The sequence below is a fragment of the Pecten maximus genome, chromosome 4 (assembly GCF_902652985.1).
Source record: "Pecten maximus chromosome 4, xPecMax1.1, whole genome shotgun sequence".
NCBI classification, from domain to species: Eukaryota; Metazoa; Mollusca; class Bivalvia; order Pectinida; family Pectinidae; genus Pecten; species Pecten maximus.
In genome coordinates, this window is record NC_047018.1 from 30,754,976 (window position 1) to 30,827,064 (window position 72,089).

The 72,089-nt window shown below is 34.9% G+C and overlaps 3 protein-coding genes and 2 long non-coding RNA genes across 8 annotated transcripts; 3 read left to right on the forward strand and 2 right to left on the reverse strand.

Annotated features, from left to right (window-relative positions):
• The first annotated feature begins 6,706 nt into the window (after window positions 1-6,706).
• Window positions 6,707-19,922, forward strand: LOC117325810. Of its 3 annotated transcripts, none has more exons than XM_033882296.1 (6): window positions 6,707-6,860; window positions 10,292-10,336; window positions 16,431-16,588; window positions 16,862-17,099; window positions 17,656-17,727; window positions 18,064-19,922. In XM_033882296.1, exons 2-5 carry the CDS (start codon window positions 10,297-10,299, stop codon window positions 17,694-17,696), a joined length of 477 nt encoding a protein of 158 aa, XP_033738187.1. In that variant the 5' UTR covers window positions 6,707-6,860; window positions 10,292-10,296; the 3' UTR covers window positions 17,697-17,727; window positions 18,064-19,922. The 3 variants fall into 3 exon arrangements, with proteins under 3 accessions (XP_033738187.1, XP_033738185.1, XP_033738186.1); XM_033882295.1 differs by lacking the exon at window positions 6,707-6,860 and adding an exon at window positions 8,305-8,448; XM_033882294.1 differs by lacking the exons at window positions 6,707-6,860; window positions 10,292-10,336 and adding an exon at window positions 8,303-8,447 and having other exon boundaries at window positions 16,429-16,588.
• Window positions 19,923-20,213: 291 nt separating this feature from the next.
• On the reverse strand, window positions 20,214-25,500 carry LOC117325809. 2 transcript variants are annotated; one of them, XM_033882293.1, is made up of 6 exons: window positions 25,392-25,500; window positions 23,608-23,669; window positions 23,111-23,253; window positions 22,508-22,745; window positions 22,184-22,254; window positions 20,214-21,732 (listed from the first exon to the last, which is right to left on the reverse strand). In XM_033882293.1, exons 2-6 carry the CDS (start codon window positions 23,621-23,623, stop codon window positions 21,502-21,504), a joined length of 699 nt encoding a protein of 232 aa, XP_033738184.1. In that variant the 5' UTR covers window positions 23,624-23,669; window positions 25,392-25,500; the 3' UTR covers window positions 20,214-21,501. The 2 variants fall into 2 exon arrangements, with proteins under 2 accessions (XP_033738184.1, XP_033738183.1); XM_033882292.1 differs by lacking the exon at window positions 25,392-25,500 and adding an exon at window positions 24,223-24,786 and having other exon boundaries at window positions 23,111-23,255; window positions 23,609-23,669.
• A 7,608-nt stretch (window positions 25,501-33,108) lies between these two features.
• Window positions 33,109-33,765, forward strand: LOC117325812. Its single transcript, XR_004532381.1, has 2 exons — window positions 33,109-33,192; window positions 33,589-33,765. It is a non-coding gene; the product is annotated as an uncharacterized LOC117325812 (long non-coding RNA).
• Window positions 33,115-38,734, reverse strand: LOC117325811. Its single transcript, XR_004532380.1, has 4 exons — window positions 38,650-38,734; window positions 37,235-37,282; window positions 33,671-33,818; window positions 33,115-33,152 (listed from the first exon to the last, which is right to left on the reverse strand). It is a non-coding gene; the product is annotated as an uncharacterized LOC117325811 (long non-coding RNA).
• A 186-nt stretch (window positions 38,735-38,920) lies between these two features.
• Window positions 38,921-45,789, forward strand: LOC117325813 (NADH dehydrogenase [ubiquinone] 1 alpha subcomplex subunit 7-like). The gene is made up of 4 exons (XM_033882297.1): window positions 38,921-39,108; window positions 41,890-41,939; window positions 42,302-42,466; window positions 45,610-45,789. The coding sequence occupies exons 1-4, from the start codon at window positions 39,025-39,027 to the stop codon at window positions 45,716-45,718; spliced, it is 408 nt and encodes a 135-aa protein (XP_033738188.1). The 5' UTR covers window positions 38,921-39,024; the 3' UTR covers window positions 45,719-45,789.
• The last annotated feature ends 26,300 nt before the right edge of the window (window positions 45,790-72,089 follow it).

Sequence of the window (72,089 nt, forward strand, 5' to 3'; positions counted from 1 at the left end):
TTCATGAGATATGGCTGGAAACATCCTTGATATTAAGTGGTTATAATCTATAATGTTTACAAATATTCCTATGTGAAATAATTGCCACATATATAGATACTGAATTTGACCACAAAACAGCAATATACATAAATAGAACAGATATTATGAAAAGATTGGAATAGACACCATTTTTTTTAGACTTCTGGTTGCTGTTTGGAGAGTTTTTGCAACCACAGCGAGGAATATTATGCAATCGCTGGTCATGAAACCAGCATCAAGCATCAAAACAATATAGTAGGAGCAAGAGCTAATATTTTTTTATAAATATTAACCAGATGCAGATGCTTGTGGTTGCGTACATTTAGCAATTAAGGAATTGAAATGGTCGTCTAGAACAGATGGTCGCCTAATAGAGATGCAGTTGAAATATCAGCTTGTATTGCAAGTTAATTTCAATTGGTCGTTTAATAAATAAACGGCCAATTTCAATTCAATGAATTCTTTAGTTGTTTGACTTCTTTGGTTCAACAAGCTTGTCATGTCGGAAGTCATGTATAAATTAGGCTTTAAAACTGAACATACCCATATCTAAAGGCTTTAAAGGTGAACGCCGGGACCCTAAAACTCTATCTCAAGTGTCCAGATTCTGGTTTCCTCTGGAACTGATGCCTGTCTCAATGAAGACCAACTGAAATGAATAACAGAAAAATAACATCAGCAGTGTTTGAGTAATTAAGAATAGTGCTGACGATTTCATTAACTATTATTAGTATATCAGCAAGTGTTATTTATATATTTTTGTTTCACCAATGAAAGGTTCCGAAAATAAGACAATCTCGTAAATAAGCCTTACTTGCCTTACAGGATAAATGACTTCGAAAATACGCCTGCCTCGAAATAAGCCTGGAATTCTTTACCTAAAAAGAAAATAACCCGGGGCTTATTATCGTGATTTTAGGGTATTATCATAGACTAATACGTACAATATATGGTCGTGATAATACAGCAGAGACTGTAATAACTATAAATATTATACGAGGCCCTCGTAAGTAGCTGTTATACAGCTTCTAGGGACAGGAAAGTTTTGTCAATTTTTTACACAACTAATATCAAATGTCAACATGATTATAGATACCAGTCTGGTTTGGTGTCGTCATTATAGATACCTGTCTGGTTTGGTGTCGTGATGATACCTGTCTGGTTTGGTGTCGTCATTATAGATACCAGTCTGGTTTGGTGTCGTGATGATACCTGTCTGGCTTGGTGTTGTCATTATAGATACCTGTCTGGTTTGGTGTCGTCATTATAGATACCAGTCTGGTTTGGTGTTGTCATTATAGATACCTGTCTGGTTTGGTGTTGTCATTATAGATACCTGTCTGGTTTGGTGTCGTCATTATAGATACCTGTCTGGTTTGGTGTCGTGATGATACCTGTCTGGTTTGGTGTCGTCATTATAGATACCAGTCTGGTTCTGTGTTGTCATTATAGATACCCGTCTGGTTTGGTGTCGTCATTATAGATACCTGTCTGGTTTGGTGTCGTCATTATGGATACCTGTCTCGTTTGGTGTCGTTATTATAGATACCAGTCTGGTTTGGTGTCGTGATGATACCTGTCTGGCTTGGTGTTGTCATTATAGATACCAGTCTGGTTTGGTGTCGTGATGATACCTGTCTGGTTTGGTGTCGTCATTATAGATACCTGTCTGGTTTGGTGTCGTCATTATAGATACCTGTCTGGTTTAGTGTCGTCATTATAGATACCTGTTTGGTTTGGTGTCGTCATTATAGATACCAGTCTGGTTTGGTGTCGTCATTATAGATACCAGTCTGGTTTGGTGTTGTCATTATAGATACCTGTCTGGTTTGGTGTTGTCTTTATAGATACCTGTCTGGTTTGGTGTCGTCATTATAGATACCTGTCTGGTTTGGTGTCGTGATGATACCTGTCTGGTTTGGTGTCGTCATTATAGATACCAGTCTGGTTCTGTGTTGTCATTATAGATACCCGTCTGGTTTGGTGTCGTCATTATAGATACCTGTCTGGTTTGGTGTCGTCATTATGGATACCTGTCTGGTTTGGTGTTGTCATTATAGATACCTGTCTTGTTTGGTGTCGTCATTATAGATACCAGTCTGGTTCTGTGTTGTCATTATAGATACCTGTCTGGTTTGGTGTCATCATTATAGATACCAGTCTGGTTTGGTGTCGTCATTATATAGATACCTGTCTGGTTTGGTGTCGTCATTATAGATACCTGTCTGGTTTGGTGTCGTCATTATAGATACCTGTCTGGTTTGGTGTCGTCATTACAGATACCTGTCTGGTTTGGTGTCGTCATTATAGATACCAGTCTGGTTTGGTGTCGTCATTATAGATACCTGTCTGGTTTGGTGTCGTCATTATAGATACCTGTCTGGTTTGGTGTCGTCATTATAGATACCTGTCTAGTTTGGTGTCGTCATTATAGATACCTGTCTGGTTTGGTGTCGTCATTATAGATACCAGTCTGGTTTGGTGTCGTCATTATAGATACCAGTCTGGTTTGGTGTCGTCATTATAGATACCTGTCTGGTTTGGTGTCTTGATTATAGATCCCAGTCTGGTTTGGTGTCGTCATTATAGATACCTGTCTGGTTTGGTGTCGTCATTATAGATACCTGTCTGGTTTGGTGTCGTCATTATAGATACCTGTCTGGTTTGGTGTCGTCATTATAGATACCAGTCTGGTTTGGTGTCGTGATGATACCTGTCTGGTTTGGTGTCGTCATTATAGATACCAGTCTGGTTTGGTGTCGTGATGATACCTGTCTGGTTTGGTGTCGTCATTATAGATACCAGTCTGGTTCTGTGTTGTCATTATAGATACCCGTCTGGTTTGGTGTCGTCATTATAGATACCTGTCTGGTTTGGTGTCGTCATTATGGATACCTGTCTGGTTTGGTGTCGTCATTATAGATACCTGTCTTGTTTGGTGTCGTCATTATAGATACCAGTCTGGTTCTGTGTTGTCATTATAGATACCTGTCTGGTTTGGTGTCATCATTATAGATACCAGTCTGGTTTGGTGTCGTCATTATAGATACCTGTCTGGTTTGGTGTCGTCATTATATAGATACCTGTCTGGTTTGGTGTCGTCATTATAGATACCTGTCTGGTTTGGTGTCATCATTATAGATACCTGTCTGGTTTGGTGTCGTCATTACAGATACCTGTCTGGTTTGGTGTCGTCATTATAGATACCAGTCTGGTTTGGTGTCGTCATTATAGATACCTGTCTGGTTTGGTGTCGTCATTATAGATACCTGTCTGGTTTGGTGTCGTCATTATAGATACCAGTCTGGTTTGGTGTCGTCATTATAGATACCTGTCTGGTTTGGTGTCGTCATTATAGATACCAGTCTGGTTTGGTGTCGTCATTATAGATACCAGTCTGGTTTGGTGTCGTCATTATAGATACCTGTCTGGTTTGGTGTCTTGATTATAGATACCAGTCTGGTTTGGTGTCGTCATTATAGATACCTGTCTGGTTTGGTGTCGTCATTATAGATACCTGTCTGGTTTGGTGTCGTCATTATAGATACCTGTCTGGTTTGGTGTCGTCATTATAGATACCTGTCTTGTTTGGTGTCGTCATTATAGATACCTGTCTGGTTTGGTGTCGTCATTATAGATACCAGTCTGGTTTGGTGTCGTCATTATAGATACCAGTCTGGTTTGGTGTAGTCATTATAGATATCAGTCTGGTTTGGTGTCGTCATTATAGATACCTGTCTGGTTTGGTGTCGTCATTATAGATACCTGTCTGGTTCGGTGTTGTCATTATAGATACCTATCTGGTTTGGTGTCGTCATTATAGATACCTGTCTGCAGAGACATATATGTCTCTGCTGTCTGGTTTGGTGTCGTCATTATAGATACCTGTCTGGTTTGGTGTCGTCATTATAGATACCTGTCTGGTTTGGTGTCGTCATTATAGATACCTGTCTGGTTTGGTGTCATCATTATAGAATCTCCTAATTTCCTCAAGTGAAAGTGGGAACATAAAACGAGGAAAAATATACATACATGATGTCAGTGGAAAAATCCCCCATGCTTGGGCATTTTTGTGAGAGAAGTCTGTAGTTTAAAATCCGCCATATAGCCATGGCAGATCTAGCCAACAGATATTGCTCATCATATGGAGGATGAACAAATACGCCGAAGGCCTTAAAGAATTTGGTGGGATACATGTATTCATATGAGTAAAACTGATACATGTAGCTAATCCTCAAACCAAGAACAAGATGTAAACGTCTGCCAATTTTCACGTGTTCCTGAGACCGATGGCGGGAAAACTTACGTGTACAAAGGGACATAACTCGTATCAAACTTGGGACTTTAGAGAAAACAGAAATCGTAATGACAAATAATTGTTATACGTCTCTCATATAGGTCTCTGGTGTCTGATTCTATTAAATAAGGTTAAAATAATTACTTCATGCATTTTTATTTGGTTTCATAAGTAAAATTTCTTTAACATCACAATTTAAAATTAAATCCAAAGGTTTTTAATAAAATTCTAATTACCCAAGTGATTTGATGGCAATATACATGTGCAAACATCAGGAGAATATTAAATTGACTGTTTTATGAATAGAACGCCATTAAATAACAAAGATGAAATAAGATTTTCATCTTCTTACCTATCTAATATCATTTTATCAAGACATATTTCTCTAACATGATCTTATAAAGGACATTTATACACAAAAAATGTGGATTTCGTTTACAATAACATTAGAAACTTTTAAAACCCTTAAGTGTCTCGAGATATTATTTACATGTATTCGACCGCGGGCTAGTTCTAAGTCGTGTTCACAGACTCTAAACTTAGTTTAAAATTGTCTTAGATTGGCGTCTCTAATGCTATATGATTCCAGTTGATATTCTTACTTCATTATTTTTATCCATGGATATTTTATTATTTTCATAACTTACGTCCCCGATACCACAGGCTATATTAACAAATTATAGAAATTATTATTTTTCTATAGATACTAGCCAGATGCAGACGCCTGTGTGATAACTGGCTCCGGTACAACGTAATTGTAACATAAAAAGTCACGGCCCAACAATATGTAACAACACAGACATAGAATGAAAAAAAACATCGTTTACTACATACATTATATTTTGTAATATTTCTGAATGTAATAATTCAATATCATTATCATAGAATATAATATTAGTGACCATGACGAGTGTACAGTATTTTTGTATATGTACCTGTAAACCTACATTTTGTATCTCGTCCCTATAGTGGAGATGTTTGGCCTTATAGATAGGCTGATTAATAAGTTAAACTTTTTGATTGGCAATTTTGATTGAATTGCGTTCCGTTGATATTGCCGGTGATTATTTTCTATCTGTTGTTGCAGAAGGTATATAAACAGTCATTATAAGACCACATAACAAACTTTGGATGGATTCTGAGCTCAGGTGAAAGCTACAATATGCGGTTTTAAACGTGTTACGTCTACCTCCAATCTAGTAAAAACGAATAAACAAAGTTAACAACACGAGAAAGCATGCGAGAGAATTGTTTTTACTGTACTATTGACAAACGTGATACCATGCAGTCAATCATGGATGTTATTGAAGAGAGCGAGAGGTGGCCAGTTTGAGCCCGAGTATATATATAGACATGATATATTTACCTATCTTTTTAATTGGACTGGGCTGATCCCGATAGGTCTAGATAGCTGATTACCATTAAGACTAATTATTCAGATGTTTTATCGATTTCCTTTGTATTGGTCTGACGTTGATAGGTCTATCGACATCAGACAGGAATTTGCTAGAAATGTCGGAATAATCCGGACTAACAGCTCAAAATGGTAAGAGTATATATAGTTCCGGGCCCTACGTTCGAGTCCCGGTCTAGTAGAATGATGTTCGTGTACAAATTTCGTTCTATACACTGAATCTTTTGCCATGTATTTGTATCTTCTCGGCGCTTTATTGAACTTTTGGTAAGTACGTAATCTGTCATGAATATAATCGTTTCAGACACACTGGCATTTTTCCTACAGAAATCTGTTCATGATCTGTAACACTATATAGTACGTGCATGTACAACAGGCCTTCGGCGAATTATCGACCAAAGGGATCACTAAGTAACACGCGGACATGTTGTTCGTTGTTTATCCTACTAAACTTATAACTGTTTCATGTGTGTTTGTAATTTACTTGTGGATTACATTACAAAAGCAGAGACCTATATACTATATAGTATATAGGTCTCTGACAAAAGAGGCCAATCGGGGGTACCGAACTGTTTTATGTTATCAACACAGATTACTAAAAGAAGTATCGATATGTTATAGCGATAATTCATATTTTAATAGGCACATCATTTATACTCTTTACTTAACAGATATATCGGTATTTTAATTTCTCTTGTCCGTTTCATAATAGTTTAACTGGAGCTCGTACTGACGAACAACAAATAACACAAACAATACACTCTGCATCGTTCAGATAATTTTTGTTTGTCTTTTTCGGTGAAACATAATTTAACATGTTTACGTTGGTGGTTCAGGTAATTTATAGAAAGTGAACACTTTTAGAAACAATAAGAATAACTAGTCACGAATGTAAAGATAATGTGATATTAAAACATACCGTGTCAAATGTAACAAAGGGATAACGTTCTATTTTCAGGTTATCGGAAAAGGAGGGGAACCCCCTTCTATTCCAACTGACACCATGCAGCAATGGTGTAATTTAACGCTATATAATTATCTTTACGTGGAATGGTGGTACATTTTGTGCTGAATCAACGTATCTTTCAAATGCATGATCTTTGGGAATTTACATTCTCTATCAACCAGGTATGTATTTTGCAAATTCCGCATGCAAAACTTTCTAAAATTCACATATTTTGCAAATTACATCCATGTTGACACCCTCCCTCTCTGTTGCAATACAGATATAATTTTACACTAATCCATCCGAACACATTCTCTATTTGCAACAAAATTATAATTGCATGTGTTGATGGGTAAATGGTGTAAGTGACTTTTTGATTTGTTTATATAATTCTAGTCTATGCAATGTACGACAATTAAAATTAACTGGAAAAATTGTTCGAATGAATATTGCATCTGAAATTGATACAATGTGTTGTACAAACTATTCATAGATAGTAATTAAAAGCACATCATCACATTCGGATAAAATATGCTGTGAATATGGCAGGCAAAATATGAAACATATATCTTGTTGAAAATGCATCCTGGTCAACGAACTGGACATGTTCATGTCAAAATTTACTATAATGTACATACATTTATCTATAGGTGTAGATTTTATTACAACAGTGAGTTTGATTTTCAAAATAAAGAATTTTACCTTCGAACTTATTATAGTACTAACTTATGGAATTCCTATGTCTGTTATTTTGGATTTTATACCAGAACCCTTGTAATACGTTATAATATTATTTTAGATTTCCTCTCTGTATACCTTTAATCCTTTTCATAATAATGAAACAAAACCTGGTTTATAAATTGAAATGATATATTTGCAAATATTAAATCACAACTTTTTTCTTGGCGCATGAAATAATGCAGTTGTAATGAAGCGGCCAATATGCATTGTATCATAATTAAAGAGGCATTCCTTCGTGTAGACATCAGAAACATGCACAATTTGTATGTTGAAATCTATGTCCGAACGCTGATCATATGAATGTTTGTGCCTAGATTTAATGAATTAAACACCGAAATGCACAGGAAAGAGGCGTATCGTATACAAATATCGTATGTCTTTACGGTAATTAGTGATACTTCGGGTCGAATAAAGAATTTTCAGGACTTAATACTCGGAGAATTTAGTATAACTTTTACTACTTGGAAAATTACATATTTTCCAGTAAGTTTAATTTTGACGACCTAAACTTTATTTAAACGGAGGAATGCCCCTTCAACTTGTCGTTAAAGAGGTTTATTACATTAAAAGTCAAAAGCCAAAGTCTGTATAGAACGTCAGATGTTGTTTTGAAGTTTTTCATAAACCATGTGTTGACACACACAGCATAACATGCACGACTGTGTATTTTACCAGGGGTTTAAACAGCGTTTTCCCCCATTTTTTACCATCAAAGTATTTTCATTCGGATAACTCATTAACAGGGACCCTTTTTATACTTACGTCGTAATTTCCAATTGTCTCAAAAACTTTTGGAAATATTCTGATTTATTAATAAAGCTTGTCTGATAGGGTGTATAAAGATAGTAGTGAGGGTTGAAGGTCATCCCGGTAGAGCTCTACCGTTAGCCGACGGGACATACGACATCCTTGATATGTACATGTAGGCCGTAATAACTGTCAGAAGATTACTGGTGTAATATGGGCACTGGACAACTAATTAGAGATTATCCTGTACCGGTAGGGGATACACAAGGACATTCTAAAAAAGTAGGTACATGTTATTACGTCGTGGGTGATTTTCATCTGTAGTCAGATGATCGTCTTATAGATTTCAGAAATGATTTTTGTGAAAGTAGACTGTAATGGTGTCAAATACACATTATCATACCCTAGAAATACCCGATGTATACTATAACGTATTGTACCCGGTGCATAAGTTGTTGATATTACTATGTAAGAAATCGTTGGATCCAAACATAGACCTGTATATCTGATATACACGTCTCTGATCCAAGTAAAATCTTTTCAAATGAACTTACCGTAAATTATTTCTAAATGGGTGTATGGACTATGGGGGTAGATTGCTTTTCTTAACTGAAACGTTACAATTTTACAGTTTCACTTAATGTTCAATATTTTGGGGTATCGTTTAAGTTGTATGATGACGTCATATCATAATATTCAGGTCGACACATAATCACGACTTCTGTAAACGTACAGACTTCCCAACCGTGACAGAGTTGGTTGTAGAATGAATATTGTTTATCTAAACTCATGTTTGTTATCAAATTAAAAATATAGTCGTAATGATACCAAAAACATCAGTATATTCTAAAACTGGTCTGATAAATGGTTATAGAGTTTGTATCGAATATCTATCAAGTACAAATTTTAATTTCCTGGGTATAGCTACAATTTTATCTATGATATTATAAATGCGTTCAATCTAACTAAAATCAGAAGCCAAATTAACACCGATATGTTTGTGAGATGTAATGTTTGATAATACGGTATTGTTCATTAATACTGGCGGATGATGTGGCCTATGATATTTTAGGAAGATTACAATTTAACAGCTATTTATATGTCCAATTATTTACTTTACATATATAAATTATTATTCATAACGTGCTTTTACTGGGATGGGGCTATCAATTATCCCTATAAAGAGTAGTGTCATCATTGGCCATATCATTTATGGAAACAAGAAATAAACGTGGCCCTAGAATGAATTCCTGGTTAGCTCCTGTTGTATATTCTTATATGATGGCGATTTCCCGTTAACACAACCATATCTCTAGTTTAGTTTGGTAGACTTAATGGTCACAGCATCTGTATTAATGAATATTACTTCCGATCAAAGCAGAAATAAGATTCTTTGGTGGAAAAAATTGTTAATTTTGCAATTTTCCATCAATACCAAGTGTTATCTTAATTTTCTTTGATCGTGTGCTATGACCTTCCATTTTAGCCTGCCTTACATTATTTTTGATTATCCCACTAATTCTGTTATACACCATGGTGGATCGTTATTTCTTTCGTTTATTTATTTATTTATTGATTTATCTATTTATTTATTTGTTTATTTATTTATTTTATTTATTTATTGGGGGGGGGGGGGGGGGGGGGGGGGTGTCGTCAACAGTTTCTCTATAATGTGAGAAGTCAAGTTAATTGTGTAAGGTCAACTGGTTCGTAATGTTATTATATTCATTACTGGGAATACGCTGATTTTCGTTTAAGTCACTAGTAATATTGGATAAACATGTTCCCCAAGTAGTGAATATTGTTTATCATGTTTATCTGTCTGTCTTTAGTTAATTTTCACCACAACAATTCAAAGGGCTGTATTTAAGTTACATGGTATTGATGAAATACTTGGGGAATCATATAACTCTGTAGGGATATTTTAACAGAATGTTAGCTTGAATAATATGGATATAAGTAATCACGAAATAAATTTTAATTAATCTTTTACATCAAAATTTAAAAAAGTGTCTTTATGATATAGAGACATCATGCAACTTTAGTTCATTAATGTTGGAAGAGATGGCCGATAATTGTGTCATGTCATTGTCCCTGTTGGTTTCACGTGCTTTGTCTGTTTCAGGGTAAATGTGTGTGTGCAAGCCGATGGCGGATGGTGGGGCCATAGGTAAACTAAGGAACACTTCACTTCGATTTTAAAACAATATTTACATGTAATTCAAATCGGTATTGAAATGGCGCAGACATTTATGCCCCAAATAATGTAATACAGATATAAAGGTTTGTAGAAAACAGTGAAACGGATAAATATACAAGTAAAAAACAAGTTAAAAGTTATAAAGTAATAATAATGTCCCCAGGTAATAACAATGTCCCCAGGTAATAACAATGTCCCCAGGTAAAACAATGTCCCCAGGTAATAACAATGTCCCCAGGTAATAACAATGTTCTTAGGTAATAACAATGTCCCCAGGTAATAACAATGTCCCCAGGTAATAACAATGTCCCCAGGTAATAACAATGGTTCCAGGTAATAACAATGTCCACAGGTAATAACAATGTCCCCAGGTAATAACAATGTTCTAAGGTAATAACAATGTCCCCAGGTAATAACAATGTCCCCAGGTAAAAACAATGTCCCCAGGTAATAACAATGTTCCTAGGTAATAACAATGGTCCCAGGTAATGATAATGGTCCCAGGTAATAACAATGTCCCCAGGTAATAACAATGGTCCCAGGTAATAACAATGTCACCAGGTAATAACAATGTCACCAGGTAATGTCAATGTCCCCAGGTAATGTCAATGTCCCCAGGTAATAATAATGTCCCCAAGTAATAATAATGTCCCCAGGTAATGTCAATGTCCCCAGGTAATGTCAATGTCCCCAGGTAATAACAATGTCCCCAGGTGATGTCAATGTCCCCAGGTAATGTCAATGTCCCCAGGTAATGTCAATGTCCCCAGGTAATAACAATGTCCCCAGGTGATGTCAATGTCCCCAGATAATGTCAATGTCCCCAGGTAATAACAATGTCCCCAAGTAATAACAATGTCCCCAAGTAATAACAATGTCCCCAAGTAATAACAATGTCCCCAAGTAATAACAATGTTCCCAGGTAATAATAATGTCCCCAGGTAATAACAATGTCACCAGGTAATAATAATGTCCCCAGGTAATGTCAATGTCCCCAAGTAATAACAATGTCCCCAGGTAATAACAATGTCCCCAGGTAATAACGATGTCCCCAGGTAATAACGATGTCCCCAGGTAATGTCAATGTCCCCAGGTAATGTCAATGTCCCCAGGTAATAATAATGTCCCCAGGTAATGTCAATGTCCCCAGGTAATAACAATGTCCCCAGGTAATAACAATGTCCCCAGGTAATAATAATGTCCCCAGGTAATAACAATGTCCCCAGGTAATAACAATGTTCCCAGTTAATAACAATGTCCCCAGGTAATAGCAATGTCCCCAGGTAATAGCAATGTCCCCAGGTAATAGCAATGTTCCCAGGTAATAACAATGTCCCCAGGTAATAACAATGTCCCAAGATAATAACAATGTCCTCAGGTAATAACAATGTCCCCAAGTAATAACAATGTCCCCAAGTAATAACAATGTTCCCAGGTAATAATAATGTTCCCAGGTAATAACAATGTCCTCAGGTAATAACAATGTCCCCAGTTAATAATAATGGTCCCAGGTAATAACAATGTCCCCAGGTAATAACAATGTCCCCTGGTAATAACAATGTCCCCAGGTAATAACAATGTCACCAGGTAATAACAATGTCCCCAGGTAATAATAATGTCCTCAGGTAATAACAATGTCCCCAGGTAATAACAATGTCACCAGGTAATAACAATGTCACCAGGTAATAACAATGTCCCCAGGTAATAACAATGTCCCCAGGTAATAACAATGTTCCCAGGTAATAACAATGTCCCCAGGTAATAACAATGTCCCCAGGTAATAACAATGGTCCCAGGTAATAATAATGTCCCCAGGTAATAATAATGTCCCCAGGTAATAACAATGTCCCCAGGTAATAATAATGTCCCCAGGTAATAACAATGTCCCCAGGTTATAACAATGTCACCAGGTAATAACAATGTCCCCAGGTAATAACAATGTTCCCAAGTAATAACAATGTCCCCAGGTAATAACAATGGTCCCAGGTAATAACAGTGGTCCCAGGTAATAACAATGGTCCCAGGTAATAATAATGTCCCCAGGTAATAACAATGTCCCCAGGTAATAATAATGTCCCCAGGTAATAATAATGTCCCCAGGTAATAATAATGTCCCCAGGTAATAACAATGTCCCCAGGTAATGTCAATGTCCCCAAGTAATAACAATGTCCCCAAGTAATAACAATGTCCCCAAGTAATAACAATGTCCCCAGGTATTAACGATGTCCCCAGGTAATGTCAATGTCCCCAGGTAATGTCAATGTCCCCAGGTAATAATAATGTCCCCAGGTAATGTCAATGTCCCCATGTAATAACGATGTCCCCAGGTAATGTCAATGTTCCCAGGTAATAACGATGTCCCCAGGTAATGTCAATGTTCCCAGGTAATAACAATGTCCCCAGGTAATAACAATGTCCCCAGGTAATAACAATGTCCCCAAGTAATAACAATGTCCCCATGTAATAACAATGTCCCCAGGTAATAACAATGTCCCCAGGTAATAACAATGTTCCCAGGTAATAACAATGTTCCCAGGTAATAACAATGTTCCCAGATAAAAACAATGTCCCCATGTAATAACAATGTCCCCAGGTAATAACAATGTTCCCAGGTAATGTCAATGTCCCCAGGTAATGTCAATGTCCCCAGGTAATAACAATGTCCCCATGTAAAAATAATGTCCCCATGTAAAAATAATGTCCCCAGGTAATAACAATGTTCCCAGGTAATAACAATGTTCCCAGGTAATAATAATGTCCCCATGTTATAACATTGTTCCAAGCCAAGTTGTCATTTATTGGCGGAGCAATGTTGATCCAGTATTTTACAAAATTATACAAGATATCTTATATATTATAGAAGATATCTTATATGTCTATGAGATATCTTATGTGTATACGATATCTTATTTAAATTTTATAAGATATCTCATAAACTTTTCTTTATTCTTATATATTATATAAGACAGCTTATATAATATATAAGATATCTTATATCTTTAATAAGATATCTTATAAACTTTTCTTTATGATATATTTTATAAAGTATATAAGATATCTCATAACAATATAAGATATCTTATAAAGAACGAGAGTCTCGTGAGACTAGCAAAACCTAAAAATTCGAGAATGACTGCTCCCTCTGTAAGGTAACTTCCGTTTTGTTGCATTCCTCTGTCGCGACCACGATCGACTAGGCACGGGGCAGATGTCGTGTTCGAGCAAACATGAATATATGGCAATTATATATCTATTTCAAACCATCAAATCTCGTTCTTTATAAGATATCTTATAATCGAATCATATAAGATATCTGATATAATTTTGTTTAATTTCCATTTTAAGATATCTTATATAATATATAAGATATATCATATACTATATAAATATCGTATTAAATATATAAGATATCTTATTTAATTTTCTTTCTAAGATATCATATCTTTTATGAGGTATCTTATATATTATATAGGACATCTTATAAAGAAAAGTATATAAGATATCTTATTTATCATATAAGATATCTTATAAAATTATATAAGATATCTTATATAATTTGGTAAAATCCCGGATCAACGTTGCTCCGTGAACAATGCTCGTGTTTTGTGGCGGGTTATGTCTGTCTAAGCTACGTTGCCATTTTGTACGACTGTTAACATATACTACAGAAAATATACTATAGAAACCCAGTGTTAAATGCACTGTTACTCTTCCTAAGCAATACTTCAGCACAAATTGCGTTATTTCATCATTTCAGTCAAATTTACAGTTAAATATATCGAGGAGTATTGTTTGAATTCAATGCATTTTGTTAACAATATCAAATACAACTTATCATGTTTGCTTCCTATCTTTAAAGCTATTGTTTTGAGAGATATTTTGAGCACAATATTTTAATTCGTGTTGACAAAACTTAACAAATGAGATGTGTTTTCAAAGGAAAAGAAATAAGTGAAAAGAAGAATATTTCAGATTTTTTTTGCAGAATGTATTAGAACATTTATCTTTTTTACAACCCGTGATGTTATTAGTAACCGAAATTAACTTGTTTTTTTTTTATAATTCATGTTTTATTTTGAAATGCGATTTGAAGCCATTGAAGTTTAGTATTTTTTGTTACTTTACGTGGAATATTGTATATTTTACTCCATTCTCCTTCATCAAATAAGAGCTGTTAATTCCATTTTGGTTTGCCAGTAGCAACAGTGTCTGTTTTATTGAAAATATTATAAAAGAGTTTTGAATCACTGATATTTGAGAGAAAACACTGTATAATAGGAGGTAGCAAAGGGCGAATAACTGGTGGGATATTTTGGGGTAGAGGATCTGGCAGACATTTCCGAACTGCAGATATTAATCCTTGGACCTGAAGAAAATTTGTACATAATTGATATCTTTGTGAAAGTTCTTCAAATGAATAGAATGTAATGTCCCGTGAACTCTTTAGAAGGTCTGCAATTGTATGTATTCCTGATTTATAACATGGTTTAAGAACACGGGTTTACCAGCAACAGTTATGTCCTTATTATGCCTAATGCACTTAGTCAAAATGAATTTTGTTGGAGTTCTTTAATTTCCTTAGAGTTAATCAATTTATACCAGGCATGAAAAACATCATTCTAAAAATGATTTGTACATAATTTACTACAGTGAGATATATATTCCCCACCAATATTTAATAGAAGATCCACATCAAAATTCTCTTTTAAGATATATTTCAATTTCCCTTCAGTGTTGTAGTCTTCTGACCCACCCCAATTTAAGAGAATTTATAAATGCATATAGATTTATCATTTTTAAACCTCCTTTACAATGGTCTTGAACAACGATGCTTCTTTTAACTTTGTCAGTTTTACTATCCCATAAAAGATCGAACAATAATGGATTTATTTCCTTTATCACCTTTTCACTTGGGTTAGGAAGAGATATAAGTAAGTGGTTAAATTGGGATATCATTAATGACTTAATGATGTGGATCTTGCCAATAGGAGTTAGTTTTCTTTTTTTCCCCTATGTTTTGATAAAACTTTTTAATTTGACTATTTTCTTATACAAATTCAGTTTAAGGGTGTTTTGTAGGTTCACATCGAATTCAATACCAAGCAATGTAAATTTACTTTTCCCCCCGTTAAGATTGAATTCTGGGATCATGGGGTCATAACTATATTTCATACTTCTAATCGAATTTATTTCAGTTTTATCTACATTCATTTTTAAGCCAGAGATGTTCTTAATTTTTTTAAATTCTTTTAGAGTCTCGCGAGTGATTTTTCTGAACCGTCTAATGTAAGAAATGTATCGTCAGCATACAGGGATGTCAGAATTTCAAAATTGTCTGTTTTAATTATTTTTATATTACTAGTTTTCCTTAAACGAATTGCTAAGACTTCAGCACATAGAATGAAGATATAGGGAACTATTGGGTCACCTTGACGACAAGATCTTTTTATTTCAAAAATGGAAATAGATTCCCCCCTTGATTAATTGTTGATGTTACATTTTTGTGTAATGTATCAAACCATTTTAAAATGTCATTGCAAAGCCAAGAAATCTCAAAACTTTCCTGATATAATTCAAAGACACAGAGTCGAAAGCCTTTTCAAAATATACCATCAAAATCATGCCAGGGATATAATTTTCTTCAGTGAATTTCATAATGTCATATAGTAGACGTGTATTCTCCCCAATGTACCTCCCCGATAAAAACCCTGTCTGATCATGACTTATAAGTTTATTTAATACACCTTTTATTCTGTATGATATCACTCCAGAAGCAATTTTATATCTTAAATTTTTCAAAAAATGTCTTGGTGTATCACCTTTTGATATACATGTAATTACAACTTGTCGCTGAGTTACTGATAATTCTGTTTTCGAAAAGCCAAAATTTAAAGAACGAACTACCAATTTACCAACTTTATTCCAAAAAAAAAACTTCTACAGTATAACCATCAGATCCTGGACTTTTATTGTTTTTCATATTTTTCAAAAAGTAACTTGCCTCTGGGAGATTAACATGTTTTTAATCTTTTTATGCCTCTTCACTTTGCTTTCTTTATATAGAGGATCGTGACCCTCCACCGGCTGCACCATCCTACTGTATAGAATGCTTGCTACAGAAAACACAGGTTCGCTACTGGCGAAAAGGACTGTTTGGCATGTTAAGACCCCACCAAGACCAGCAATCTTTACAGAGCGATATATCTTTCCTTATATCCAATGTTAGTAACTTTTACGTTTTGTCTGTTTTTCCTTTGAGTTGAGTATATTAAGTTTTCCGCTTTCCTGTCTGATTACAAAAATCAACAAAATTAGTATGTTTTTGTATTAGTATGTCATAGCAAGTCATTATCTGACCATAATTTTGATTTCTTCAAAGACAGAGTACATCATAACTTCAATTTAACATATGTTTTATAGCTGTTTACGAAGTGGGTAGAATATTATTTTATATTGGTTGTGTAATCAAACCGATCATGTCGCTCTGTTAACAGATCAGTAATGCTATCGTAGCTTATGGAAATGGGAATCACTCCATAGTACCAATCAACTACGACCTGAAACCACCAAACCTAGATCTGGTGAATTGGCGACGAGTACTAATAGGAATGAACCTGGTTTTAGAGGAACCAGATACGAACTTTGAGATTCGGAGTATAGCAGTCAACATATGGCATACTACGGATCATCGCTCATTAAACGGTCTACTGATTCTACTTAAGGCATTTCAAGGTGAGTGAAATAAACGAAAAATATAATATTGATATACCAGGGCAAAACCAAATTAAAAATTGATGCCAAAAGTAGACAACGTTATCTATTGAAACACATGAAGAACACCCACATGCATAATAACATGCTATACATTTACTTAGCGCACCATTCTATTTTCAAAAATACCATAACGCGCTTCACATTACATGATTAAATAATAGTTCAGGTGTTACACAATGTAACAAGACATATAATATATCAACTCGAGGAAATAGTTAATAATATGTAAAGAACGTCTGCATAAGAGTTTAAAAAGGAGATCTTTTTAATTTAAGGGATTTCCCGAAGTTGATGAATCTTGGACCAGGATTCTGGTTTTATGTAATACTTCAGTACCTATGACTAAACTAAACACGGATGTCGAAATGATTGGATTTTGTGTGTATTAGGACTTTTATCAATTTTTCCTATTTTTGCAGATTTTTCAAACAGATACAATTACGATCGTGCTTTTATTTATTTATTTATTTATTTATTTATTTATTTATCGTACTATTTGCGTCTTCTTATTTAGAGCTTCCATGGAGGCTCGTCCAGTTGGTTTCTACACATTGACACGACCGGGGGAAGTGTTCTGTTCGAGACGGTATGTGATTATTTTTGTAACAAAACCAACACTATTTTTTTTTTGTAATACAAGATTTTCTTAGATTAACTCTTATGATTTTGTGACAGAGTTAAACTTTTGTCAAAAGCCAACACTTCACAAACATCTACTCATTGTTAGAAGTATGGTTAATATAGCTGGATGCCTCCCTTTAATATCCCTTTCAGTAACTGATGCAGTGCTTAACTCAATTTATTAAGCTCAAAACGGTCTATTTGATTAACGTTTTGATGTATTTCTGTTTCATTATTTTGATAATTGAATCATTAAAGGCAAATATAACCTGAAAACTTAAAAACAATGTTTGTGTTTCAGCTGACCGACACTGCCATGAATTTCCCTATACCGTCCATGTATTTCCAACATATTCGTGCTTTATATCAGGGCAATAAAGAGGCCATGCGAATAATTGGGTTTTACAGGCGTTCAGCAGAGGAGGACATAACATGGACACGACCAGAACGTCAGGACTGTACAAGATCTATTCTGTATTTGTTACGTGGACTACTGCGAGGCCCTTCAGGCGTACAGGCGACCAATTAGTCAACGTAATCATTTTGTTTTTATTTTTTTTTTTTTTAGAATTTCGGCTACAGAAAATACATAAAGATATCGCATCTTCGACAAAGAAAAATTGTGATCAATTAAAAACAAGAATATGATGTTGTATATTATTCACGCCACCCTACAACCACATAAACGAAAAACTGTGATAGATTCTGGACTTCTATTGATACCTTGTATAACGATTCAAGGCACTATGCCAACACATCATTTTCTTCCACACGGACGGACGTCACTATGGAAAGTACCCCTGGCTACTCCATAATATGGACCATGGAATAAGTTCATCAGCGTACGAATACGAAATACACTATAAACGGATTGAAAGTTGGCCTGAATAATTTCGATTGACCGTACTACTAATACACCTGTATTATCAAAACCAGCCATGATGTGTATCAAAGCCAACGGTTGTTAGGATCTTACTAGTCTATTCATACATGATCGTTCGTTTAGAAACACATTTCGTTATCTACCAATAGTTTTAGTTCCAGTCTACGAGTAAGTTACACTGATCAATTTTTAGAGTTTGTTAATTCCTTGATCATTACTCACCACCAACTTTGATATTAATTTTGGCAGTTACATGCAAGGTGTCTTTTCAGCTAAGGAAGGTAATATTTAAGGCAACCGGTAATGACAAATACGTCAGTATATTGATCAATATTGTTATTAGGTTGATATATATTTAACATGTATTATGTAAAGGTATAAGGCTGTGAAGATTATACAATACTCCCAACAAAATAATCTCAAAGAAACAACCACTGCCAGTAGACAATAGATCTCAGTGTTGATGTGAATGTGAACTGTTGAACAGGTGAAAGATTATGATGAATACGTGATACCATAAGAATACCATACATCGAAGAATGCATCATATATGTTTTATTTTACTATGTATTTGTTATTAATAATAAACATGATCAATTACAGATTTTTTTATCATTACGTTCTAAAATTTGAACATCACAATTAATTTTATCACTGTAGTTGTTTGGAGAATGGTTACACACCATCATTGAAAAATGACGCTTGAATAATGAATGAAACTCGCCACCTTACAATGTAATAGAGAATTAAAACCAAGTCCCTGAAATTTATAACGATCATGTGCATGCCATACCATCACACAGTCATCTGGGCCCAGTTGTCAAAAGGCGATTAGCTTAATCACTTGATTAGCGAAAATTAATTTCTCCTGTACTTCAAAACCTGAGTGTTTGTATTCCTTAAAATAAGCATGTAGGAAGGGACATAAGAGTGCTAGAGTTCAGTAACAAAAGGTCAAATTAGTTTTACCAAAAAACGATTTTATCAGGATTTTGAAATTGATGTTAAACCGTGATATGAATATCAAAAAAGCTGAAAATTAGAAAAAAATTTTTTTTTAAATTATTTCTTTCCTTTCTCTGGGCAAAATATGATGAACTGAATCAAATTACTTTCTAATGTGCTGATATATAACAACAACAATACATAGAATATATCAATAATCACACTTTTTCGGAGTTTGAATGTGTCTAAATGTATTTGTGATTTGACTGTTCAGATTGTTTATTTAAATGTGATTCGATATGAGAACAAATATAAAGACAATGTAAAGACTCTTCTATGTGTGTTTTGTTTATACCGATGGAATGTTGTCACCTTTCATATACACTCGCCAAGTAATAACGTGCATGGTCGACCTGTTCTACAAATCCAAATGATATGGCCGGAGACGTCAGCATGGCTGTCTAAATTTCTTCGCTCTTATATCGTCTTGTGGCACTGAATTTGTAGACCACACAGGATTGCTAATTACATAAATTATTGATACTGGTATAATACGAACTTCATAAAAAAATGACAATCTGATAAAACCCATTTCAAATATACATCACGATGAAAAACAATGATTTCAATAATAACACACATTTAATAATATGCTTTTTGAATTCCTTAAACAATCCATTTAAACATGAGGATTACGTCATATAATCATTATCATATCCTTCAACAATTCCATAATATAAGTTCTTATGTTTCATAGATATACACAGTCAACCGTAGTTGTTTATTACTTAAATAATAATAGACATGTAAGTCAAATATATTGTACGGTTTTCAATACAGGCTGAAACCCTATTGCGTTCGTCCCCTAGCACCACTGATTAGTCCCAGGTAGAAGGACAAACTGCTCTGTCCCTATCACCGTTGACGAGTCCTAGCTAGAAAGACGAACAGCTGTATGATGTCCCTATCACCATTGACGAGTCCTAACTAGAAAGACGAACAGCTGTATGATGTCCCTATCACCATTGACGAGTCATAACTAGAAAGACGAACAGCTGTATGATGTCCCTATCACCATCGACGAGTCCTAACTAGAAAGACGAACAGCTGTATGATGTCCCTATCACAGTTGACGTGTCCTAACTAGAAAGACGAACAGCTGTATGATGTCCCTATCACAGTTGACGTGTCCTAACTAGAAAGACGAACAGCTGTATGATGTCCTTAGCACTATTGACGAGTCCTAACTAGTAGGACGAACACCTGTATAGTGTTCCTGGCACCACTGACGAGTCTTCGTATGACGAAACCACTGTACGACTCATTTATTATATTCATTACGTGGCATATAAAAAAAATAAATGTACTATTCACTCGTGTGTCAGTTTTGTACGCGTCTTACAGATCATACGATTGGTTTCCATCCGGTTGAGCTGTAAACAAAGCCCACCCAATTGGTTTTGTTTCGAATAAAGTATACGGCATCATCGACATACATCACGATTTACCATTACCTTCTCTGACGAGAGTCCGAAACAAAAGCAGAATTTAAAGGAAAAACATATTTATTGCACATATCCCGTTATATAACTCAGTAAACATACATGTATATAGATAATCGGACGGAGATTCGCTAAGGAATTATACACACATATTTCAAGGAAATACTTCAAAACTAATAAATTTGTAAAAAAAAAAAAAAAAAAAAAGATAAAAATAAAGCAATGATTAGAGAAAGTTTTCGCGATGTTTAGTTTAAAAACATGTCAGCTGTTCCTTGTGTAAATTTTATAACAGGAAACTATGTATTGCAATCCAAAGTGGTCCGGAAACATCTATCGATGATGTTTTAATCTGATGAGGAACACGTGTCACGCTTATAATGAGGAAATAGAAATGACTAATTTGACATCACTGTCCACAACTCTCTTGAACACCAGATAGAGGTTTACATAACCCTTGGATAGCGCCCATCATAGCTGGTATAGAACCTCGTTCTGGTTGGGTCCACGTAATGTGTTCCTCTGGTGATCTCCTGTAGAATCCCAAAGTCCTCATGACAGACATATTGCGTTCATACAATTCTATCACTGTTCCATAGAAACAATCCGGTACAGAAAATCCATTGGACGTATCGGACAGCTGAAATCAACACAATTATGATTAAAGAAATATTTTCGAGAACATGGAAACATCAGGTCTATTATATATCTCATTCACTGCCTATTTAAGCACTACGTTATTTGGAACATAAATTAAATGAGAAAACTAAATCTTACTCCAACACGTAAATATCTGTAATATTGATATGAAGAAAAGTAGACAGTAATATTTACGAATCTAACAAAAATATAATCCTGTTTGGCTTGGACTAAGGAGGGCCAACATTTACATATAAAGAATATTTTATTTCTGCAACCAACATTTACATATAAAGAATATTTTATTTCTGCTAATATTTAGTGCATTTAATTTCTGAAAAAAAAACCTTATAACTCGTAGACCGGTAACACGACAATCTCTAATAGTCTTAATGGTTATATATGTGTTAAATTCTTTAATAACAAATGTATATATAATTCATATATCTTACCGTTTCATATAATGCAGACGCGTCAATTTTTCTGAGACTGATGATGAATTCTACAACATCCCAGGATAGCTCTGAAAATAATCACAACATGTACAATGAACATATGCTGATGAGTAAATACTACACACGAAGAGGAAGAGAAAAATGAATTGAAAGATTGACTTTTTTAAGGTACATGTTGTGTGAGATATTTTTGCCAAAAGACTATGAAGACGTTATCGCTGTTTAAGTTGAAACCTGACTTAGATCGAAACTTGTATGAAATATTTTAATATGTATTTGAGAAATCTGTTCAACACAAACTTTGTAAAATGATATTCTTACCTTTTAAGAAACACAATACTTCCAGAAAACCATTAAGACTGGTGACGTCTGTATTGCTGGCCACACTAACACCGATAGATTGTATATTACGGTTAGTATCCGGCTCCTCCAACACCAAATTTAGACCTATCATGATTCTTCTCCAGTTAACAAGGTCCAGGTCACTTGGTGCGTCTTGATAGTTTATTGTAACTAACATTTTTGGTCCAATTTTTCGAGCATGTATAGCATTTGTCACCTACATAAAATAAAAGTGACATTTTATTGAATATTTATCAGAATAAACAAGCAGGAGAATACTAGTATCCTGTGATTTTAAGAAGCAATCACTATGCCAATGATAAATCATTGTTACCTGTAGATTGTCTACCAGACCCTTCGTTTTATTTAAGAATTGTCCAGCTTTGTTCCTACACAAGCTTATCTCCCCTAGCTTGAAACAATTATAAAGCTCAATTTTATTTACATTTTATTTTCTTATACCACAATGGAAGCTTATCAAATCTGAATACTATATTCTTTGTCAATATCAGTAAATAGCATTGATCGGTTAAAAATATTATAGATTACATCAAACTAAATATAAACTTAAAATTCACTCACGTTTGAAATCAGGAAAGTAAGTAGTTGTTTATGATTGCCTCCCTTGGTTTGTCTCGGTAACATCTCCAGTATACCTCTCCGCCAGTATTGGACATCCGTTTTCAGTAACAGACAGTCGATACTCTGACGAGGTGTTGATCCATCTAGAGAGATAAAACCACATGTCTAGGTTTTAAAATGAATATATCTGTTACTTAAACAATGTGTATCACCAGCATACCATGTAAAGGCATTGTAATTGCGTTTGGTTTACTTAAATGTTTACCTTAATTCCTAACATTTTTACTAATTGCAAGACATGTCGACAAGTTTGAAATGATACAAAAATAAAAGCTGTACAATAGGATCACATTCATGACGAAGACAACGAATAAAGTGAATGTGAGTGTTTTTGATTTAAATAAAAAGGGGAGATTACATTGAGAGGTTGACAATAACAATATAAATATACGATTGGTTTAGTGAACTACATACTCGGAGGTAAACCAACACTGTACCTTTAATGTCGCACATCCTCTACTAACTTCATCTCTCATTGGATACATCAGTGACGTTTCACCTGTTGTAAACAAATATTTGAAATGGATTAATAAGTATTGGTAATGTTAGCATTGTAACCCTCAAAATGAACGCACATACAAGGAATGTACACATTAAATGCAAAATAATGAAAATAAAACTGCATCGCACAGGTCGAACTTTAATTCAAGAACCCATCAGTGATGCCAGGGCTCCAAGGTGTTGAATTCCAGGTTGGAAGTCGGGAAAATAATCAAAAGGCATTTTCCCCAAAATTATGAAACAAATATACAAGGCAAGTGTAGATACAATTTAGAAACTCTTGGCAATAAGATATGCGAATAACATATTGGGAGGTAAATGTCAAAGATAAACAATGACGTGAAAAAGTAAATTCAAGATAAAGCTACTGAACAACTGGCATTAAAAAGAAAAATACCATACGATTGCAAAAATAAATATACACGTAAAAACTAATATATCATCTCTCAAATTACAACAGTTGTATACGAGGTTAGAGTAATATTATATATATGTATCATATCGACTTAACTCACCTTTATATATATATGTATCATATCGACTTAACTCACCTTTAACAGTATATTCAGGCATCCTGGAACACTAAATTTCATCAAATGATCTTGTAGATATTACGTATATTATATATCGCTGGTATTAGATATTACGTATATTATATATCGCTGGTATTAGATATTACGTATATTATATATCGCTGGTATATGAAATCTGTTACTATATTTTCACGGTTAGTGTGGGGAATACAGTCTATCAATGAGTTCACTCCTTTTTTTGTCAAGCATGGGCTTTTCCAATGGAATCATACCTACATTAATGTATGTGGTAACCCACAGGAAAATTACTCATCTCTCATTCATACATGGGTTAGTGTGTATATATATATACATTACGTACTTTGTGATAACATTATGTCCATATTTGTCGTAGATAATCATGAACGGAATCGATGATTAATTGATTTGGATTAGTACCAGCTGATTGTTGAAGTGTCAAAGTCCGACAGTAGGATCAGCTTACAACAGATCAGTGTGACGGGCGGGACACAGTGTATTTTAGGGATTGTTAATAGATACCCCGAGAACATTCGACCAGTTGTTGTTGTACCTTACGGAGTTAACATGTCCGTATTGTACACACACACACTGAGAAGCTATTTATGTTAAAAATAGTAACATAGTGTGAGATCGTTACAAGCATCGGTGCATTGTAGATAAACAATATAGAATGAGTGTTCGACAAAGCACGTGTTTACAGTGTCAGCTTGATCTAATAGATGATCCCGGATCTTGACCAGAATAAATATGACTTTGGACATGTAAACAAAATAATTCAACCGAACTCTGAGTTTCTATTCTCTGATAGGTGTGACTTTATAAACCCCTTCATATCCAGGGCAAAGTGAAATGTAGCTGCCTTTATATCACTTAGGCCTATTGCGCAACTCAGAACTTGTTCAACTTTGTAAAACAGTTTAAAACCATAGTATACATTAATACTTGAATTTGACTTTATTTCAATAGCATTTAACACGATAAAACGGACACTTGGTATATTATACATGTACATACAGTATATAGCCTGAATACTTCCTTGTGTCTGATATATATATATATATTTATATTGGATTACACTCGTGTGTATATAATGTTTAGCCTAGTGTAGTGTATATGTCAGTGACGTATGATGTTTATGAATGAATGAAAATGATGGCAATACTTACAAGGTTAGATTTTCTTCTTCGTTGAAATATAAATAGAAAATAAACAGCATGACTTGAAGTTTTCCATGCCACGCAGCACCATGCATTTTACCAAGGTAATTCTCCCGTGTTTTTAAATCTTACGCGTGAATCACGGGACATCAGAAATATTTCATCATACTAACTGTGTGGAATATTCCATTTGAATTACGTGTAATATTACATAGATTTAAAGACGTCGTTACACAATGTATAAGACAATTAACATAAAATCGATCAGTAAACATGGTGTGTTTACGTATATTGTTTCGCTGTTGTTCTGTTCAAGAACAGACGGACCAACGCTTAATAATCACAGGGGCATGTCTAGTCCTATATAAAAAATCAAAGTACTGAAAGTACTGAAGACACAAACGAAAACAAATTATTTTAACTGCTTTTGTTTAGTGGGGACATGGTCAACTTTGTATGGAACATCACCAATACCTGATTAGGACTAGGACAAAATATTGGCAAGAAAAGAAATTCATATCTACTTTTGATTGCAAGTGCGTCTTGGCAGCTAATTGTCAGAATAGGTAGTCGGGTAATCTTATTTGACATCTTCAATGGGTTAATGTATACGTAGTTGTAGATGTAATATGAAGGTCCTAGATTACCTGTAAAATTAATGAGGCCTTTCTTTTCAAACTTTTGAGGATCCCATGCCTATAAGCGCTTCACAAATTATCATTATCATTAGCATTTGAAAAAATATTTATACATTTGATGTAGCGCCCCATCTAGCTACCAGCTTTTAGATAAGAGAGAGCTCAGGTTAAAAACATTTGTGTGATTGTTTTAGGATTTTATCGTGTGTGTGAGCCCTGGTTTGAATGATGTTATTTCAAGGTTTTGAATGATATTTTGTGGCAGATTGTTCTATCCCTTCAGTACCTTCTGTAAAATAGCGATAACAAACTTCAATTGTCAAAATACAATATGGCTGCCTGTCGGCCATGTTGTTTTCCGATTAGTCTCAAAATGCAATATCCATAACTAGGCACCGAGGGGAGCCTACAAATAAAATTTGAGAAAGATCCCTTCAGCACTTTCTGAGAAATAGTGATAACAAACTTCAATTGTCCAAATCCAAGATGGCTGCCTGTCGGCCATATTGTTTTCCGATTGGTCTCAAAATGCAATATGCATAACTAATGTAAGCACCAAGAGGAACCTACATATGAAATTTGAGAAAGATCAATTCAGTGCTTTCTGAGAAATAGCAATAACAAACTTCAATTGTCAAAACCTAAGATGGCTGCCTGTCGGCCATATTGTTCTCCGATTGGTCTCAAAATGCAATATGCATAACCACCCACCAAGGGGAACCTACATATGAAATTTGAGAAAGATCCCTTCAGCACTTTTTGAGAAATATCGATAACAAACTTCCATTGTCCAAATCCAAGATGGCTGCCTGTCGGCCATGTTGTTTTCCGATCAGTCTCAAAACGCAATATGCAGAACTAGGCACCGAGGGGAACCTACTTTTGAAATTTGAAAAAGATCCCGTCAACACTTTCTGAGAAATAGTGATAACAAACTTCAATTGACAAAATCCAAGATGGCTGCCTGTCGGCCTTATTGTTTTCCGATTGGTCTCAAAATGCAATATGCATAACTAATGTTAGCACCAAGAGGAACCTACATATGAAATTTGAGAAAGATCAATTCAGTGCTTTCTGAGAAATAGCAATAACAAACTTCAATTGTCAAAACCTAAAATGGCTGCCTGTCGGCCATATTGTTTTCCGATTGGTCTCAAAATGCAATATGCATAACTAGAAACCAAGAGAAACCTATGAAATTTTAGAAGATCCCTTCAGTACTTTGAGAAATAGCGTTAACAAGAATTGTTTATGGATGGAGGGACGGACGGACCAGTGACGCAGGGCGATTTGAATAGCCCACCATCTGATGATGGTGGGTTAAAAACACCTGGGTCTGATAAACAGACTCTGGAGGCATAGAATGCGGATGTAGACAGGGCAGGGTATACCATCACGACGGGCACATTAAACTAAGCACTATATTCAAAACTTAGAATTACATGCTCATATCAGCTCAGACTTGAGACAGTTTCTTAATCGCTCATTAGAGTGAACATGATTTTCATATAGCACTCTACGTTATATGTTTACACTCCATACTGTGTAGCTAAAAATAATCTATACAACAAAAACAAATTCATTCACATGTACAGTTCAAATCAATTTGAAGTGGAATTTTGTTTTTCACTTATGTACATTGCATCAAATATTCTCCGCAATAGTATATGTACCATATACATAACTGTAACTGCATGATACATATATATATGTATGTATGGTATATATATCATGTTAATTAATGTTAGTGAGATGTGAATGTAGCTATATGTATTGATATCATCGATTTCAAAATCAGAGTTTTTTTTTTAATCTGCAGCATCTGTCAGATGAAAATGTAGTTCGAATGCCCAAACTGGATGAACTGTACATGTAGTAGCATTCTTCAAAGTCCATTATGAATGCTTTTCATACAAATGTATTTGGAAGTACTGCTTATCTTTAAATCTAAATTGGATATTGATAAGATAAATTTGCCAAAATGTTAAAAATCAAACCTTATTAAGTAGAATCTAAACAGTTGTAAATGGCTAAGCCCACTATTCTTAACAACAAAATTACTTATTTTGATTCTCTGTCAAATATAATCAGGTTACTTGAAGACGTTGTCAGAAAAGTTAACACATATATACATTATTAATAGTTGCTTTAATTAAATTAATCTGAATTTGAACATTAAACCGACTTAACAATTTAAATGAAAAAAATGTGTTTTCACCATTTACCATAATTGACAAGAAGAAAATAATTATTTAACTCAACCTATGATATAGTATGTAACAGCCATCAAGACAATACTATTATCTTTAGTCATGCCAAGTTATTTCACAATAGGATATATGCACAACACAAAAAAGTTTTACAAATTTTTGTTGTTTAGAAGAATAATGAACTTAGTAATTTTTGCTGTTCTTCTCAAATAATATGTACTAGTGTTGTAAAGAAAAAAAAGATTAAATAATAATAATAAATCTAAGTTAGAATAAATTATTTGCATTGATTTATCAATACTATACTGTGCATTAGTTTAAAGGTTAATTTAATTCAGAAGCTGAAATGATGTAAGACAGAAAAAACCGCAGATGTAGGAATATAACATTTCCACTGCCTTTAAATATTTCTGGTTAAATTTAGCAATCAGTACATTTCCATGAAAAATGGTGTTTTCTAAAGAGTTACTGCCCTTTAACCGTCCCTGAAGCGTTCAAAACTCCACCAAACATAATAAAGGTCTATGTAGATGTACATCGTAGACCCCTTTCTTTTTTATAATATGCTTCGACTGTTATGTAATATTTCAAATGATAATGATAGATCATTTTCTATTTTTTTTAAACCATCACGAATATTAGAAAAAAAGAATCAGTCGCTATAATTAGAGATGAAATTTTCAGTGACGTCTACATCTGCATGCAGACAGCCACGTTAATGCGGTACGCGTTCTGTAAACGAAAAACTTCATGTGCATTACGTAGGATATAATCAATAGATCCGAAGTCAATATTAATATTCACAAGTCCATTTGACATTTCGAAACCCTATTCAGTGAGAATTTATTTAACTTTTTATTTGCAAACATGCGTATGGTACTCGACTGCCGTTGTTGTGATATTGTCATGATGAATAGACAACTTTTTTTCTTTCGTAAAAAAACATCTATATAATCTAACCATCTGCAGACTACATCAATCACATGCAAGTTAATATTTCAGTGAGAAAATGACATTCAAAGTTGGGTTTGATCACCTACTCTTTCTTTTATTATTGTTTACATTACTGAAAGACGGCGGACAAAATCGGATGCTGGATGAGTGATTTTTCAATGTACAAAATAACAACGATATTCCGACGAAACTTTATCAATATTATAACCCATTCAGTAACATGCCACCAAAGAAAAAAAAACACATAGATGTCGATGATGAAAATTCAGCGTGATGTTAGTAGATTTTTCTTCCGGGTCACAGGTAAGCAGCAATATGGCGCCAGCGAAAAGTCGATTGTATCATTCCGCGTGAAATCTAATGCGTTCAACGCGGAAAAATATTCTTACGTATCATCGACAGAACATACTTAAATTAAATACTTTGAAAACTATCTATTTGTGAGGTTCTGTTGTTTTGTCATATACCTAACGAAACTGCAGTGTTGCATTTGACTCCGTAAGTCACGGGACTATTTTTTTTTGCGATAGAATATGATTGTGAAGTGGCAGTGGAAGTTGTGTCAGAGCGAACGAAGATGCCAAAAAAACCACATTGTCCTGTCAGCTTCTAAAATACAACAAAACAAAAGGTGATTTTTTTTAATAGCTGAACTTCACTGTATGTCATTTTTTATCGTGAAGTTAAACAAATATTTACTGCATAACATTACGGAGTTACTGTAAAGCAACGTTTAGATTGGCCAACAGCAGTATCCGCCAGAGCCCTCAAAAGCGCTGACATAGACTCAAACTTACGTTTGTGTCTACGTTTGTGTCAACAAAACAAAAGGTAATTTTTTTATAGCTGAACTTTACTATATGTCATTTTTTATCGTGAATATTTACGATATTTACAAATATTTACTGCATAGCATTACGGAGTTACTGTAAAGCAACGGTTAGATTGGCCAAGGCAGTATCCGCCAGAGGGCATCGTAGATTTTGTCAGCTACACCTCAAAAGCGCTGACATAGACTCAAACTTACGTTTGTGTCAAAAATGGCCAGAAATACCTATATATAGACTATTAATATATATATATATAATACTAGACAAAGCGCAGACCAAATTTGTTTAACGAGGTATATTCACGGAGCAACGTTGATCTAGGAATTTTCCAAATTATATAAATATCTTGCATTATTAAATCTTATAAACTTGATTAGATATATTATACAATAAAGGAGATATATAATTTTTGTATAAGGTATATAATTTTCTTTATAATATATCTTATATATTTTATCCATATATCTTGCCACGTATTATATAATATATCGCATAAAAAATATAAAATATAAATATATAAGATATCGCATAAAATATATATCTTGTAAAGAAAATTACATAAGATATCTTATGTAATTCGTTTATAAGATATCTTATAAAGAACGAGATTTGAATTTGAGATAAGGAACCCTTCTCAACTCGATGATGGAGCCGAGAAAATCTTATCGGAACACATAAAAGAAGCTGAAACAGTATACAGAGGTTTGATACAGACTTAAAATTGTCATATTCAAGATATCTTAACATTTTATTGAGTTGATTGCGGCAGTCGCCGTCTCAGCCATATTTCACGTGCCTTCCAACAAAAAAAAACAGAAGTGACCTTACATTCTCGGACTTGTATTTTTTGCCGGCCTCGCGAGTCTGGTTCTTTATAAGATATCTTATATATCTCATAAAGAAAAGTTTATGAGGTATCTTATAAAATATGTAAGGTATCTTATATCTTATTTGATACATATGATATCTTATATAATATATCTTATAAAGAGAAGTTTTTGAGTTATCTTATGTCTTTTGTGAGATATCTTATATATTACTTAAAGAGGCTTGCCCGCAGAGAGATCAGAAAAATTGGCTAATAGAAAAAGATGTTTTACACATGACAGATTGTTGGAATTGTTGAGTTTTTCATTTTATTTTCCTTATAAAACGCTGAAAAGTGATATTAAAACCTCATTTTTAAATATTATTTATTTAATCGCAACCCGCAATAAGTCTAATTTGATTGACACATCAAAGAAACAAGCACGTGCACAGTGCCGCACAGTGATAACTTCAAAGGCAACGGCGATTTACAAAGAAGATTTGCCGTTATATTCCATACATTTCCCTCTCAGTTTGAGTTTTAAAACGTCTTTTAAATACATATTCTGTAATTGTTTTCAAGAAATAAAGTCGGAAAGCCTTTAATTTTGTCACATAGAAACGTGTACTGAAGTTTATTTAGTGATCGGAGATGTGCCGTTTACCGGTCCGTCTGCGGGTAAGCCTCTTTAAGATATCTCATGAACTTTAAATAAGATATCTTATAAACATATAAGATATATTATATAATTTGGTGAAATACTGGATCAACATTGCTCCACAAAGAAATGATAACTTGGTATGAAAATGAATGCATTGCAGCGTACGTAGTGGACAGGTAAAGAGGTAGAGATGTATATCATTTCGTCAATACAGTCGGGTGAAATCAAACCCAAGAGTCATATTTTATACGTATATGAATTAAACAAGTGGCCCGATGGGCCTGTGTTTCTCAAATGTTCAACATATCATGACTTTATTGGAATATTTAAATGTGTGAATAATGCCAAAGAGGATCCAAGTCATAGATATGGGGCTAAAAGCCATACTTTTCTATGGTAACCCAGAAGTTTGGGGAACTATTTGAAGATCCTGGCGCCCCCATTATCTTGAATGTAGACAAAAATGTCACTCATTCATTTGAATAAACCTTGCAGTCCTTCATCCCATCTCGCTACTGGCCCAATGTCTCGACCCTATGCAACGTAGGTAATGCGTAGTAATCTTTTAAATTACACAAATATGACCTTCAAAGTAGGGCAGGTAGTCAGTCATCACAGGGTATGCGTTTTAAATCGGTACATTCGTAAATACGTAGAGCAGTATGTTTTTTTTTGGAACTAGACATCCAGTAATGTAAATTTACTTTTGATTTATTAGATACTGCTTATTTTTGCTGTCAATATTAGAATTGTTATCCTTGTCCTCAATTGTGTTTTGTACTTCCAGCTGAATCCAGTACTTCTGATAAGTGGTAAGTATTCAACCGTTTTGATGAATTTAATACGATCTTTCGACATTGAGCAATCGTATCAGTCCAGAGATGAAAATGGACTAAGGGCAAAACAGCTGAAAATTAGATTACTCAATCTTTTCAATGGGAAAAATTACAAGTTTACATTACACTGATATTCTCAAAAAGGCTGAAATCAGCCAATCGGCTGAACATTTTCATCTCTGTATCACGTTACATGAAATAACGGTCCCAATTGGCCAGCGTCACTCGCATGGAGTTAATTCGAGAAGTGGGTTTAAGGTGAAACATCTTTGACTTTAATGACCTTAAAAGAATATATATCAAGGTTAGGTTCTAATGTCTTTTTCTGTGTATACTAGGCTTATTCAAAAAGGCTATAATAATATTATCTGAGAATTATTGATAATATAGGTCTCCAATATAACATACATTCTTAAATTCATGCCCAGTTTGAACCCAAAATATGGTTGGGCAATCTGAATGTTGGGGTGTTTTGCTAAAGTATTGTTAAGAATAAAAGCAGTACCTAGCAAAAGTTCCAAAGCATAGGGACCAGATTTTAATGGTAACAAGACAATAGATTGGTATCTTTTTTTAAAAGGCAGATCATGTTTCTGACCATTGGTTTAAAATATAGCAAATAGCATAAGAAAGGTAATATACTAAGAACATTTAGTAATAATATATAACTGTTTAATGAATTAAATTGTTGGTCATTGTGATAATTGACATATGATTTGTATGATTTGGAACTACAACTTAAGCTGTATTACTGACAGAAAAACTACAATACATGTTTGGAAGGAAAGGGTTTTATTCAAGTTTCCTTGTCATCTCCTTTTTCTTCCAGGCCCCTGAAAAGTAAACAAAAGGATTTTATAACTATTTCTAAAGGTAATATATATATATATATGGAAATGTTATGTGCATTTTGTGTTCTTAGAAAAATAAGCAACAAAAATACATATTTTTTTTGCTAGATGGAAAAATGGAAACAATTAACTACTTCCAGCTGAAATCTGGACATTTTGGAAATAAATTATATTTTTATTTCATGAAAGTGGGACTTTTGAATTACTAGTACTATTTATCTATTAGACTGAGAAAGAACGTTTACCTAAAAAAAAAGAAAAAAAACAACCTTCACCCTTTGATCTGAATAACTATGTAAATATGATATATAAATATTAGAAGTGGATTAGTCAAAGTAGAATGTGAAATTATCCTTATATCTCATTTATCTTATTTACACCGGATAATTATGTTAATAAAATGTTTCTTTTCTTTTAGTTAAATAACCCTAAAGCCATTATTGGTCAAAGCCATTGGCAATAGCAATACAGTACATGACTGTTAAAATACCTTATCTTACCTATGTCATATATACAAGACCAGACTCAGCGCAATCTTCTAGCCTCTCTCTCAGACTCCAACAGAGTTAGGATATCACCCTCACGCACTGGGCCCTTCACGTTCCTGATGATGGAACGGTTGCTGTCATCGAGAAACTCCACACGCACCTACATCAAAATGTTCAGGTAATTATGAATACAGTAATTCATCATCCCAGATTTTATTACAATTGGAATGAACAGGTAAGTTATCAGTGTACTGCGAGTTACTTTGTAGAAGATGATGCAGATTACTACATTTTCGGCTAAATGTAATTCTGAATTTTTGTTGAAAGGTCCTATCTTTTTTGTGTCTTTTGTACAATAAATCCTCAAGTGAAAACTTGAGTAATTATATAGAGACATAAATTCTCAAGAGAAACCTTGTGTAATTATATACAGACATAAGTTATCATTCTATTCTCAAAACTACAGGTACATTTTTGCCTACATTAATTCATATATACATGTATATAGTGTGAATTATTGACAAAGGAGCCAAATAACAGGGGTACTTGTAAAGTGCGAAACGAAATCAAACAAAACGAAACCAAACGAAACGAAATGAAATGAAAAATGAAACATTGAAAAAATAGATAAATAGACAATTTTAGACTTTACATAGGCCAAAGTGTCCCATTCTCATCGGTGTTGAACAACACACAGGAAAGAATGAATTTATAGCAATATTCAGTCAGTTTTTTTAGACATAAAGTATTTACACTATTTCGATAATATGCCTAGTGTATTGGTGCACACTCGATCTAAAATCAGGTGACAGAGGTGATTGTAAGCAACCCCTTTTATAGTAGGAAAGTGAGGTGTGTATCTGATCGCGAAAAGTTCCGGGAAAATTGTTGGACTTCAAAGGCGCGATTCGTATAAAAACGGCAGCTTAACTCGCTGTTCTCGTATTGCTGGTGTCGAGAGTGTAGACAGAATGGAAGCATCGGAGGACGACTCTATTTCTGTAACTTTGATGAACTGAGAATAATTCTGGATGTGTTAGAAAATATTTAAGTACTGGATTAGTTAAGCGGATTTCCTATGGTTGAAAAAGGATTATATTTTATTTTATTTCAGCTTTACTCTGAGATTTTTGTAAGACCAACTTGTCCTTTTCATCAAAACCCCAGGTCAGACATGCATTACATAACGTACTGTAGCTGAAGGTGCATGCTTGAAATAACGCTTATAGCAAGTTGAACAACGTAAGCCTGTAAGAGTAACGTCCCTTCATTTTGAAAGTAAAATTAACAGGTGGGTAAGAAATAATGCATATAGTTTATGATCATAAATTTATTGTTAAGAAGATATATTACCAGTATTTTTGATTATTTTTGGTAGAATCACATGTTTAATATACACAATTGTTGTACACACAATACACTATGCGATTTGCATGCCTATAAATAATGGACTAATCGTATATATTCTGAATCAGACATCGAAGGAAGTCTTACAAGTGCGGACACAAAAATAAAGCACTAGTTCTTAAATTAACCGTTTACGACTAACATCATGTCTGTCTGATAGGACTTAAATTGGTGTCCCATGTGAGAATATCTAACTTGCACAATAAAGATCCCTCGGCGGTCTTTTGGTGTGATAACGCCGGCCCAGAGGATAGGAAATTTTTAGGCCAGTATTTAATATTTTGAAATATTTAGTAGGTGTTTAGATGGACGTCAAAAACCTTGATAAACCAAATTCACAGGGTAGGGTTTCTCTTCTCCCTTCATCTGGTTAGGACCCATTCGAATCTGGGAGTCGCTTTCAAAAAATAATCACACCATCAATTAAACAGGCGACTCTCTTCCACCCCACTTTCCTTTTTCATTCTATACTGTTCCCATTCTATGATTCTGCTCAATTTCCTATCTATTCTCGTCCGCAGAAAAGACCATAAGGCCGTAAAAGCGGACTGAACAAAAACCTGTTAAATAGATAAGTAAATATATTCTGAATAAGTTATTTCATATTTAAAGAACTGAATGAATATTGCGATACTCTTTTTCAGGTTCAATAATTTTACAGATACAAGAATGTCAACATACATAGGAGCTAGCATTCGCCATGCTTCTCTCTTCCTACTGCGATAAATTTATTCCTGTGTGTTCTTTTAACTTCGATTGGAATGGGACACTAAGGCGTTTGCAAATTCTAAAATATGAATTGTCTATTATAAAGCCTAAAATATTAATTGTCTATTTATCTATTTTTTCAATGTTTTCATTTTTTATTTCATTTTGTTTCGTTTGATTTCGTTTCGTTTTGCATTCGTTTCGCACTTTACAGGTACCCAAATAACAAATAATAAATTAAAGCCATCAAAATTTGGAAAATTTATATACCGCAAGCGAAAATAACTATAAAGACCCATTGTACTTGACTGAAAAACAAGAGGTCAAATTCATTTGAAAAAATTTGGAAGCCCTTCCCAAACCCTTCACCCCAGCATGACACAGGACCAATATCAGGTCGCTGTGCCTTACAGTTATTGAAGAAGGTGTTTAAAGAAAAAGCTGATGCTGGATGGCCGGACGCCGGATGACACACCACAGCATAAGTTCACTTGCCCTTCAGGCATGCGAGATAACAGTAATTATGGTTAATGTTTGATTGTTTTAAAAATGTATATAGTTAAAACTACATGTTCTGAAAAATTCATCCCTGCTCAGTATATATCTACAATCAATTATAAATAACAACTCACTGTTTCACTTTTAAAGCTAGCTCTGTGTAAATGAAATATGTCATATAGAAGAGCTTCTGTTGATGCTGTTAGACAGACCAAAGCCTTTTGAAGCATAGGTATTACGAAGGCCTCATTTATTTTAAGGAAGTCCATTAAAACTGCACTAATGGACCAAATTTAACCAGAAAAGGATCCTGTTTATCAAGTTAATTACGTAACAGATTAAAATCACATTATTCATGATTGCTTTAATAGTAAATGCATTAGATAGACTCTCTCCAATTTTAAATGTTTTGACTTCAGGAACAAAGCATGAAATCTGTACTTATAAAAATACTGTACAACCAGTATGTTATGGAATGCAATAAATAATAGCAGCCACTAATAGGTCCACTTTCTATACTTCAATCTATGGTTATAGGCCCACTATCAATACTTCAATCTATGGTTATAGGTCCACTATCAATATTTTAATCTATGGTTATAGGTTCCTGATCAATCTGTGTCACAAACATTTTTTTTTCTCCTCCTTCTTTAATGTATAAACAGGTTTGATATTTACTTGAAATCCTTTTTCACTATATAGTCTATGGTATTCATGAACAGTTTAGAATGTTTCTGGTATAAGATAATGAACTTCTTGTAAATTTTGAATCATTCATATGGTGAAATATCACTGAAAAATGATACCATATGTATTTATTTTTATCAATTTTCTTTCTATTTATTCGACTCATGATTTTTGCAAACTTAATTATATTGAAAACAATTTTTTTTATAATTTTTACTTTGATATAAACCAGTAGCATAAATTAAAGGCTAAGCTTGATAATAAATGGCTATTTACCTGGGTACATTGTCCCTGTGATCCTGTGCGTCCAAGCACCTTTGTAACCTGTGGAACAAAAATAACTATATGAGTATCTTAAATGGGTATACAAAAAACACTTTATAAAGAAGGAAGCAAAAATACTAGTCTAACCAAAATTTTTTCACACTCACCGATGAAAACCTTTTATAGATATTTTCTTTCCTAATAAATTTTATACTGTGGCAGCATGGAAGCCAAAGGCAAGTTAGGCAGTAGTGAAAAATATAAAATCAACTGAAAGTTGGATGTTGTCACCGATAGCAATATAACCAATTGTATATTGTATTGCATATATAATTTCACTAATTGCACATAAATATAAATGCACACATAGCACATAACAGGGTCCACTGAATTGGGATTTTTTTTACGTGACAAATTGGGAAATTGGGAAACCAGAAGAAAGTGGAATTTAAACAAATTCATTATTTTTTCAATAGATAATACCTTTATTCTTTTATCTTTGGAATTTTCAGAGGCAACCTGGGGATTTTTTCTTTAGGGGAATGGATCCTTCCAACAAACCCAGATTCTATTGTAGGAAAAACCCAGACATATAATGGAGGAAACTATATATGCTAGTACCTACATTTTGTACAGTGCAACTGACTTGACAAGTCAATTTTGACAGATTGAAAATCTGTTAAGTGTTGGCGGAACTTGCATTGGAGCAACATTATGAAGGTTCATAGCACTAAACAAATTTTAAAGAATTTTTATAAAAAATAGTGTTACCTTTTGCCAACAACCCATTTCATTCCTGATGTCATATCATATTGTTTACATGGTATTTTAACTATTTTTACAGGGATAATGATTATTCTCAATTGTTTTCTTAATCTTATCAAAAGAACGTCAAACTCCAGTGGTGACAACACTTGAAATTATTTTTTTAATTTTGTGATTAATCAACCTAATGACAAGAAAATACCCACACAGACAATGAGGAAAAAACGACATAATATTAATAGCGACATATTAGTACAAATCCAATAACGCATGCAATTGATGATCATGACTGCATGCAGTAGTGTACGAGTTCTTTCCCTTTCTTGTGTTAAAATTCCCTATATAATTCACATCTTTTTTTCATTTACTTTATTGTAGAATTACAAGATTTACCACAACTACTTCTGCTACTAATGTAAATGAACAAAATCTCTTATGCTTTTACTAAAACGTTCCACGAGGTGTCTCATCAACAACAAAATGGCGTTAGACTGTTGGCAGTGCCCCGATGAAGACACGTGCTATGAAGTAATCTATTTTATTCTCAATCCGAAGACATATTCTGGTACAGGTTCGGTTAATTATGCAAAGAAACAACTAATGTGTACGAATGAGTTACTTTAAGAGTGATAAGTGACTCAAGACATAGATAAAAGGCATACTTTTGGCTAACTTTACTGGCTGCAGTTTGTCCATGCTGAATGGTGCAATTGAAAAGGAGGAAAACGGTATCCGGACTGATATTTCCGTGATATTAAGTGATATCAGCATCAGACCCTGTTAAGGTTCTCATTTTTTATTTACATAAACTAATACACAAAGAGTTGTTTTTGCATGTTATCCGTACACCTATATCATATTTATAACGATCACAGATAGAAATAACTCCTTATAAAAAAAATCCGAATATTTTGCAACACGTTTTAATTTTTAGTTAATGCATAGTAAGTCAGCGTTAAGGTGGCGCTTGACAGTTTGTCTTTGGAGTGGGTTGTTGAACTGAACTTGGCTGTCTTCAAAGACGAGAAACAGCCAAAATGAGTGGGCTAAAGCGCATGTCGACTATTGACGGCCGTAAAACGACACAAATTATATCTTGGATTAGAAATAAACTAACAAGGGTAAGAAAGTATATTCGGTAAAATTACACTTGCTTGACTACTGGTTCTTATTTGACAGATTGCTGAGATTTCGGCGACCGTTACCAGCTCCGTACAGTGAATTGTGATGAAATTAGTTCCTGTATAACCAAAATGCAAATTGCCATTTGAGGTAGGCTACAGAAAACTTGAACATCTGAATTTCCTAGAGTGTGATTTATTAGCTCACCTGTTCCGAAGGACCGTTATGCCATACCGTGGCGTCCGTCCGTCAACAATCGACTTTTTCATAACCGCTGATCGGAATTGAACAAAATTTGACTGTAGCATCAGTGTGGGGTGGGGATTAGAAATTGTCAAAATGGTGGGGCTGACCCCCTGGGGGCCTTAGCGGCACGGCCAAAAGAGGTCAATTTTACTAGATTTATGTAAATAACTTCTTCTCTAGAACTAAGCAATGGATATTGCTTAAAGGGACAATTTAGTCAAGCATCCTTTTTATAATTCAAGCAGAATCGATAAAACATATACCCAGACTAAATAATCTGCGGTCAACAGTTATCTGCTATGTAGCCAATGTCCATTATGGTCATGCTCAGTTTAAGTTTTGGGAAAGCCCACGTCAAATATAGCAATGCTCCAAATACAGTGCAACTTGTTGCGCCCTCTGGCGGGAACAGAGTTGGTTGTAAGTGACGACACGGTAGATCCGATGTATACTTATTTCTTTGGATTTTGATTTAACAACATGCGTGGCAAACAGTTTTTTACATGTATTATAATTGATAGATTCAATAATGATTTATTGTTAATTCAAATCGACCAAACACAGGTTTATTCCAGGATCACCGAACGGGAATTTGTGTTCATGTAATTGTGTACACACATGCATGTATACGGCCGATACGTATGCAGAAAAAGATTGTATTTTCATTTGTGTACGAATGCAAATAAACACTAACACCAATCTAGGTGATTTATTCCATCCATGATGTAATCAGAACAATACTTATAACAAGTACGAATGGAATTATGATAATGGAAGTTGTACAGAACAAAAATATCGCACTCAACATAACTCTGTAGGCCGATCTAGATCAAGTCTCGGCAAACTCGCTCGCAACTGTATGAACTTCTTCATTGTTGTCGCAACCGTTCGAAAAACTCACATTTGTTATATTCATGACCTAACAGTAATTCTCCATATATTTTGTTTATCCATTCACTGTCTACGTTTGGTACGAGACCTGCAACCTATAGTTAAAATATCCGTTAACAACTTCAAATGCAAACCAATGTTGTTTACACTTACAGTCACGAGACGGGGCTGTCCTTGCACACATGTATACAAAGTGTGTAGAGAGACTAGAGACGACTTGCTCATTTGCATATAAATCGTATGGTTATACGATTAGGATCCCCCTAAGTAAACAAACTTGACTAAATTGTCCCTTTAAAGCCACATACTCCAAACAACCTAAAATTCAAGTTGCACACATGTATTAATGGCAATCCAAGATGTTCATTCACGCTCTCCCAATAAACATTAAAATGACCACTGGCCTGGACACTTGACCGTGGGAGTCCTTGAGACATCAGTGTATAAAAATAACCTGCTGCATTTATATTTATAGCGAGATTTGTCACGGAGCCAAGAACGAGGCTATAACAACGTGCACTGCACATAAACTACATGCATGGCTGTTGTTTACATATCGAGCATACATGAACTTTGGTAGCATCCTTATGGGGTAGGGATTCAAAATTTTAGAAATTGTGGGGCTGACTCCATGGGGGCCTGATGGGCAGGGTCAAAAGTGGTCAATTTGGCTTAATTGATATAAACCAACTTCTTCCCTGGAACTAATTAAGCAATGGATATCTCTCATATTTATCTTGTAGTATCGTTACAAATGGTGGGACTGACCCACTCGGGGGCCTGAGGGGTAGGGCAAAAAGGGGTTTATTCGGCTAAAATGCTTTAGACATTTAATTGTCTGGAAGCAAGTGATGGATATCTGTCATATTTGACTGGTAGCATCCCTAGGGGATGGGGATTAAAAAAAATATAAATGGTTCAGCTAACCCCCTGGGGGCTGAAGGGTGAGTCTGAAGGCGTTAATTTAGCTAATGATATATAAAGGACTTCTCTAAAGCTATGTTATGTACATAGCCCATATTTGATAGCCTCCTTATTGGGTAAGGATTCAAAATTGTGCAAATGGTGGGGCTGACCCCTTTGCGGGCCTAAGGAGTGGGGCAAAAAGGTGTCCATTTGGCAATATTGATAATGACTTCTTCTCTGGGACCAAGCAATGTACATATGACATTGATATTTCAGTGGTAACATCCCGGGAGGTTGGGATTCAAATTTATACAAATAATGAGGCTGACCCCCAAACCCCTGGGGTTTGGGGTCTTTCTCCACCCTTGAAGACTTATTTATTTTGTTTTATCTTTGAAACCATTCAGATCCCAACCCCATAATTACCATATATAGCCTTGTTGGGCATCAAGAGATGAACACAATCCTGATGTAAAAATAGGCCCAGGGTTCTTTCCCCACCTCAAGGGACTTCTAGTTTCTTTGAATACAATCATGTTGAATCTTTACTTTGTCTCTGGGTTATAATTTTGAAGCAGTTGAGATCACCACAGCATAATCTTACACCAACAAATAAAGCTATTAGCAAATGGAACATAAACATTATTTTGACAATTGCTCAAATAAACCAGGTGAGCGATACAGGCCCTCTGGGCCTTTTGTTGATGTTTAACTTTCTCTTACCCTTTTTCTTACAGAACATAATTTACAAGGACGCTAACAGGTACCCAAGTTCTCAAACTGCAAGGTTTGTTGATTTGATAAAGTCTTTTTACCTACTTATACATTTTCTAATCTGTGTGATAATTCTGTGTAGAGTTAGGCCTAGTTGCTAGTAGACTAGTCTAGATCACTCCAATATATTTTAATGTTAATTATGTTTCAGTTAAACAGAATGGCCATTTGCTAAATATATAATAGGCCTACTGCAAAATTTAGCTAATTACATAGGTGATAATAGATTATTACATGATGCAAACAAAAAATAAAATAATAAAAAAAAAACTACATATTACCTTCATTATTCTATATACTCAATTCACTCAAAACAAAGGTATATTTTTTGGCCTTGCAGAAATGTGAAATATTGGTGTATATCTATTATTACAGTGATCAGCCTCTTCCAAATCTTCCTGATGGTCCATCAGCCCGTCTGTCTGAAAACTACTATTACACACGAGATGGACGCTGTTTGGTGGAACCTCCTAAGGTGCTGTATAGCACTACCCCAGGACAACAGACTCTCGCTGCTGGAGGTACCGCTGAAACAGCCAGGTAACTTGCTGCTGACATTACATATATATATGCCAGTCCATTTGTATACTTGTTTACATACAAAAGCGAATACAAAACTTTCAGAGGTCTGCTAATGGGAGGTTGGATTTAGTAATTCTTGATAATGAGGTAATAAAAACATTTTTACTATGTGAACTCATGGTGGCAAATGAAATGTAGGTGAAACAATATTTTTGCTTCTGGTTCGATACATGGTATAGCAACTCACGATTAAACTCCTAGTACATGCATCTGAAGGGTTCTGATGTTGATACAGTTTTTAAAACTGCCCTGAAGCTATATAGCAAGATCATCAGAACATTTGGAATAGCCAATTTGTGAAACAAATCTGCAACTTCTATAGATATTTTGCTATATTTGCTAGTTAACAGTAACACTGCACATGAATACGTACCCAACCATGCTGAAGGAATAAATATGTATACTTCTAAGCGTAACAGTTATCTCCCCTTGAACATTAACCAAAACAACAACAGAATGACCTAGAATGAAATTGTTCATAACTGAAAAAGGCAGGAACATCGTCTTTCAAAATTCAAGACATGCTTTTACTTGATTTTAGACCACAATTCATGACATGAAGTGGATTTTGTGTAAACCGGACTTTGTTAGGACTATATAATTATATTTTGTAGTCTAGTTGTGTTATATTATACAAATATATTATGGGTGTCTGTGCAATAGTCCAGAATATTTGACACGAGGTACTGGTAATCAACCAATGTTCTATTGCACGAGGCCGCAGTCCGTAAGTTTATACAGTAGAACCACTGCTTAGCAAACCAAATCACAAAGATTTATCTTTTCATATTTTGTTATGTTTCTGAATACCATTAATTTTTGTTGATAGTATTTGAAAGATATTTTCAACATTAAATGCTTATTTAATGATATAAAGTATTTAGTATAAAGATAAAAATGTTGAGATGGAAAACTTTCACTTGGATAAAAGAAAAATAGTAAAATAACCGATTTACTCTGTATCCGTGTGTGTAATCATTTAAAATAAAATGTAAATGCATGAACTGCAACGTTAACATTGTCAACAGGTATACATTGATGGGTAGTGTAAAATTCCTATCAAATATGTCAATTTATCTTTATTTCATATAGTATTGATTAACTACATAATCCATTCACAATTTTGGTACTGACAGAATCACTAGGGTCACGTGATATTTTACCTGTATTTTTAGCAGACTGTCACTTGAAAAGTCTTTGACTATCTTTTGAATAGAACTCGCCTTCATTTTAATGATCTAGTTATCTGTTATCCTTTCTCAATTCATCCAAATGATGCTCTTGGCTGTACTTCAAGGTCAAAGGTCAAGTAAGTTTTGTCCAGGCTATAACTTTGACTCTTAACCATTGAACTTATCTTGACAAAACTTGCAGTATACTTGCATTACGGTTACCTGAAGCTGATGTGAGATGTACTAATGTACATTCACTTTGACCTAAATTTCAGGGTTAGATGTTAAAGTACATATTTTCCTTATAATTTACTATCTGGCACTAACGTTTAATTAACTATTAAATGATTCTAATTAAAGTTGCTGTATATACCTTTATCACCCGACTAACAAAGTGCAGTGCAACTTGCAATTGTCAAAGGTCAATGGAATGCAGAAAAAAAATCAATTCATAGTGAGGGAGAAAGAGAGACATCTCTAGTTTTAAAATTCAGGCTTCGATATTTTTCATTGATGAGAGAATCTAGCTTCTGTCATTGTGGTCAGAATCAAATTTGCCTTGGATTTCTAAAGACAATGTTCTTGCCATTGTCAATTATGAGTGATCCAGAGGTCAGATTTCATTCTGGGTCATCATAATGTGTCAAGTCCTTGTCCTGTGTGTATCAAATAAATATTTTGGCATGTGGAATTTTTAGCTCACATGGTCCAGAGGACCTAGTAGTCATAAATCACTTATTATAACATTAGCTGATTTTAAATGAATTTGGTCTGAAGTGTCCTTTGGTGAAGGAAAATTTATATAAACTGTGGGTGTCAGCGGGCTGGTGCCAGGTAAGTGGGGCCCAATAGGGGACATTGAGGTAAATCCTTTAAATCTTTGCTAAAGATCCAATTTTGTATAAATGGAGAGTGTGGCTTCCCTTTGGCTGGAGGGAAGGGCCTAATAGTGAAAATGTAATAAAAAAACCTTTAAACCCCTTCTTGTTTTCAAATGACAGAGTTTGGTTCACATTTGGTTTGAACTATAGTATTAGGAGAGGTGGCTCAAAAAGTAAGGAAAATGTTTATAATATAGCTTATATGAGAGTATGTTGCCATGATCACTGAAATATTCAGATGAGTGATGCAAGTTCTCTGGGTCTCTTGTTTGTGTATTATAGTCTATCTAGTTTTTCCCATGATACTGCATGGTTACCTCAATAAGTGAGCCTAAAATTATGACATGGTGTTGCGTCCATCGTCCATCTTTCTTCAACCTTTTATTCAAACGACTTCTTCTCAAGAATCAAGAGGCCTAGGGACCTGACATTAGGCATGATTGGTTGGAGGGCTACCAAGTTTATCAAAAGGGTAACATTGACCTACATCCAAGGTCACAGGTCAAAAATAGACAAAAACATTTAAATGACTTTTCAATAAATATGAGACCCGGGGAGCTGATATTTGGCCTGTAGCATGCTGGGGTTAAGAACTACCATGAATTACCTTGACCTACATTCAAGGTCACAGTGGTCAAATATTCAAACCTGATTTTCAATAACCAAGAGGTGCAGAGACCTTATGTTGGACATGTTTAATGCTGGGACGAAGGACTACTTGATCTGTGTAAATGACTTACATATACCTTGATTTATACCAAGGGTCACTCGGGACAAATTTGTTTAAAACAACCGAGCAAGTTATTCTGAAAACTTGACAGGCTTGGAGTAATGAAATTTGGTCAGTGATATGCTGTGATGAATTACTGTCAACTTTGGACATTGATATTCAAATGAATGACTTCAATATATACCTTAAACCCACTTCTTGAATTAATGCCAGATTAGTGATACAGGCCCATTGGGCCTCTTGTTTTTCCATGTGGCATGTGTGAATGTATATTTCAAAGGTAATGTATAATATGTGCTGATTGTCTATACTTGACAGCTCTGATGTTGAATCTGAGGCCCCAAAGAAAAGACTAGGACCCACTCCTCCAGGCTTTCGTCTTCATTCAGAGATGACACCCAAAACATACAACCCTAAATTGGTGTGACACTGTTATTGGATCCATAGGCTATTCTGATTTGATTGTATCATGTGTAAATAAATGATTTAAATAATCAATATTTCATTTTTCTTTTTTGAAAGTTGATGATTTTCATTTTGTAGATCGTATATTATACCAGAACGGATCTATAAAAGACGAGAGTGCGATGATCACATAAATTATCTAACGTATACTAAACTCAGAATAGACGTTAATACTAACTTTAACTTCTGACAATTTTATAGGTTACTGGTGAGGGATACGATATATTTCAAGTATATATAAAAAGGTTGAAATAGAGTGTATTCTTGGTAACAGACAATTCCTGTCAGATTTGATTCCCATTGAAGTAAATATATATAGCGCATGTCCAGATTTCATTTCTCAGATATTATATGCAGGGACACACAATAAGAAAACACACACGTTCTGGCATGTGATGCATTATGAATATGATCGCTTAACGATTGTCACACCAAAAGGTGTAAATAGATGACCCAATCCTGAGTAAATTTTATCCCAGTTAAAAGCAGCAGCAGCGATCAAATATGAAAACATGCATCATTTAACGATAAATAAGTGTTAAATGTATTTTTTAAAATGTAATTTAGTGGAGAATAGATAAGTATCAAGTGATTTCAATGTCACAGAGGGCTTGTATACTCCCAATATAACTTCATTGATTTGATTAGTAACTGGAGATGCAATTCATTAAAGATCAATTCCCTGTATCAAATACAGTCTGATTATATCGAGTTATATATATATGACACTGTCTGTACACAGGTACTCCCCTCGTCTGTACACAGGTCCTCCCCTCGTCTGTACACAGGTACTCCCCTCTTCTATACACAGGTACTCCCCTCATCTGTACACAGGTCCTCCCCTCGTCTGTACACAGGTACACAGGTACTCCCCTTGTCTGTACACAGGTACTCCCCTCTTCTGTACACGGGTACTCCCCTCGTCTGTACACGGGTACTCCCCTCGTCTGTACACGGGTACTCCCCTTGTCTGTACACGGGTACTCCCCTCGTCTACACACAGGTACTCCCCTCATCTGTACACAGGTACTCCCCTCGTCTGTACACAGGTCCTCCCCTCGTCTGTACACAGGTCCTCCCCTCGTCTGTACACAGGTACTCCCCTCGTCTGTACACAGGTCCTCCCCTCATCTGTACACAGGTACTCCCCTCTTCTGTACACAGGTCCTCCCCTCATCTGTACACAGGTCCTCCCCTCGTCTGTACACAGGTACTCCCCTCGTCTGTACACAGGTACTCCCCTCGTCTGTACACAGGTCCTCCCCTCATCTGTACACAGGTACTCCCCTCTTCTGTACACGGGTACTCCCCTTGTCTGTACACAGGTACTCCCCTTGTCTATACACAGGTACTCCCCTCGTCTGTACACAGGTACTCCCCTCTTCTGTACACGGGTACTCCCCTCGTCTGTACACAGGTACTCCCCTCGTCTGTACACAGGTACTCCCCTCGTCTGTACACAGGTACTCCCCTCATCTGTACACAGGTCCTCCCCTCGTCTGTACACAGGTACTCCCCTCGTCTGTAATAGGTACTCCCCTCGTCTGTACACAGGTACTCCCCTCGTCTGTACACATATACTCCCCTCTTCTGTACACTGGTACTCCCCTGGTCTGTACACAGGTACTCCCCTCGTCTGTACACAGGTACTCCCCTCGTCTGTACACTGGTACTCCCCTCGTCTGTACACATGTACTCCCCTCGTCTGTAATAGGTCCTCCCCTCGTCTGTACACAGGTACTGCCCTCGTCTGTACAGTCAATATATATTATTTATTGGTTGTATTAACAGACCAGGCTAGTAATATAATCAGTACTAGTTCTCGAAACAAATTAAGGACATCGTTGTAGTTGCTGCTTTTGTAATGATGATTCGCCAGTAAAGATATGAATCTAACGACAAAAAACGAAAATTGATCTTTTTGATGTTTTCCCATATACGAAGAACAATCATGATTTATTTATATCTACTTAATATCCCAATCAATATATTTCTATAGAGAAATAACTGGTGCGTTCCAGTTTACATCGTTTACTTATATGTCGTCAATGTAAAGAGCGGATGAGTATTCAATTAACTACAATTTTACAAGAAACTTTTCTATTTTCATGAGCTGATGATGTGTCTATCTCAAAATTAAACGTAGTTTTTATCGCTTCTCTGGCCCATTGTACGTTTTCATTTGTATCCTGCTATTCCCAATGGTACGATTTGTCGGAAAAGCACGCACGATATGATTTATCTGTCAAATTGGATTTTAGTACATATTGGGCATGTCGGAACTTACCTGATAGCGTAGTTAGTAATCATCAAACTTTGTCTGACAAAAAGATATCCATATATACGTATAACTACATTTCTATATCCACGACTGCGTAGATCCAAAGGCCACTTGGAATATTATTTTTAAGATGAAATAGTAACTGCTGTACTTAACCATGGACAGTGACAAACGCTAAACACATTATTGCTCATTCATAACTACATTGTAAGATACAGATCACAATCATTTTGCCGATATCGTTTGTTTGTACTAGTCAACGAGTTGCTTCTTGCAATCAACATCAAATGGGATACAGCTGACCTTATCGTAGGGCATCAAATGGCAGCTGAGTATAGGATATCTGAGAAACCTTCCCCAATGATCCTGTAAAAGGGCGAGGTTTTGGCGGCAAACGTCTCGTGAGAGTTATGATATAATATCCTGAAGACTTCTCTACTAACTCGGTCTGAAATATAGTTAACTACATTCAATTGTAGGTAAATGATTTTAATACAATAAATGTCCGTCGGATGCCAAAGTGACGTGGATGATTATAACACGTGCATAAAATATGGAAGTCTATCAAAAAGAATTGTTATAACAATATACTGCTGAATGAATCGTACCTTTATTTGACGGTATAAAATCCAGTTTAAAACAGCCAAGATTCAAATAGGGAAATATACAAAGAACAATTACTCTTTCAACACCCTACACATTTGATATCAAACATTGTCAGATCAAAACATTCAAAGATATCCGTTAAAATGAGTGAGAAGATCGCCGGACAAGATTCGAATCTTGAAATAACGAAATGGAATAACTTTTGCAAAAAAAAAGTCGAATCAAAATGCCATAACAGAATCTTTTAGTTACCATAACTTCAACAAAGTTTCAAAGAGATTGGTTGAAATGTGGGAGGGTATCGGACAGGATCCAAATACTGACATAAATAAAGGGCAATATGTTTTGCAAAAGCAGTCAAATCAAAATGTGGCTCTGGCAAGTGCATCAAAATGGACGAAGTGTCTCGTTCTCACAAAGTTACAACTACATGTAATTTCAGTCAGGTGTATTTGGTTGAATACGGAGATTGGTGGTTTAAAAATGAAATATTATCAGCAAAATCAATGTCAGAGATTTGTCACTTTAAACGGCACAAACTATGTCACAGATTTTTCACTTATAACGGCATAAACCATGTCACAGACTTGTCACTCAAAACGGCACAAACAATGTCTCAGTCTAGTCACTTAAAACGGCACAAACCATGTTACAGATTTGTCACTTAAAACGGCACAAACATGTCACAGACTTGTCACTCAAAATGGCACAAATCATGTCACAGGTCTGTCACTTTAAACGGCACAGACTTTTCACTTAAAACGTCACAAACCATGTCACAGATTTGTCGCTTAAAATCTTTATATTGTGACAGAAAACACTATTTTATAATGACACTGTCAGATGTCAACCATAAAGATAATAGTTTTCTTCGCTGATCTTGATATTTAGAGAAAACAAATATAATCCTTGGGTATCTATCGAGCTTTATGTAAATATAGCAAGTGATAGTAACGTATTCATATAACTATAATGTTCCCTTTCTTTGTATGTTTAAGGTTACCTGAGACGAAGTCTCCAGTCACCTATTCTTCTCTCATTCCGTACGTCGTCGTCCGCCATGCGTCGCCCGTTCGTTAACAATTTACATTTCGACTTCTCAATACCCAAGAGGCATGCGACCAGCTATTGGGCCTATAGCATGCTGTAGTGAAGGACGATCAAAAGTGTTCAAATGAAAGACCTTGACCTTCATTCAAAGTCACTGGAGTCAAACATGCTAAAATCTTAAAATGCCAACTTCTCACTAAGCAAGAGGTCTAGAGACCTGATGTGGAACCTTGAGCATGCTGGGGTGAAGAGCTCAAGATTGTTAAAATGAATGACTTTGACTTTTATTCCAGTTCAGAGGAGTCAAATTTAAACGACGTTTCTCACTCAATAATAGGCAAAGATACCTGATATAAGGCCTTTATCATGTTGGGGGTGAATGGTTTGTTTAAATGAATGATCTTGACCTTCATTCAAGGTCATCAGGCTGAAGTATGGTAAAATCTTTTAAAGGTATTCTTTTCGAGAACCAACACATTAAGAAACCTGATATTTGGCCTGTAGCATGTTGGGTGAACGACATTGACCTCAGAATTAAGGTCATGGGAATCCAATCTGCCCAAATATATCAAACTCATGTGAGCGTTAAGGCCCATGGGTCTGTTGCTTTATATTTTATTTGATTACATAATGCGTTTGATTTTCCCTAACTATAAACATAAGGTATATTTTGAATTAATATACCTTTCCTTATTTTTTACACTATATAAAAGGTAGACAATAGAAATGCTAATTGAAACACATCCCCCCAAAATGCTATTTACCAGGTTAATACTAATACTAATAAGTATATAAAATATCATTCTATCATTACTTTAACGGCGATGTTTGCTCACCAACTAAAGATTACGGTAGATTCAAAATGGACGCCACTTAGTATTCTTGTCATTCTTATACAAATATTCGCGAGGGATTTTAATTCGCGTTTGACTCTCCTCGCGAATTAACGCGAAAATATACAGTAGTCGAAAGTGCTATTTACCCGGAATGAGCACATTCATATTTTCGCGGATTTTTTTGCTTTGTTTATATCCCTTCGGATCGTCTCTACCGCCATCCCTTGCATTTTGATAATGTCCGAAACCTCTTTCGAAAACATAAGCGTTTACTAAAATCGTGCGAGTGAATGCTACAGGAACATTTCGGAAAATAGCTTCATCTACAAGATTATATCTGGATGAAAAGCGTTGAAGAGGATGGTTTCTGAAAGACAACGACAACACTAACACACAACAAGTAATGTTTTTTTTTTTAAGATTTTGAATCTACATTAAACCATTGAAACAGACTTTGCTTTTATTAATAGTCTTGAATGAAATGGTATAATTTAAATGTGGGTATAAAAAAAAAACGCTTATCGTAAAATTTGCTATAATCATTTCATATTCCGAAATTTAGGCCCCCGGCCCCTCGCATCACCACTAAATTACTGGACCCCCACCCCCTTTTCAAATTCCTGGATCCGCGCCTGTTATGTAATAAAACAAGTATATCATGGGTACTGTGCAATAGTCTAGAATATTTGACCCTCGGTACTGGTAAACGACCGATGCTCTATTGCACGAGGCCGAATGACCCTCGGTACTGAGGGTCAAATATTCTAGACTATTGCACAGACACCGATTATATATTTGTAAAATATATATCCAAAGGTTAATTCCAATGATATATTTCTAATTCATATCTCAATACACATTGAATTCATAGTTTTTTCATAAAAAATAAACAAAATCTAAAATAGTTTAAGACATGCTCCAATAAAGCAATGTGTTACAATTTACTAACCTTCATCTAAAATGAATTTGAAGGATTCATTTCTAATTTATACATGTATATCAATACAGATTGAACATATGAATTTTCCTGAAAATAATTACAAAATCCTTATGTTGTCTCATTTAACTTGAATAAAATATACTCCCATAAAGCAATGTGTTATAAGATAACGTTCCGCGGTATTCGTTTCTCGATCTCTGGCTTTATCAATGTACATTATATATGATGATGATTGGCGGTTCAAAGTTAACAGGATGACGTACACTTCGGAACACACCATTAACACTGATTGCTTCATTTACCATGGAAGTGACACGGTCGGTTTTTGTTCCAGGTGGGTAGGCAGCTGATCACACACATCAAATATACATTATATGAGAGGATGCTGATACTTATTATCCAGATAACATAAAAACAATATAAATGTATTAATAAATAACTTACATGTACCTGTGATGAGTTTACAAGTCACGAATTGACTTGTCGAGGTACATTTAGGTTCGAGTCGGGCTTTGGTATATCTTCAAACTGTAATAGGATATGCATATAAAATGTACAAAATATTGATCAACATTTCACCTATGACCTTTGGTGACCCATATTATGACCTTTGGTATAACTTATCACTGTTATCAGATATGCATATGACATGCCAACGATATTGATCGACATTGGTTGATAATTTGACCTTTCACCTTTGGTGACCCATATAATAACCTTTGGTATATCTTCAAACGGTAATAGGATATGCATACAAAATGTATACAATATTGATCAACATTGATTAACAATTTGACATGTGACCTTTGGTGACCGGTATAATGACCTTTGCTATAAATTATGACTTATATAAGTTATGCATATATGTAACATGTACAAGATATTGATCGACATTGATTGACGATGTGACCTGTGACCTTTGATAACCTAAATAATAGCCTTTGGTTTATCTTACAACTGTAATAAGATATGCATATAAAATGTTTTTTTTTTTTTTTGTTCGTTGTTTTGTTTTGTTTAGTTTTTTTTTTTGGGGGGGGGGGGGGTCGTAAACCGAGATCCGCTGTAACATTTGAATATGGAACCGGGGTCATTTTCAGCAAATGATGTGGAAATGGGTCAGTATGTTGTGGGGTCCATTTTCAACGTTAAATATGGAACTGGGGTCATTTAAAAAAAATGATATGGAAATGGGTCAGTATGTCGTGGTTCAATTTCCCTTCGGGCAGGTGAGCTAAAAACATTTAATACAATGGAAATATTGAAACATACTATCGATAGTATTTAGGTTTAAACGTTTAGGTGTGAATCAACATTGCATATAAAACAAAACACAAATAAGAAAGAAAGACTATCATCAGGTTATATAAAATTAAACATTGTATTTAATCACATCATTGACATCACTCTATATTTTTCTATATTAAGTCTTTTCTAATCAGAAAAAATAATGTTAACTTAAAAAACTTTTAATTCAAACGGAGTACATTTAAATGGTAAAAGACTCTTAGAAGGTGTGAACTTTAAATTACTCCCTCTGTTCCAATAGTGTGGGGACTGATAATCCATCAACTTCGCTAGCCAAGGGTGTTCAATACGATACTCTCCTTTTCAGTGAAAAGGAGAGTATCGTATTGAACACCCTTGGCTAGCGAAGTTGATAATCCATATGCCGTCAAGAACAATATGATAATGATTGAATACAGTAAAACCCCACTTACTCGAACCCGGTTTACTCGAATACCCTCATTCGTCGAACATTTCCTTTCGTCCCGACAGAGTTCATACGTATTAAATCTACCTCGAATTACTCGAATACTATGTATCCCCGAACCTCGATCAGGTCCACACGAATTCGAGTAAGTGGGGGTTTACTGTATATGAATGTGCATTATATATACACTTTGCAACGGAAGCTTTCATAAACTTTTGCATCAAATAAATTTAAACTGTCATTATTGCTCAATAAGAAATAACCATTTCTCTTCTTTTTTTAGTCCAAGCACCAAAAACCATAAGAAATATATAATGGGCAATATCATAGATTTAGAATATGAGACAATGCGTCAGCAGTGGCGTCATTGATAACTACAGTATACATTGTATACATATCTGGTTAATACGATATGAAGTCATCGTTACATTCATTAAGTATGGAAAATGATGTCATAGGTAATTATATATATACATTGTATAACATGGGACATATCAACATCGAATACTGTGTAGCATAATTATGCTATGTTAAATCACCAGGAAACAACAATGCTCAAGAACTGGCATTGTCATCTATGAAGATATGGCGACGGTTATCAGTAATTATGCACAATTTGAGACCTGATGTCATTGGTTACTACAAAGCATGCGAGACATGGTGTCAAAAGTAATAGAAATAAACTGTGCAGGAGCTCTGATAGATATACCCCATACCCCCACAAAGTGGTCTAGAGTGATATGTGGTCCTAAAATGGACCCCACAACATACTGACCCCTTTCCATATTATTTTTAAAAAGTAACCCCGGTTCCATATTCAACGTTGAAAATGGACCCTACAACAAACTGACAAATTTCCATATTTTTTTTTAAATTGACCCTGGTTCCATATTCAACGTTGAAAATGGACCCAGCGACATACTAACCCATTTCCATATCATTTGCTGAAAATGACCCCGGTTCCATATTCAACGTTGAAAATGGACCCCACGACATACTGACCCACTTCCATATTATCCACTGAAAATGACCCCGGTTCCATATTCAACGTTGAAAATGGACCCCACGACATACTGACAAATTTCCATATTATTTACTGAAAAAGACCCCGGTTCCATATTCAACGTTGAAAATGGACCCCACGACATACTGACCCATTTCCATATTATTTACTGAAAATGACCCCGGTTCCATATTCAACGTTGAAAATGGACCCCACAATATACTGACCCATTTCCATATCATAAGTTTAAAATTACCCCGGTTCCATATTCAACGTTGAAAATGGACCCCACGACATACTGACCAACTTCCATATTATTCACTGAAAATGACCCCGGTTCCATATTCAACGTTGAAAATGGACCCCACGACATACTGACAAATTTCCATATTATTTACTGAAAAAGACCCCGGTTCCATATTCAACGTTGAAAATGGACCCCACAATATACTGACCCATTTCCATATTATTTACTGAAAATGACCCCGGTTCCATATTCAACGTTGAAAATGGACCCCACAATATACTGACCCATTTCCATATCATAAGTTTAAAATTACTCCGGTTCCATATTCAACGTTGAAAATGGACCCCACGACATACTGACCAACTTCCATATTATTCACTGAAAATGACCCCGGTTCCATATTCAACGTTGAAAATGGACCCCACAATATACTGACTCATTTCCATATTATTTACTGAAAATGACCCCGGTTCCATGTTCAACGTTGAAAATGGACCCCACGACATACTGACAAATTTCCATATTATTTACTGAAAAAGACCCCGGTTCCATATTCAACGTTGAAAATGGACCCCACAATATACTGACCCATTTCCATATTATTTACTGAAAATGACCCCGGTTCCATATTCAACGTTGAAAATGGACCCCACAATATACTGACCCATTTCCATATCATAAGTTTAAAATTACTCCGGTTCCATATTCAACGTTGAAAATGGACCCCACGACATACTGACCAACTTCCATATTATTCACTGAAAATGACCCCGGTTCCATATTCAACGTTGAAAATGGACCCCACAATATACTGACTCATTTCCATATTATTTACTGAAAATGACCCCGGTTCCATGTTCAACGTTGAAAATGGGCCCACGACTTACTGACCCATTTCAATAAATTTTTTTTAATGACCCCGGTTCCATATTCAACGTTGAAAATGGACCCCACAGCATACTGACCAATTTCCATATTATTCACTGAAAATGACCCCGGTTCCATATTCAACGTTGAAAATGGACCCCACAATATACTGACTCATTTCCATATCATTAGTTTAAAATGACCCCGGTTCCATATTCAACGTTTAAAATGGACCCCACGACATACTGACCAACTTCAATATTATGTACTGAAAATGACCCCGGGTCCATATTCAACGTTGAAAATGGAACCCATGATATACTGACCCATTTCCATATCATTTGCTGAAAATTACCCCGGTTATTAGATTTTCAAAGTGACACCAGTTCCATATTCAAACGTTATAGTGGATCTTGGTTAATTAATAAATTACCAAAAACATAATTGGACAAATCTATGTCGATCAATATCGTATACATGTTTTATGTAGCTTATGACAGTTAATATTTATACAATATGTCATTATATGTGTCACCAAACTTCAAAGGTCAATGTCGATTAACATCGTATACGTAAGAGTATGCATATCAAATAACAGTTTGAAGTTTATACCAAAGGTCATTAAAATTGACACCAAAGGTCACAAGTCAGATTTTTTCAAATATATGGACCAACGTCGTGAACATGCCATATGCGTATATAGTTGAAAGTTACACAAAAGGTCATTATATGGGTCACCAAAGATCATAGGTCAAAATGTTTATCAATGTCGATCTATATCGTTTTCATGCTATGTGAATAATATATAGCAGTGATAAGTTATACCAAAGGTCAAATTGTGTTTCAATGTTGATCAATATCATATACATTTCATATATATATCCTATTACAGATTGAATATATACCAAAGGTCATTATATGGCTCACCAAAGGTCAAAGGTTGAATTGTGTACCAATGTCGATCAATATCGTGAACATGTTAAGTGAATATCTTATAACAGTAATGAGTTATAGCAAAGGTCATTATATGGGTCACAATAGGTCACAGTTCCAATTGTTAATCAATGTCGATCAAAGATCAAAATGTGTTCATGTTACATGAATATCTTGTACCAGTGTTAGTTATTTCAAAGGTCATTTTATGGGTCACCAAAGGTCACAGGTCAAATTATTAATTAATGTGGACCAATGTCGTATACATTTCATATGCATACTTACAACGGTGTGAGTTTATACGAAAGGTCATTATCTGGGTCACCAAAGGTCAAAGGTTGAATTGTGTACTAATGGCGATCATATCTAAAATGAATTTGAAGGATTCGTTTCTAATTCATACATGTATATCAATACAGATTGAACATATGAATTTTCCTGAAAATAATTACAAAATCCTTATGTTGTCTCATTTAACTTGAATAAAATATACTCCCATAAAGCAATGTGTTATAAGCTAACGTTCCGCGGTATTCGTTTCTCGATCTCTGGCTTTATCAATGTACATTATATATGATGATGATTGGCGGTTCAAAGTTAACAGGATGACGTACACTTCGGAACACACCATTAACACTGATTGCTTCATTTACCATGGAAGTGACACGGTCGGTTTTTGTTTCAGGTGGGTAGGCAGGTGATCACACACATCAAATATACATTATATGAGAGGATGCTGATACTTATTATTACTCCAGATAACATAAAAACAATATAAATGTATTAATAAATAACTTACATGTACCTGTGATGAGTTTACAAGTCACGAATTGACTTGTCGAGGTACATTTAGGTTCGAGTCGGGCTCAATACAAAACTTGAAAACTATGATGACTCGCACTGTTCACTTCATCACGACTTTATTGATTTTATTGTTTATTTTATTTCATACCATTCTTAATGAGGAATGTATTCAATGTACAGTGTATGATATATCACCATGGCCAGGACTGGCTACTGTAGTCTGCTAGTTATAGCGCCGGTGTAACGTTGAAAATGGACCCCCGTGGAAAATGGAACCCGGTTCCATTTTCAACGTTGAAAATGGAACCGGGATGCCGTGGAAAACTGACCCTCCTGTTGAAAATGGACCCCATCAGGTCTCTCTTTTCCACGTGTAGCCTGTTGAAAACTGAACCCGTTGAAAAGTGAGCCACATGTACATGTTTCTCTGAATAATAGCACTGTTATAAGTAACAAGTCTGTATACAATTAAACAAGCATACAATTTTGATCGATATTGATTAACAATTCGATCTTTGGTGACCCATATAATGACCTTTGGTATATCTTCAAACTGTTGTATAATATGCATATAAAATGTATACAATATTGATCAATATCGGTAAAACATTTGACCTTTGACCTTTGGTGACCCATATTATGACCTTTGGTATAACTTATCACTGTTATCAGATATGCATATGACATGTAAACGATATCGATCGACATTGGTTGAAAACTTGACCTTTGACCTTTGGTGACCCATATAATGACCTTTGGTATATCTTCAAACTGTAATAGGATATGCATATAAAATGTACAAAATATTGATCAACATTTCACCTATGACCTTTGGTGACCCATATTATGACCTTTGGTATTACTTATCACTGTTATCAGATATGCATATGACATGCAAACGATATTGATCGACATTGGTTGATAATTTGACCTTTCACCTTTGGTGACCCATATAATAACCTTTGGTATATCTTCAAACGGTAAAAGGATATGCATACAAAATGTATACAATATTGATCAACATTGATTAACAATTTGACATGTGACCTTTGGTGACCGGTATAATGACCTTTGCTATAAATTATGACTTATATAAGTTATGCATATATGTAACATGTACAAGATATTGATCGACATTGATTGACGATGTGACCTGTGACCTTTGATAACCTATATAATAGCCTTTGGTTTATCTTACAACTGTAATAAGATATGCATATAAAATGTATACGATATTGATCGATATTTACCATTGACCTTGGTTGACCCATATAATGACCTTTCGTATAAATTCAAGCAATAATAAGATAATCATGTATATTATATTCATCGACATGAATAAACAATTTCTCCTATTAAGCGTTTTTTGTTTGTTTGTTCGTTGTTTTGTTTGTTTTAGTTTTTTTTTTTTTTTGGGTGGGGGGGGGGGGGGGGTGGGGGGGGGGGGGGGGGGGTGGGGGGGGTGGGGGTATTTGTTGGTTGTTTTTGTTGGGTGGTTTGGTGTTGATTTTTGTTTTTTGTTTTTTTTTGTTGTTGTTTTTTTTTTTTGAGTAGTTTTTTTTTTATTGTGTTAGGTATTGTGTTAATTCTTTTATGTAATTTTCGTGTTGTTTTTAAATGGTATTGTGTTTGTATTATGTGTGTGTTCCTTTTGGTGCTTGGGGACGTGTATTTTCATCAATGTGTGAATGGGTCAGTATGTTGTGGGTGTGTTTTCAAGTTAATTGGGCCCTGGGTGCTTTAACAATGATAGTGGAATGGTCGTATGGTCTGTGTTCAATGTGGTCCCCTTCGGGCAGTGTACGATGCTGAAAACATTTAATTGATCTTGTAGTAAGGTATTAACTTGAACTTCGAAAAATGTATGTCGTAGGTTAAATGAAGGTTTTTGAATGTGATCATTCCAACATTCCGGCTATCAAAACATTAAACCCAATTTATAGAAATAAATTCCTATCTCGGTTTAGTAACAAATTAAACATTGAATTCATCACAATCATTGACATCCGTCATATTTTTCTATTTAAGTCTTTGTCTAATCAGAAAAAATACATGTTACTTAAAAAATTTTAATAATTCAACGGAGTACATTTAAATGGTAAAAAGACTCTTAGAAGGTGTGAACTTTAAATTACTCCCTCTGTTCCAATAGTGTGGGGACTGATAATCCATCAACTTCGCTAGCCAAGGGTGTTCAATACGATACTCTCAGTGAAAAGGAGAGTATCGTATTGAACACCCTTGGCTAGCGAAGTTGATAATCCATATGCCGTCAAGAACAATATGATAATGATTGAATACAGTAAAACCCCACTTACTCGAACCCGGTTTACTCGAATACCCTCATTCGTCGAACATTTCCTTTCGTCCCTACAGAGTTCATACGTATTAAAATCTACCTCGAATTACTCGAATACTATGTATCCCCGAACCTCGATCAGGTCCACACGAATTCGAGTAAGTGGGGGTTACTGTATATGAATGTGCATTATATATACACTTTGCAACGGAAGCTTTCATAAACTTTGCATCAAATAAATTTAAACTGTCATTATGCTCAATAAGAAATAACCATTTCTCTTGTCTTTTATGTCCAACCAAAAAAACCCATTTAAGAAATATAAAAATGGGCAATATCATGATTTAGAAATATGAACCACTGCTCCAGCATGGCGTCATTGGATAACTACAGATACATTGTATACATATCTGATTTACGATATGAAGTCCTCGTTACATTCATTAAGTATGGAAAATGATGTCATAGTAATTATATAAAAACATTGTTAACATGGGGCATATCAACATCGAATATCTGTGTAGCAAATTATGCTATGTTATCAAACCCGGAAACAACAAAGCTCAGAACTGGCATTGTATCTATGAAGAAAGGCGACGGTTATCAGTAATTAATGCACAATTTGAGACCTGATGTTCCCTTGGTTACTACAAGCATGCGACATGGTGTCAAATAAAGAAATAACTGTGCAGGAGCTCTGATAGAATACCCCTACCCCCACAAAGTGTTCTAAAGTGATCTGTGGTCCCTAAATGGACCCACAACATACTGACCCCTTCCATATTATTTTTAAAAAGTACCCGGTTCCATATTCACGTTGAAAATGGACCCTACAACAACTGAAATTTCCATAATTTTTTAAAATTTTTCTACAGTGAAAATGGACCCCACATAACCAACCTTTCCATATCCTTTGGAAAAAGACCCCGGTTCCAAACAAAAAGGGCCCCCCAAATACGTCATTTTAATATCATGAAAGGCCCGGTTATTTAACGGAAAGCCCAACCAAATCAATTTTTTTTTATGAAAACCCTTCCAATTAACTTGAAAAGGCCCCCAAAATACCAACCCATTTCCTACCAAATTAAAATCCCGTTTATTCAATTGAAATTAACAAATAAAGACCTTCCATAAACCAAAGGCCCCATATACTTCAAAATTAAATTTTAAAACGGCCAAAATTATATTTCCCCTGAAATACCCCGGTTCATGTTATCCAAAAATAAATAAATAAGGGCCCCCGACTTATGGAAATTTTAAAATTTTTTTCCCTTCATAATTTAAAAAAGGCCCCAAAGCAAAATTTTTTATTAAAATAAACGTTCATATTAATTTTATAACCCAAAAAAATATATACCATTTCATAATTTTAATCCTTTCCAATTTATTTAAAAGGACCCCCACATTCCAACTTTAAAATTTAAATGAAAACCCGGGAAAATTAGAAAAATGAAGACCCACCCTATTTCAAAATTACCCGGTTATTGATTTTAAAGTTAAAAATTAAAGTAAGGGATGTTAATTTATTAACAAAAAAAACATTCATTTAACTATTTATACAAGTTAATAGGTCCAAGGAAAGTTAATTTTTTAAAAGTCATTATTAAATTTTAAAGGAATTCTTAACAGTTAAAAATAGAAAGCAATAGTTTAAGGAATCCCAAGTTTCATGAAAAAACCTTCCAAGTAGATTTTTTCAAAAAAAAGGCCACGGTTTTTGCACCAAAGGTTTTTAAGTTCAAAAGGTCATTAAGGGCCCCTTTTTCTTCAAAATGTACTCTATCGTTTTCATTATTGGGAAAATAAAGTGATTAGTAATACGCAATCAAATGTTTCAAAGTTAAAAATTAACTTTATAATTAAACTATTAAAGTAAAACCCAAGGTCCATATGAATTGCCAAGGTTTTAATTGTTTGAACCACAATACAATAAGTAATTTGAAAAAGTTAAAGTAAGGTTAACAAGGTCATTATTGGGCCCAAAATTTTTATTAAATTTACACAAAAGTTTTATGTACGTCAGTAAAAATTTAAGCCCAAATTTAATGGGCCCCAAAAACGGGTCAATTATTAAAAATTTTCAAGCAATAATTGCTACATTACAAAAATGAATGATTTAAAATATATTTTGGGAAACCAAAGGGAAAGGTATTTTGTATAAGGGCCAAGTTTTTATAATATATTTAAACGGTATTAAAAAATAGAAAGTTATTTAAATCTTTAAGGTCCAAGGGTAAAGTAAAATGGATTACGGTTCTGATTAAAATGCATGATTTTACCAGGTAATTTTTCCCAAATCAAAATTTTTTGGGGACAAATTTAAAATTGGAAGTTTTAAATTTGGAAATTTTCGAATCATCGGGAATCCCCCCAAAGCCGGTTCCCCTGCTTACCCGGGGCACCCTTATACCAAGGCCAAGGCCCAAAAATTCAATTTTAATGAACCTCAATTTTTTACAACAATTTTGATAAACCCAAGGTCAAGGCCACCAATTTTGGACCAATCGTTACCATCTTCAATACTTCGTAAACTAATTTTTCCCCAAGCCCGATTGTTATCCATAGGTTTATTTCCTTTTTTCGACAATAAAGTTCAGTCATTTTTTCCCAAAGGGCACATAAAATTCTTAAGTTACTGTGATATTTTATTAAACTTTTAAGGTAGAAAAAATCATTTTTGGGTTCCCAAACCCCCAAATTCAGGCGTCCGGTCAACCTTCATTTAAATAATTTTTTTAAGGTTTAGGGAAATTTCAACGGTACATTAATATTTTTAATTATAACATTGCGAATCAATAATCTTGTCACATGTTAAAAAATGATATCTTAATAACAGCGATAGTTATAAGCAAAGGTCATTATATGGGTCACAAGAGGTCAAAGATCAAATTGTTAATCAATGTCGATAAATATCGTATACATTCACTATGCATATCATAATTTAGTTTGAATATATACCAAAGGTCATTATATGGGTCACCAAAGGTCACAGGTCAAATTCTTAATTAATGTGGACCAATGTCGTATACATTTCATATGCATATCTTATAACGGTGATAAGTTATACGAAAGGTCATTATCTGGGTCACCAAAGGTCAAAGGTTAAATTGTTTATCAATGACGATCAATATCGTGTACGTGCCATATGAATATCTAAGAACAGTGATAAGTTTTACCAAAGGTCATTATATGGGTCACCAAAGGTCACAGGTAAAATTGCTAACTAATGTCGATCAATGTCGTATACATTTTATATGCATATTTTAAAACAGTGTAAAGTTATACGAAAGGTCATTATCAGGTTCAATTAAGGTCACGGGTCAAATTATCGATCAATGTCGATAAATGGTATACATGTATAGGGACATCTTATTTAAAGTAATGCTAATGGTCATTATCTGGGTCACCAGATGTCACGAGTTAAAGTGTTAATCAATGTACATAATTATTATATACATTTTATATACACTTCTCATAACAGCCTAATGTGATATCAAAGGTCACCTAAGGTCACGGGCCATTTTATTTTACCATTGCCCTTCAATATCGTTTATACATTGTAGCATGTAAGCATATCTTATCGCAACGTCCATGACAATATAAACTAGTACCGAGATCCAATACTTTTATGTGGTTCTATATTCAACGAGGTCCATTTTCAACGGGTATGTAAAGAAAATTTAATATTTGGTTCCGTTTTCCACGGCATCCCGGTTCCATTTTCAACGTTGAAAATGGACCCGGGTTCCATTTTCCACGGGGGTCCATTTTCAACGTTACACCGGCTTTACCTAACTCATTCTAGGTGTGATTCTGATTATAATTTAAGTCTACAACTCCAAACCTTTGCGTCGCTTGAAACCAAATAACTTTCACATTGAATAATTAACAGGAATTCTGTTAAACATTTGAGAAAATAACTGTTCATGTTTACATAACATATGTAAATGTACATCTATTTGATGCTGGCAAGGACTTAAATTCACTGAAACGACTGTTGCAATAAAAAGACTGTCCGAAATAGAAGAAACAACAACAGACAATACCGACATAATAGCCAGGTCAACATTCTAACTCATTATCAAGAAAACTACGGGAAAATAATAAAAAAAAAGTTAGCTTTGCAGCGGTCCCTTACAAAGTACAAGGAGAATAAGACTAGGTATTTTGGAATGATACGCGTCTTCGTATTCATTGACGACACCTGCCAAGTTTATGTCACATTCTTAAAACGATAATTAGGATGGTGACAACGGAACCACTAGCCATATCGGCGAGCATCGAAAACGTCTGTCTTCATATCGCCTCAGGAAAGAGAATATTTTAAAATGAGATCAGGATTGAAATAGCGATAAGTATTGAATATCGAATCGACTGGGACATGTTTACACTGTAAATAGGGGTAGCAGGGAAGCCGTTTTATCTAGAAATGAAAACTTAACAAATAGGGAATTGAAACCGTGTTTGTTATACAGTTCAGTCGTAAGTTGTCTGCTGATTGCCTTGTAAGTAAAGATCAAGGTAAGTGACTGATGTTGAAAAGTCTGCAGTGGCCTTGATTTAAAGTTCTACAGGGTATATCCGATCGACTTGGTCAATAAAACTACAATAAAAAAGAAGTTTAGATAAATGCTTAGTTGAACAATAAGCCAGCAATAAACACTGCTCTTTTGAAGTTTGGGAATCCAAACAACTTTATGGAAATGAAGAATACAGGGATTTTTTCATCTTTTTTCCCCTTGGAATTTTCAAAACAATGAAAGGAATAAATACCTCTGATGAATAGCAAATTTTTGATACACTTGTTTGTTCGTTTTTGTTTAACGTCCTATTAACAGCCAGGGTCATTTAAGGACGTGCCAGGTTTTGGAGGTGGAGGAAAGCCGGAGTACCCGGAGAAAAACCATCGGCCTACGGTCAGTACCTGGCAACTGCCCCACGTAGGTTTCGAACTCGCAACCCAGTGGTGGAGGGCTAGTGTTAAAGTGTCGGTACACCTTAACCACTCGGCCACCGCGGCCCCTACAGATACAGGACAACATATTATAATATGTAAATGTATCCTGCAACTTGCGCAGCAGTATCGGAATACACCCACCATATATTTTTTTGCTTTATTCTGCAGTGACGGAAAACACCTGTATTGTAGAATCTTAGCACGTGGGTCAATTCGACTTACCTACTTCAAAGTAAAACAGCGTTCAAAAGGCGAACATATTTGGAACATTGTTGATACAGTTTCATTTAAAATTATTACTTTTGTGACTGTTGTAGGATGAATAGAATACATGGTTGGCGTCTTCTGATGTAAGCTGTATTTTTGGCTCGGGACAGAAAGACAAAAGTGCTCGCCATTGCCAACGCCACTTTTGTCTTTCTTTACACTCATCAAAATACAGCTTATATTTGAAGACACTGACCATGTATTCTCTATATTCACTTCTCCACTGTCAATCATTCAATTATGCCTGCATAAATTTCACTACCACAATAAAGAGATGTTTCTTTTTCTCTTTCAGAACCTTCGTCGTATTTGCCATCCTAACCAAAGGTGCATATATCAAAAAGCATGAAAGTAAATTGTAATATCGAAGTTATATCATGGTTGGTATTCCTGTTACGATCATGAAAAAGAATAGACTGCGTAATGACACTTAGATTTGGGCCATTCTGCGGCGCTTTAGTGATAAACATATTTATTCGCATATTCGCAGGAAGATACGTTATGATCAGTTGCATATGGCATGCTATTTAAAACATCAGATGGGCTCATAGAAATATTAATTGGGGGTCAAACGTAAGAGGATGAACTTTTTTTCATTGTTAGAGTTCATACAGATTCAATATTGGAGTAAAAATTATATATCTAGGCAGTTTCTGCTGGAGAAATATAAAGTTTTAAAATTCAGTAAGACGGCCCGAGCGCTTTCATCCGGGCCAACAAGGGTGATTGATGTAAGTTTTTATACTTGTAATTTATTTCGCAGTTGTTGTTGATTGAAGTTAGATACATGTAATACGAACAAAACCAAATCAATTAGCTCTCCATATAAGAAATTTATGTTTACCTGTTCATGAGGCCTGAGATGGCTTGAATTTGCATTGTTTCGTCCCATCAATAGTATTGGTCATCTAAGGTCTTAAAGGTTGCAATAGGTAAGATAACAAAAGAAGTGCTTCGGCTGACGTAGATTCTTTTTTTTAACTATCGCAGGGACCTATAGATACAGCCAGAATTAATTAGGGAAGTATCGAGACTTCGCAAGGCACATAATTTCATCTAACAGGCAGTTCTGCAGGAAGAGGGTAAGAATTGTACGTGCTGCTACAATGTATGATTTTAAGAAGTACTAGATTTGGGATTTTATTTTGCCTTTCCTAAAATAAAGAACCCCCTACCTGGTCTCCATTTACACTACATCGATTTGTGTTTATCGTTGTGAGGAAGGCTTTTGGTCCTGTTTCCAGATCGAGATATGCCATGTCGATAGTGTCTGGAAATGGTAGTTCCTCGCTATCCTCACACATACTACCTCACACGCACCATCACACTCCGACACGCTTTAAGAGAAACGGAAAAAATTAACATATTGATCGTGTGAAGACTATCAGACGGGGAGGCTTCATCTGCAACGACAGTCGCGTCTAGACTGAAGATGTTTGTGACGAAGGGAAAGTTCGACATGCGGATTGCGATTCTTGTTGGAATCATCTTGTCAGGTATACAATACCATATTTCTTTTAATTCTTGTTCTAAGTTTATATATATATATAGGGCAAAGAAGTAATTCAAACAGTGTAAACAATAAGGTTTGTTAAATTTTCGAGGCAATCCGCCCCTTTATCAAAACACAAAAAAATTACAAATACAATCACATAATATATATAAGAAGTACTGGAAATACAATAAAATACAATAAGAATAATGTTCTTTAAAATTGTATATATATATTGTATTTTAATGTAAATTTTTCTTGGGTCAATATCAGATACAAAAAATGCATGTTACGATTTTTCATCTATACATAGGTCCAGCAAGAAAATTTTAATTGTTATCACACATGCGTATTCCGCAATTTTACAAACAAAATGGACCCACTCTCTCTAATGAGATCGGTAATTGTTCAGAAGAAGTATATTTTCACGATATTCCTTTCATATCAGACGTAATCTTCGTGATATCTTTCCGAGACACCTACTTGACTTTCTGTGTACTTTTACAAGGTTAGCCATGTACATATATAATTTGTTTGTATGCATGCTGCTGTCATTTTAACGTCAAAATAACAGTCCACATGTCAGTATGTTCATTTGTCCCTTCGTTTCAGTATTGAAATGTTCCTTGTAGATTATTTTTATGTAATGACAATGTAAACTGTTCAAGTCAAATTCACTTCGTGCATTTAAACCAACGATTTTGTTCCTTGCATTGTTTTAAGTAATGTAATAAAGGGAGCTTTTCTATAGATGTCGAACGGTCGATAAGTACCGGATTACGGTCCTCCCATCCAATGTCTTTATCTGCCGTCGCAATTATACCGTCCTATAGGACAATGAAAGGCCGTATGTCATATGTTACCAAAAAACAATGTCCATCTCTTTCAGACAGAATCCAAATAACGGGACGAATTCTTAAGGTAACACTATCGTCCAGTTAAAATTTACGTTTATTTGGAATATTGATGGAATAATAATAAAAGAATGAATATGCTTACAAAATGTTCTATGGTGAGCATGAAACGGAAAGGGATATCGACCTGACGTGCCATTTTGAATCGATGGGTACATTTTCTTTGACAATTTTTAATACACACTATGTCAGTGTATTATCTGTCAATTTTTATTATTGTCTCTATTAACATATATGTTAATTACACTCTGATAGTGTTTGAAGTCATGTCTTTAGTAACATTTGTTTGATATACTAGTCTTCATTATCAAATAGTTCGGGTTTTTTTAATTTCAAGGCAACCATGATTTCGATTATGTATTGATACTTGCATTTCTCTGTGATTTATACATATTTGTTCCAAGAATAACACTACAGTTCTAATGTTACTTTATTATCCAAGTATGCGACATTGAGAACAATTTCTTTAATGTAGCATCATTTATGTTAGCACCGCGGTGGCCGAGTGGTTAAGGTGTCCCGTCACTTTATCACTAGCCTTCCACCTCTGGGTTGCGAGTTCGAAACCCACGTGGGGCAGTTGCCAGGTACTGGGTTTTCTCCGGGTACTCCGGCTTTCATCCACCTCCAAAACCTGGCACGTCCTTAAATGACCCTGGCTGTTAATAGGACGTTAAACAAAAACAAACCAAACCAAACCAATCACCGCTTCCTATACAACACCTCAATTATAAAGGATCTCGATAACTTCTAACCTTTATTTCATGATTTTTTTTGATAAACTATTAAATTGCATTACTTTGAAAAAATAAAGAATGTGTCATCCTAAATCAAAGCAATGTCTTATGTAAGTTGTCTTTTTCTAAGTATTATTGTTTTGTTTTAATACATATCAAAATGCATTTACTTAATTAATTGGTTTCAAATTGATTTAAAATTTTCAGAAGAGTAATTTTTTATATTTGAATTCCTTACGTGATTTCTAGACAATTCTTTCTCGTTGCAGCTCTTAGTCTTTGTGCGAGAACTACTTCCACAATTCGACAACATCACTGGCATGTACGACAAACTTCTTCCCTTTGTGATTTACCAGCCGGTATAAAGACATTGACGATCAATGTCACAACCTTGATACAATGTCTCGCTTACACGCAGCCCAAGTTTGTAGAGAGCGGGTTCGTCACGTTCAACGCCAACTCCGGTTTATGCACAGTACCAGATCCCGCCTCGATACCTAGTGCATTTGGACAGATGTATGAAAGTGATCTGGTACCAGCAAGCGTGGACGATCCGCTACCTGGTGAGTTAGCACTTTATAGTTACAATGTTTAGAGTCGGTAGGCAACTTGTCCTCTTCAGGACGCTGTCAAACAGATGTACTGTCTTTGTTATTTGTAATGTAGTGTTTGTAATATCTATGTTCACTTCTTAAAGACGACGTTATCGTAATTATGAACATTTTCACTCCAATAGTCCAACCAGATACACTGGAAAGTTCGAAGATCATTCGACTAAAACTATTCATGTTTCATGCATGCCTATACAGACAGCCAGAGTGCTCTAGAAACTTGGCACGTTTGAATGTTAAATTTACCAAAAAAGGGAATATATGGCATTTTATGGCATACAGTTATTATAAACCCATTGTTTCTAAACTTTTCAATTATGAGAAAACACTGAAGAACCTACACATAGATGGCCTACGAATAGCTCCTCATTTACCATGTTCAATGTTCAAATTATTCAAAATGATAAGCAACCTGAGTTTTCATGAAGGGTCTTAATTATCAACACTCTGCCCATTAAATGGGCTATGAGTTTCAAGATACTTATGCATTCCGTCACCGGACTGTACTGTACATAGATGGCTTACTTTATTCTGTTCATAATTATCTAAAGAATGAGCATCTAAATTATCTTACGGAATATTGATGAAAAAATATATAATGTATCGTCAAACCTTAATAGTCAAAGAGGATGATCTTACATGACCTTGTCGCTACATTAATTATATCATTAGCGGCTTTGATACACGTACACTGAGAAACAAATGTACACGATTTACAAATGTCATAACTTGAAAGAGCTACTCTCATTATTTTCCAGGGAAACATCAAAGCGGAAATAACGCTAACGTACGAAATATAATATCTACATTATCCTCCTAAACACATACTGTAGTTGATTAATTCATCAGGTTTATGTCTACATCGGTCGTTTGTACTGGTGTCAGGGAAGGCAATTTGTGGGCATAAATGTTTCATTAGCAGAAGTGAAATACAACAGACTTTATTCTTGGGCCTTCCAGTGTCACCTAATTGGGAGATATTGAAATCCCTTTCTCGCCTGCAAAAGTGGAGGGGAGGTTTTGGCGGAAAAAGTCGCTTGTGGCAATACAATGTATATAGTGAGATACTGAAATTGTAGTCTTTCACCAATCTACTGACTGGGTCCAAACTAGATAGGTTTGATTACAGCGGGACGGAACAATAAACGCCCATTTCGAAACTAAAGGGATCTATATATGCATGTAAGAAAAAATGTCAAACAAAATACTGCATAAGTAACCACAATAGTTTGAGAAAAAAGCTTCCGGTACTTGAAATGGTGATGATAAACGTTTACAAAATCACAGATGGCCGCCTGTCGGCGATTTTGTTTTCTGGTTCTGGCTCAAAATGAAATTGCCACGCGGCATTCCAGATTTGATAACACTCCTCGTAAGCGGACTGTATCACGATAGGTAATTGGATGAAATACGAGGATAACTTTCAATAAAGGTTTTAACATTTTACTTCCCCACACATTGGTTTCCAGTCCAAGCGGACACAGTCTGTTATGCTTGACGGCTACCCCACAGATAAATTTGATGACATCTCAGGGGTCCCTCTGCCAACGTCTTATTCTGATTAACCGAAATGCATTTATTGAAATATTTTACCAGCTTACAATGTACTTCTGATACGAAGCCAGATACATTTCGATTCTTCTGGTTTACAGTAAGGCATTTAATTCCGTTTTTGCTATCTGTGGTGAAGTCTATCATAGGTTTTTAAAAAGAAATTACCTTGACCAAGGTCATAGGAGTCACCTGGGTTAAAACACTCAGAAAACTTTCTTTGATTAACTGAAAGGCATATAATCATTTAAGTAGTGAATAACCAATGAGCAAATTCTGGCCCATGGGGCCCCTTGTTCAAGTTCTTTCTAGATATTTTCAAAAGAATGAAAGGAATAAATATCTTTCATGAATTATATGAATTGTAGATTGAACACATTCGCTTTTTCAGAGCCCATTACTCAATTAAATAAGTAATCATATTTCATTGCCACAATAAAGTAATGCTTCTCCCTTTCTCTTTCAGAACCATGCATTTCATCTTCCTGGACGATGACATTTAAAACAAAACCAAATGGAAACGTCTTGTTTGGAGACAAATCATCATTGTTTGCCGCCCTTAATAAAGGTGCAGATGTTAAAATCCAGCTAGGAAAAGACATCTTTATTGTATCATGTTTCATACGAACATTAATTGCACCTGAATCACCTTGTGCCCTTATGCCGTTTGTAATATCGAAGTCGAGTTGGGATACTTTATCTCCGGATATATTCTGGAAGATGACGTCAGTATGTACCAATGGGAAGGTTTTTGTTATAAGACAATACCTAGGCAACGGCAATCGAATCAGTTCTGGATATGAGAATGTGGACGTCACTTGGTATACAAGGTAAATATTTTCTTATATATAATGATAAATTATAATTGTCGTTTAAAGTACTTCAGACATTCATATCAATTGCATTGCTAAATTGAATATATTAAATTGATATGTGTATAAGGTTTCAACAGCATTTGTAACACGGAAACCTTTACTTTTAATTTTCCTGAAATAAATAGAAATATCACAATATCTGTTCAATAAAAGGATAAACATGTCACAAAATCTGCTCAATAAAAGAAATAGAAATGTCACAATATCTGCTCAATAAAAGGAATAGAAATGTCACCATATCTGTTGAATAAAAGGAACAGAATATCACATCTGTTCAATAAAGTATATTGAACTATGTGTCACTAGTATATATTCCCTGGGATGCTTTTACTCGCTTCATTATCCAGAAAGCGAGTGTTGCGTCATAGTATCTTTAATGGTCCAACGAAATGGCTTTCTCCGCTCAATTAAGTCCACATTTTGGCTGTAAAACATGTCAAAATGTTTGTATTCTGAGTTATGTGATGAAAAGGATATTTTCTGTTTTCATTTCATATGAGATTTTATGAAACCCGAAGATTAAAAGTTTCCTCGCTAAGACTCGAATTTAAAAAAATCATATGAAATGAAAAATAATTTAAGATCCTTTATTTATTACATTTTTACCACTGAAATATCAAAAATTATTCATTCTATAAAAGTGATATTTTTCACTAGTGAAAAATATCACTTTTGCTGATTTGACCAATCAAATCAATGATTAGAAAATACCAAAATAATTGACCAATCAGAAAGCCCGACATATATGTCAGCACCTGGACACTCGTGTGGCTAATATTTTGATATTTTTGACTCGTGCTGCGCACTCGTGGAAAATATCAAAATATTAGCCCCACTCGTGAAATATATTTGGTATTACTGAAGACACTGTTAGATATCCTCTATATCTGCTTAATAAGAAATTGAAATGCCACAATACCACAAGGTATGCCTTGGGGATAGAGCTGCTAACTGTTTATGAACAAAACGAACAGATTCCCAACACCGGGAGTATGTACTGATGATATAAAGTAGCAAATATATAAAACAAATACACAGGGGTATGTACTGATGATCTAAAGTAGGAAATGTACTGATGATCTAAAGTAGGAAATGTACTGATGATCTAAAGTAGGAAATAGATAAAATAAATACACAGGGGTATGTACTGATGATCTTAAGTAGGAAATGTACTGATGATCTAAAGTAGAAAATATATTGATGATCTAAAGTAGGAAATGTACTGATGATCTAAAGTAGGAAATGTACTGATGATCTAAAGTAGGAAATGTACTGATGATCTAAAGTCGGAAATGTACTGATGATCTTAAGTAGGAAATAGATAAAATAAATACACAGGGGTATGTACT

What these genes read in the sequence shown, in the direction of transcription:
- LOC117325813 (XM_033882297.1), top strand. Translation starts at nt 39,025, where the DNA reads ATGAGTGGGCTAAAGCGCATGTCGACTATTGACGGCCGTAAAACGACA. An exon ending in CCAAGTTCTCAAACTGCAAG is followed by an intron (nt 41,940 to 42,301) that starts GTTTGTTGATTT and finishes CTATTATTACAG; the next exon opens with TGATCAGCCTCTTCCAAATC. An exon ending in GGTACCGCTGAAACAGCCAG is followed by an intron (nt 42,467 to 45,609) that starts GTAACTTGCTGC and finishes TATACTTGACAG; the next exon opens with CTCTGATGTTGAATCTGAGG.
- LOC117325809 (XM_033882292.1), bottom strand. Translation starts at nt 24,244, where the DNA reads ATGCCTGAATATACTGTTAAAG. An exon ending in AGTATTGTGTTTCTTAAAAG is followed by an intron (nt 22,255 to 22,507) that starts GTAAGAATATCA and finishes GATTATTTTCAG; the next exon opens with AGCTATCCTGGGATGTTGTA. An exon ending in CGTCTGCATTATATGAAACG is followed by an intron (nt 21,733 to 22,183) that starts GTAAGATATATG and finishes TGTTGATTTCAG; the next exon opens with CTGTCCGATACGTCCAATGG.
- LOC117325810 (XM_033882294.1), top strand. Translation starts at nt 8,380, where the DNA reads ATGGGCACTGGACAACTAATTAGAGATTATCCTGTACCGGTAGGGGAT. An exon ending in TATCTTTCCTTATATCCAAT is followed by an intron (nt 16,589 to 16,861) that starts GTTAGTAACTTT and finishes CTCTGTTAACAG; the next exon opens with ATCAGTAATGCTATCGTAGC. An exon ending in TCTACTTAAGGCATTTCAAG is followed by an intron (nt 17,100 to 17,655) that starts GTGAGTGAAATA and finishes CTTCTTATTTAG; the next exon opens with AGCTTCCATGGAGGCTCGTC.